Genomic DNA, 72,089 nt, shown 5'->3' on the forward strand with positions numbered 1-72,089 from the left:
CAGTCCGTGTAAGAGACATTTTAGCTGCAGAAATGTACTCAGTTGACAACTGAGTATGTTTCTGCAAATTCCACAACGGAGCCATGTCAGCTCCAAAAAAGGGTGCATATGACTCAGGCGGTATGCCATTGGCCAAATATGTGGCCATTGGCAATATAACCCGATGCCAAAATAATAAAAATATAATTTTTTTTTTCGGCGATCACCGATGTTTAAACCCAGCGCAGCCCCGCGCAAATGTGCTGCGCTGTATAAAACATGAAAATGAAGGTTATAAACCCACAAATGTGGGTTTCATGCAATACATGGAATGACAATGCAGGGACCAGCAGACCAAAAACAACATGGCCACCGTGTAGTGGTTGCTAAGGGGGGAAGCTGAGTCTAAGACATGTAACTAAGCATTAGTAGGCATTCTCATGTAAATGAGGGTTAGGATACTGAATCTCACAGTCACATAGCAAATGAGCACAGTCTGAGTAGTGTAAGAGATACATAAGGGGGAGGAATAGAGTAGGAGATAGGTGACATCACAGGGGGGAATGGTAGAAAGAAATGCAGTTTATTGGAGGCCAGTGTAACATGACAGATGACAGGCACAGATCATGGAAAGAGGTGTGCCACTAGATAAGTCATGGAAAGTCAAGAAATGGAAGGTGTACACTGTTACCTACACCAAAGTTTCTTGCTGGGTGTGCATGCGCACATGTGCACACCATGAAGCACGAGTAGGGCAGTGTGCGCTTGTGTAAGGCAGACTGGGCATGTTGGAGCGTGTTGGGAGATGTTTAACACTGTTTGCATGGGTGTGCACGTGTGTAGGGCAGGCTGAGTATGTTGGAGGCTGTTGGCAGTTGTGTAACATTGTTTGCGCGGGTGTACATGCATTTTAACCCGAATAAGTAGATTCTGAACCGTGTAAGCACGTGTGCATGCGTGTAAGCCACTGTGAGCGTGTTTCTGATGGTATGCACGTTGCTCCCCCCTGAGGAAACAGAGAGGAAAAAGGAAGCAACAGAATTAATAGAAAGCTAGCAGGGATAACTGCTGAAGCTAGCAGGTGAAAACAATTAGAAGCAGGCAATTACACAGGCAGAATAGTAGCCCAACCCAGAACTTAAAACTCTGCAAACAGTAGTGCAGGATGTTTCCCTTAAGAGACACTGCAAGACAGGAGTAAGCTAATAGAAGTGAAAACTGAAAAAGCTGAACTCAGAGCAGAAATGTTAGGGGCTGCCATAGCTGTCATAATGAGACATAGGCGACTTGCTGAGGGTGGTGACAATGCAGATGGTGCCAGACAACCCACAGTGAGGAGACGGAGAAGAGTGTACAAGCCCTGGGTCACCTGCTATGGGTTACATGAGCTGGAGATAGTAGAGTGTATAGAGTGGACAGAGAGCTCCTGCAGCAAATTGTTGAGCTGTGCAGTCCACGCCTCACACACAGAACCAACAGAGGGGAACCCATCCCAGTGGAAACCAAGGTATGTGTTGGCCTAAGAATACTAGCAACAGGTACCTTCCAGAGACCAACTGGCGATATGATGGGGATATCACAGGCATCAGCCTCCAGGGTACTGCACCATTTCCTGGATGCCATGTCAGCACATGTCGGTGATCATGTATATTTCCCCAATGCCCGTGAGGTATTGGCCAGCGATATGCGTCTCTTCCAGCAAATAGTGGAATACCCTGAGGTACTGGGTGCAATAGACTGCACGCACATACGCATCAAAGCACCAGCCAGTGAGGGGGTAGGGCCTATATTAACCACAAGGGCTTCCCCTCCATCAACTGCCAGGTCGTGTGTGATGCCCAGGGCATAATAATGAATGTGTGTGCTGGCTGCCCTGGGAGTTACCACGATTCCCACATCTGGCATTTGACACAGCTGTACCAGACATTTGCCAATTGGGACATCCCACACGGACACCTAGTGGGGGATGCAGGTTATGCACTGGAGCCGTGGCTGATGACACCCATCAGAAATGCACACACACCTGAACAGAAACGCCATAATGAGGCACATACACAAACACGTAATGTAATAAAGCGTGTGTTTGGGCTGCTCAAGTCATGGTTCTGGTGTCTGGACACATCTGGTGGAGCCTTGCAGTACACACCAACTACATGTACCCAAATTGTCATGGTATGTGCTATGCTACATAATATGATCTTGCGAAAACAGCTGCAGCAGGACCAGCATAGGGCCGGGCCAAACAGCCCCCCACCATTGCCAAGGCCATCACAGGCAGAGCGTGACTCGGAGGAGGAACAACCTGAGCCTGCCCCAGTAGGCAGAAGGAGGCATGCCCAATATGCCCTGGCCTTGGCAAAGAGGCAATGCATAGCACATACACTGGCTCAGTAGGAACCCTGGGAATGATACCCCCTCAGACTCACTCAAATAATAACATGGATGCCTAAAATGACATGACCTGCTCACAAACATGTACAGGGAAGTGTAATATGCACATCTGACAGAGGCAGCCCTGCAGCACCACCTGAGGCATGAATGCCATGTGTTAAGTAATGTAACACCATGTACTATATGCACACCTGAGCACCCTGACTAACATCCACCCTCACCAAGCATGAAGCCACAAAATGACGATGGGATGATCAAGTGCAATAACTGGCTGAAGTATTGCAGTTAGTCAAAGGGGAGCCAATGTGTTTCAGGCTGGGAAGACATGCGGAGCTTGACATGATGCACCACCTGCTAGGGGTGGCGTGCACCTATCATGCCATGCCCCATGGATACTAGCAAAGGCTGTCAGTACCCACAGCATGCCCTGAATAGGTAAGTCTCAAAACACAAACCCACCTTCATAGGTTCTACAAGGGATAGGAACCTACATGTAATGCTACCCAATGACTGATGTATAAACAGCAAGATGTGTGCAGTGTAAACGCACACAGTATGGAGAATGTAGATACCAGTCCTGTAATAGAGAACTGGGTCAAAGCTCACATCAGCACCCTAACACTACCAGGTCACACCTCATACTGTGCTGTACAGCCACAAAACATGGAACAAGCTACAAAATGAGGGTGACTAGCAAGAAATGGCAAGGATAACCACACCCCCATGTTGGCACCACAGCTAGAAGCAGCATGGATTAGCCATGGTCAAATACCAATGGCTAAAACCGCCTCCCAGTATATAGCCTGCTGCAGACTACTGTCCTAATACCAGGAACTGCACCTGGCCTATGTCGGAATACATGAATATATCAAGCCCCCCAAACCACATTATATCGGTTGACTGAAAATACTCAGACATACACCGGGAGCATTATACTAGCACCAACACAGTAGGAGAAAATTACCCAGATTCCATAAACCAAAATGCCCAGGAACAATGTACCACTCCCACAAGAGGGGTAAGCATACTGGATGTGATAATCAGCAACATGTGTACTGGATGGCAAGATGAGAAGTGTACCCCTCACTGGTAAGACCAGACCATAGAGTAATCACACTGGATATACACATCCTGACCCCAGTCCCTGGCCAGAATACCACAGTGAAAAACATGTGTAAAGCACAGGTTGCAGCCCTCAAAACTGATGTTGAATCCACAAAAGGCCCTGTGCAAGTGCAGAATATGGGACACACCACAGAACAAGTTATACAGGCATTCCATGAACACAGCCAGGAATGCTTGGAGTATGCAATCACAAATAACAACAACACACAATGCCATACACGCAGGCATCTGGCATGCTGGACTCCAGCCATTACCAAACCATGCAAAAGAATGAGGAAGCTACCACATGATAGAGCAAACATAAAAAGGGAAGTAATCACTGACCAGTAGTATGGCAATAACATATGTCCACACATACAATCCACTAAGTCCAGCCACAACAAGTAGAATCTGTGAATCCAGAGGCAATGTGACACCAGTCCCAAGTACACAGACAACCACAACACCCCCCAATAAATACAAATATATGTGATAGATGCATCCATGTATCCAAACCAGAGGTTGAGCTCCACCAACCCAGTACTGTCAAAATTAGTCAGGAGGAGAAGGTAACCACATACACCACAAACCCAGTCCCACATAGACCTACCACAACTATAAACCAAACACATAAACACAGACAAATATTCCCAGAGGCCTTAATTACAAACACACTACACCAACAGAAACCTCCAAAGCAGATCACAAGCAACCACAACCTTCAAACATAGCACATGCAATGAATAGTACGCAAAGCTGGTGTGCCAAACAGTCACAGGCCAGAAGGAGAAACAACATGCCTGATACAGTCGTAATAGGTGTCTGTATAGGCAGACACATTGCTGTCCCACTCACCAGACTGAATAAGGGAAAGGGTAGAGTAAGCTGCCTGTAGGCTGCCACAAAATGCCACATAACACAAGTACGCAGGTCACCCCAAAGCAAGCAGAAATATGATGCACTCAATGTCCATGCTGGTGTAAATTACCTGAGATGTGCCTCCCTGGTCAACATCAAAAGAGACATGGATGGTCCCTCTGAGTATATACCCCAGGGCGGTATGACACTGGCTGTGTGCAGCATCCAACCCTCACCAAGAATGATTCCACAGTACAAACACAGAATGCTCATGTTTAACAGCTGGCACAGTTACAGCTGTCAGTCCAAGAGGGTCTAATGTCTGTCTGCTTGAGATGTCAAGCATGACAAGCCATGCTGCTGTTCCAGGGATGGCTTGCAGCTGTTACCCGGGTGCGTCTGGATACTGGATAAGGCCTTTGCCGCCTCCATAGAGCCGTATGTAGGCAAGGCCAAAAAGACTACCCACCACCCTAGAAAACATAAGTGGTAGGAAACATAAGGGTAATGCTGACCAATGCCAGATGTGTAAACTGCAATATGCATGCCCCTGAGGCACTTCCCATTATGGAGAACATTGATATCTGTGCAGTGACAGAAGCCTGCTGCAAGCCTAGTGATAGCACACCAGCACTACTAGGTTATACCACATATCATATGTTATGGCCCCAACACCTGCACCAAAACATCAAAGGAGGGGGAGTATCCATATGCAGCACAGACACCCATATTGCCAGGTAACTAACAACGCACAAAGCAGCGGAGACCACCCATGTGCACATAACTGTAGTCAAAACTGCTGTACAGTCTGTAGCATGCGACAGACCACACTCTCACACACAAAAACTCCACCCAGACATCCGACGACACTGGACAGTATGAATGTCCCACCAAATACCAGACAAGGTACACACAAATTACCACATAGGTGTCAAACTATTATGTATGCAAGGAGTAATCAGGGACCTAGGGACACAGGTCGACATTAATCTGTCATGTGACACCCACAATGCCAATGTGGCTATGAAGATTGTTGATACTGGACACCGTATCATGAAAGGATTCACATCAACATCAACAGAGGTCACTGTGCCGCTGTACTGTTCCCTTATCAGACCCAAAATCTAGTACAATGACTCATATGGGATGTACCGTACGTGACACCTGCAGCGGTTCGGAAGACCTCATAGTTACCTCACCAACAGGATAAAGGGTGTGAAATATATGTCATATGCTGCCTGGCTGTAGACACCCCAGCTGACTGCAGTCACACACTGTCTACACAGAGGCATTGTATGTCTGTTGTACAAGGCCATGTCCAACACAGGAGTAATGGACATGCTACACCACAGGAAATCAAAGCCATTGGAGCTGTGAGAGTCACAGATGTCAGCCTCAACACATAATGAAATAAGATGTGCTGGAGGGACAGATACATAACCCAGAGGCTCCCCACACCCAGAAACAGGATCTCAATCCATGGTAGGCAGAGCCCCTCACTGACAGCCCTCAACAGGAATATTGCCAAGTGGATGGATGACCGTACATGTATACTGGGGGTCCTCACTGTGTCACGACCAGACAGAGACACAGTGAAGAACTTCATAAATGGCCATAATTGAACATAGCAAGGGGTGGCGAAAGACACACACACTCTGGCTAGGCTTACTAATGGCCTAGGGTGTATAGCCTAGTATGAACCCATGAACCTATGAAGATACAAAACGTACAGGACACTAAGGATAATCACAAGGCTTACCCAACTGATGGTAGGAACCATGTTGGGCATCCACAGATATGCTCCGAATCACACAGATATTACAAACAACATACCAAACACACACACATATTGCTAACATACAACCTGTCAGGTGTAGTGCAAACACCCCCGAAAGTGCAAAATACCTATCCCAGCAGACTGATGGTCCCCTGACATTGCAGATGCTGAGGTAACAGCCATCATCTGCAAAGCAGAACACACAGCAGCAAAGGTACGTGATGGTGTCCTGTGCTGAGGCCAACATGGACTCCAAGAATAATGGAATGCCAAATCACACTACTGCCCAATGTCAGCCTTACCACAGGATATGTACCCAAAGAGCAGTGTACAACAACAGTGGTCCATCACAACAAAGGTGTTACCTGAATGGATACTCCAAACTACCACCCCAGGATCCTGACAAGCTTGTTCTGCACAGCTATGGAAAGGATCAGTATGTACCGCAGACAGAAGGCTGCTGTGGACCTACTGATACTGGACCCTACACAGTGTGGCTGTTGTAACTGCAGAACTTGCCCCTAAACATGTCTGACCCATTTGAAGCAGTCATTAAGGTCATTGATGAGGGCAATGTGGTCCACACAGCGTAGCTGGACTGTGCACATGCTTCTAGACAATACTGTATGAGTTCAGTATGGATATGTTCAGCAGCTTAAATATATATACCCCTATGTCAGTAGAGGGGTTGCAAACCAGACCAAGGACAGAACTGACATGGTCAGACATGCCGCATCCATGTCAGACTACAAAGCGGATATGAGTGGCATCCCACAAGTCCTGGTCTTGGCCCCTCCACCCCCGTTCTGTATATATGTCCCATAGGTATAGGCCAACATGGAAGGACTGTGACTGAACATGTATGCAGAGGAGTACAAACAGCCCACCATATCCGACCCCCAGCTGACACAAGCAACCCACAAAAGGGCCACCTACAAACAGACAACTGTAGCCATAGCCATGTCAGCAAGCTAATTGCAGAACTGTGTATAGACAACCACCATGGATATACAGTAAGTGCCCACAAATTACCACACAGGTGTTAACCCATGAGGTACCTAACATGTAATGTGAGACCTGGGTACAAAAGGTGATAAATATCCTGCACTGGACAAACATGTGGCTGTAGTGTTTGCAGAAACATGTACCATATACCCACCCAAACATGAAGGTTGGCAGATGTAGATAAGGGGAACTCACTGTGGCTCTGCAGCCATCCTCCATCAGCGTCACAACTGACTACAATAGCGCCTGTGGGATATACCGCAGCAGACACCTCCATCACCTGTAAAGTCCACAACAGTACCCCACCAGGGGTAGCAAAGAAAATGAACAGATGCCATGTGTTGCCTGAGTAAACAAACTGCAGCCCCACACACCGCCATCCTTCCCAGCTACAGGAAAGCTGTGCCTGATGTATGAAGCCATGTCCAACCTGGAATGAATGAACATGTTGCACCTTGTACAATCTGAATGGCAGTGAGCTATGCACATGAGAGACCTGAACCCCAGCACTGACATACATAGGACAAGCTGTACAGAATGATCCATAACACAGAAGGCACCCCCACTCTTCAGTAAACTCCTGGTACAGGTCACCCAGAGAGCCACATATCGACACCCCTCAAGAGGAATCCTGATGAGTGTATGGGAGATGGTAGGCTAATCCTGGGTATCACTATTATGTCAGAGGTAGACGGAGGCACAGTATACTAACCATGACATATGTCATGGCAAACTCCAGTTACAATGTGTGTCGAAGGACAAACACACCCTGAGACTAGCATCAGAAATGGCCTAGGGAACATTGCTAGTGTTTGCCAATGTCCACTCATGTTGTGGAATACACTAGCAATGTTGGACGAGCTTGGTGTAGGTAGTCCATATCTGAACATATTGCAACATGGTCACATGTGCACAACTGGCTCCTACACAGACTGTTGTGCTCACTATGAAGATGTCAAGCAGTCATAGGACTAAAGCCCAGGATACTGTCCACCACAGTGAAAGTACTGAACCAGTACACTATACGGTACTACAGTGTTAGGTCATTATGAAAGTATGTTGAGAACTGTCTGCAAAGTATCCCATGCAATCCCTGCAGGCATAGTATAATCCCTGTTGTGGCAGACACGAAGCAGTTGGCCAGTTAGTACACAACATGACACCCAACACACAACCATAAATGTGAGATATTGTTGAAGTTCACACACACCCAAATATGTGGTGGACTTCAGAGTGCAACATATGGAAAGCTCACACTGGGCATGCTCGCACACTTTGATAAATGAGGCATATGTCGGACAACATGCCATGGAAAGGCTGAACTGGGCATGCTCACACACTTAGGCCATATCTCTGTTTAGCAGTTGGCCACACATATCTGGTATTTGTACGTGTCGGTCCAGGAACTAACCACAACACAGCAATCAGCCCAGTGCACACAGTAAATGACTACAGAGACATAAGTGATATAGTGGATCGCCGTTATATGCAAACATCTTCCACAGATACGCAAGTTGGTCATAGGAACAGGGAATGCTATGGCAATAAAGACCTGCAAACAGTAGAACAGCACAACAAATATTGTGCATCTGACAATTGAACATATGGGTGTAGAGGTCAATACTAGGCTTGTTGCCCTAGGGAATGACAGCTCAGCCAGAGTGCGCTTGGCATCTGCATCCCCAGGATAGTAGGCTACTGTGCCACTGTAAAGTAGGTCACAGAAGGCAACGTGAGGCTAGTGAGATGTGCCTCTGTCAAGCAGGGGCACCGTGGAGGTCCCAGGGATTGAATGTGTTAAGCCACAGCCATGTTGTCGGTGTGTGCTGTGAGAGGGTTGCTGAGGATCTCTGACAGTGGGTGTCCATCAATAACAGACTGAGGGAAGCCCTATCTGCATTCTCTGGATGATTCCACTGTCAACACTGTGTTGTAATGAGTATGTGTGAATGAAGTGCCATGCCGGAACTGTTCACAGATGTCTTCCCTCTGTGGGCTACAGCTCTGCAATGCATTAGGTCACTCTGTCTGTTGTACAGTGCATATATGGCTGGTGTACAGCTGACAGGTGTCTTGCTGTGGAGCAGTCGTGGATATATGTGGGATAGCATGACCAATGCAAACTGTACACATGCTCATAGAATGCAGTTGTCAAGGATTATGCTGAGTGGCCAGTATAGTCCTCCAGCATGGGTCCTCTGAAGTCGTCCACCCCAGTCTACACAAGTGTAGAGTCTGTTTGTGCTAAATACAGTTTGTGTGCAGTAACAACCTTGCCTGGGGGTGGAGATGGGATATGGATGTCTAGGGAAAGATGGGTATGGTCAGATATCAACAATGGTGGTCTACCTCTGGTTTGGAACAGTGAGTACCCACGTTGCAGATGGACAGGTGCAATATGTATTCCCCCATGTGGCTGTGGTGTGTGGTTCTGCCATAGCACATGGACCCACAAATTGTAGTGGCTGTAGGGTAAAGTGGTAGAGGCCTGAGTAGTTCTCACACACAATATGCCTGTACCTGATGTTAACAACTGGAATGGTGTATGTGAACACCTGCATATCCTGGCACTGTTCCCAGGGAAGCTAAGTGTGTGTCCTGGATGTGGGTCTGGTGTTCTGGACTGGTTGTGTTGTGTGTTACAGGTCCTGTGGTCCCAAAGCATAGTATAGAACATAACCTGCCAGTGCGATGTGCATATCTGACCCTGACGTAGGTGGCTGCAAACGCATATATATGCTATCCCCCACCTGACAGGTAGTGCTACATGTACATACCTCTGTAGAAATAAAGATGTCAGCACCCTATAAATACTACAGGTGCAGAACAGATGCCCAGTAATTCGGACAGTGCGCTCTGCTAATGCGTCTTCTTCAAGTGTCATAATATAGTTAGGTAGGGGTTTGAATCCTGAAAATGCTCAGTGTGTGGGTGAGTGGGGTTTGTGTGTGTGAAAGGCTGTGAGAGGGAAATGTCCCTTTTGGCAACTGGGAAAACACACTACAGGATGCACATTCCCCTTTCTAAACACTGATGATGTCAGCACCCTATAAGTACATCAGGAGAAGGGAAACCTCCCAGTAATGCGAATAGCGCGCTCCACTAATGCGTCTGTCTCGAGTGTCATAACATAGTTAGGTAGGGGTGTGAATCCTGTACATGCTCAGTGTGTGTGGAGGGGGTTAGTGTGTGTTCAAGACTGTTTGAAAGAAGTATCCATTTTGCCAACTAGGAGAATACACTAGAAGATGCACATTCCCCTTTCTAAACACTGATGATGTCAGCACCCTATAAGTACAGCAGGAGAATGGAAACCTCCCAGTAATGCGAATAGCGCGCGCTGCTAATGCGTCCATCTTGCGTGTCATAACATAGTTAGGTAGTGGTTTGAATCCTGCAAGTGTGTGTGTTTGGATGAGAGGGATTAGTGTGTGTGCAATTCTGAGTGAGGGAGAGGTCCCTTTTTGGCAACTGAGAGAACACACTACAGGATGCACATTCCCATTTCTAAACACAGATGATGTCAGCACCCTATAAGTACAGCAGAAGTAAAGCCTCCCAGTAAAGCGAATAGTGCGCTTTGCTAATATGCCTGTCTCAAGTGTCATAACATAGTTAGATAGTGGTTTGAATCCTGCAAGTGTGTGTGTTTGGATGAGGGGGGGTTAGTGTGGGTGCAATTCTGTGTGAGGGAAATGTCTCTTTTGGCAACTGGGAGAACACACTACAGGATGCACATTCCCCTTTCTAAACACAGATGATATCAGCACCCTATAAGTACAGCAGGAGAAGAAAAGCCTCCCAGTAACATGAATAGTGCGCTCTGCTAATGTGTCCATCTCGAGTGTCATAACATAGTTAGGTAGTGGTTTGAATCCTCCAAATGGCAAGTGTGTGTTTGAATGGGGGGGGGCTAGTGTGTGTGCAATTCTGTGTGAGGGAAATGTCCCTCTTGGCAACTGGGAGAACACACCACATGATGCACATTCCCCTTTCTAAACACAGATGATGTCAGCACCCTATAAGTACAGCAGGAGAAAAAAAGCATCCCAATAATGCAAATAGCATGCTCTGCTAATGCGTCCATCTCGAGTGGTATAACATAGTTAGGTAGTGGTTTGAATCCTGCAAATGGCAAGGGTGTGTGCTTGGATAAGGAGGGTTAGTGTGTGTGCAATTCTGTGTGAGGGAAATGTCCCTTTTGGCAACTGGGAGAACACACTACAGGATGCACATTCCCCTTTCTAAACACAGATGATGTCAGCAACCTATAAGTACAGCAGGAGAAGGAAAGCTTCCCAGTAATGCGAATAGCGCGCTCTGCTAATGCGTCCATCTTGAGTGTCATAACATAGTTAGGTAGTGGTTTGAATCTGGCAAGTGTGTGTGTGTTTGGATGACGGGGGTTAGTGTGTGTGCCATTTTATGTGAGGGAAATGTCCCTTTTGGCAACTGGGAGAACACACTACAGGATGCACATTCCCCTCTCTAAACACAGATGATGTCAGCACCCTATAAGCACAGCAGGAGAAGGGAAGCCTCTCGGTAATGCGAATAGCGCACTCTACTAATGCGTTTCTCCCGAGTGTCGTTAGGTAGGAGTTTGAAACCTGTAAATGGCATGTGTGTGTTTGGATGTGGGGAGTTTGTGTGTGTGCATTTCCATATAAAACACATGTTAGTTTTGGCAATCAGGAGATCACACTACCTGATGCACATTACCCTTTCAAAATACTGATGTTGTCAGCACCCTATAAGTACAGCCAGAGAAGAGGAACTATCTAGTAATCCGAAGAGTGCGCTTTGCTAATAGGTCTCACTCACGTGTCATGACTTAGGTAGGGGAATGAATCCTGCAAATGGCAAGTGTGCGTGTGTGGGGATAGTAGGGTGTGAGAGAACAGATCCTTTTGGCAAATACTACAATACACCAGATGCTGCATATTCCCCCAGTAAACATAGGGGATGTCACCACACTATCAGCACAGCCAAACAGGGCTAGTTGGCTAGTAATGCCAATAGTGCGGTCTGCTACTGTGTCTATTACCATTGTCAGAGTACAGATAGGTATGTTTTGGTAACCCACAACTGCCACGTGTGGTTATGTCACACAACATGACCTTGTGTGGGTCTTTGTACATAACAATGCATGCCATTGTCTAGACCAGCAATGGCATTGCACACATGATGTATGTGTGTGACACATACACATAAATACCTGTGACCTGCAGTAGCTACCATGTCTGACACATGCCTTGAGTGGATAAATGGTATTTGCAATGTATACCAATATGACTGTGTCATACTGTGCAGGGTCCGCACGTGGTATGTCTCTATACAGTGTGGGTGTATATGGTAAAATACCTACAGCAGGGGATACACATCTGGTCTGGGCCATATAGTGTACATGTAGTCGATGTACAGGTGCTGCATGTTCCCACCTGTTGTGGTAGTGGTAACATGTCATTCCACTGCAATTCATTGACCACATGCTGTGAACCCTTCAACTAGTGTGTTGTAGCTACAGTAATGCTCAAGCACAATGTTTGGCTGGATGCAGTCCAGCCATATAAACACATTTCTTGAGACTGTCATATTGCCAGTGTTGTTATGGAGGATAGGTGGTCTTCCTGTGTATGGGAGGGTTGTGTGTGCCAGGATATGAACCAGATGGCAGTCTGGCACACTGTTAGCTGCACATGATTAGGCCCTGATGCTTTGTGCTGTGCCAACAACCTGGAGGTGTGTGTATCTGTGGTACCTTGGGATACCACCCCCCTGTCCATGTGTGTTACATGTGTAGGGGATGACAGGCATGGTATGGGGCATAACCTGTCAGTGATGGGTACACCTGTGAGCCATGAATCAGGAATCTGGTACTGCACAGACATTGCAGTTCACCGTGCTGAGGACAGTGTCTGATGCATGCATCTTCCGGTGTACACTGCTGTTGTTGTGTAGCAGCACTGTTAGTGTCCTAACCTGTGTGATACCCATGGAGGTGGCTACGTAAACCATGTCCTGCAGCATAAGGCAGTATGTGTGTACCAAGGAGCTTTGCCATTATACATCGGGCCATGGGTGTCATGTGCAAGATGACCCTTGCTCATCATTGTGGCTTCCCTAGCATGTAAGCACACGTTGACAGCCAGCGGATACCCTATGTATGCAGTGGAGACTGAGCATAATGTAGACATACAGCACCCTTCCCACATATAGTGGTAGCATACCTGGTGAGGGTATGTTGGCAACCAAGATCAGGCTCATACTGGCCTGTGCCACATGCTGAGAGATCCATTCTATGTTCCCTATCATGTAGTCCAGGGAGGTATGTCTCAGGTCAGCCATACTGGCATGGTCAATGAGTGAGTCATATGTGTCCATGCCTCTGACTGACCTGTATGCATGTGTTCTGTGGTGGACCATAGTGCCCCTGAGGCATATCACTGTGACCTTCACCAGATACAGCCTGTTGAGCGGGACCCCAGTGCAGCACCCAAGACAGGTACCTGACATGTCTGTAGCAGGTGTGTTGTGTAGCCCTACAGGCTGTGAGTGTGTGGCACAGTGGATGTGTGTGCCATGTGTGGCATGTGCTCTGTTCTGACGGAACATATGCCTGTGTGCCAGCTGCGGAGGTGTGTGATGCTCAGGCAGGATGCTATTCTGAGTCCCCACGTATGTCCCAGTGTGTTCAGCATGCTGTCAGTACGTGTCAATGTCTGACTTGTATTGTAGACACTGTAATATATTTTATTTATTTATTTATTTATCCTACATTTGTTGACCGGGATAGTCCGACTGGATGCATGTCCATTTCCAGGGGAGGCCCGGGGAGAAAAGCTACAAGGGTAAGCAGATACAGCATTACATAATACCAGCATTACATATTACAAACAGATTATTTACAGAGATTACATAAATAAGCAAGTTAAACATATTCCACAGGTTAATGTTAGTCCTGAGCACAAGTCAGGATTAAATTAAATTACACAGTAAACTGGTTCACAGATTTTACACATTCGAGTAAGCCAGGCCTGATACATTGACATAGCCAGTTAAGTGACAAATGTTGTTTGAGTCTAGTGTTAAATTGACCTAAGGTGGAAAGTAGGGTAATATCAGCTGGAAGTGGGTTCCAGGATCTACTTACAGAGTTTGCAAAGAGAGAATCACCGGCTGTGTTATTAAATTTGCTAGTCTGAATTAGTAGTTTGTTAGAGGATCGAAGCGGTCTAGGATTGTTATAGGGGGGTGATAATATTTGAAGTGCAGGAGTATTGTCTGGATTATAGAGGATTTTATAGGCCATAATCAGTTGGTTATACTGTATTAGGCTGGGTATTGCAAGCTAACCAAGCTGATTTAGATTGATGCAATGATGTGTCCTAAAAGGCAGCCCAGTGGCAAACCTGGCAATGTGGTTGTAGCAAATTGAGTGTTTGTTAAGGACAGTCTTGTTCATATTCAAGAGTAGAGGAGATGCATACAGAAGGGTTGAAAGAAGGTGTGAGCGAGCTATGGCACCTTTAGCTGGAGGGGCTAGGAAGGCTTTTATTCTGTAAAGTGACCCTAGTTATTTATTGATGGCTTTGATAATTTGGTTAACATGTAGGTCACATTTGAGATTATTGTCTATGATGACACCTAATAGTTTAGTAGATGGGTCAGGGGAGATTATTGTGCCATCAGTTGATGTTATGGTAAAGGTGAAAGCGGTAGACCTACGTGTTGGTGAAATAACAGCAGTTTAGTTTATTTGGGATTTAGGATCAGACGATGTTCAGAAATCCAGTTTTCTATTGTATTAAAGGTGGTCTGGGTAGCTGACCATAACTCTACTGGGGATGTGGCTGAGCAGATCAGAGTAGAGTCTTCAGCATATTGGATACAGCTAACTTTTGGGATGACAGTATAAAGGTCGTTAATGAAGATGGAGAACTGCAAGGGCCCTAGTATAGAGCCTTGTGGTACTCTGAGGGTATTAGGTAGAAGGTTAGAGAGTTTGTTCTGCCAGAGGCCAGCCTGCTGTCGACCATGCAGGTAGGATTGAAACCATTGGAAGGCTCCAGTATCTAGACAGAATGTTTGCAGGGTGTGTATTACAAGTTGGTGATCAACCATATCGTTTGCCTTGGAAAGATCCAAAAAGAGGGCTGAGGATATATAATTAGTGTTGCAAGTATGGTTTATGGTCTTAGTAAAGGCTAGAAGGCCTGAAGTAGTGCTGTGATGAGGACGGAAGCCATGCTGAGTATCTGCCATAAGGCGATTTTGGATTAGGTGGTGCATGAATTGTCTATGAATAAAGTTTCCATAATCTTTGCAAGTGGAGAGAGTATAGCTATTGGCCTATAATTGGAGAATTCAGTAGAGCTGCCTCCTTTGTGAAGTGGGATTACATAGGATATTTTCCAGATGGTGGTAAATTTAGATTCTACCATGGTTCGTTTGATTACCTTTGAGACGGGGTAAGCAATAGCATCATCTGATTTTGATAGGAACTCGGCAGGGAGTTGATCAGCAGAAAGTGTAGTGGGTTTCACTGTTTCAATCAAGGTACGGAGAAGTGAAGTGGTGACTGGTTGGCAGCTGAATGCAAGTAGGTTTCTAGGGGTGCTATTTTCAGGACCAGGAGAGCTAGGAGGTAGATGGCTAGCTAGGGCCTGAAATGTCTCAGTAAAGAATTGGTCAAAACTATCAGAAACATCTTCAGGGGTTTTATCAATAGTAGCAGCAGGGATTGGGGTTGAAGTTTGTCCAGGATGTAGTATATATGACATGCCACCTGACAGGGTATGGCATTACTGGGTTCAGAGAGCCCAGTCCCCAGATTGGCTGTGTGGTGGCATCCCACACATGTGATGTACGCTCCTGGCCAAGGGTGATGGCTGACTGCATACATGTGGCAGCTGTGTCATTGACACATGACTCACATAAACCACAACTGGACCATAGAGGTGGTTCACAGGTTACCTTTGGACATGCTACCCTATTAGTGTGATTGCCATGGTGAGTACCAACACATAGGGCCAATGGGGAACAACATACTGAAGGTGTGTATGTGTGGGTGTACCGCTACTGTTTCATAGCACTGGCATATATGACTGCACACGTGGGTAAATGCCAGGTAAGACATGTGCAATGTGTCACAGGCAACGTACATGCGTACAGGACAGACAGTGATGTTCTGTCATGTAAAGTTGAAATACGTATCGTACGCTATGCAGATGTCACTAGGAGTCTACAGAAGCACTGTAACTCTGCATTGCAGGTGTAAGCAGTGTTCCAGAGAACCCCAAGCGAACATGCATGCAAACAAAGCTACAGTAAACAGGGCTGGAAGTAGTGCATTGTACAACAAAGAAGGGGTAACAATAACAGTAAGTAACAACGCAAATATGTAGGCACTATCAACATGTACCCAGGAATACACAGCGCAGATGCCCATGGTAGAACTGATATTATGTCATAGTTATTTGTGATTTGGATTACATTGGTACTGCACACATATCTACATGCACAAACATCCACATTGCATAGTCGTTGTGGGCAACCTGACACCATTACTGTACATGTCCACCATTGCATATCACTACTTGTGTTAGCTTTCCCCCTGTGCTACCCATGAATGTGGCTATCTGTTGACAACCTTACCACCAGCATGCAATTATGTGCAGCTGTTACACTTTGGTATGTGCTATGGGTGCAGATAACAATTCAGGACACTCATACAGTTACTGCAGCAGGCATGCTGGGATAAACACACAGTCATAGCAGCACACTGTACTGTTACCAACATGATACTACTAATACACTTCTATGTAGTCACCCTGTGCATCAGCAACGTGTTTACCTGTTCCCGCAATGATGTTGGAGATTGCAGGAGGTGGCACAGTGTCATCATATGCACAGGGTGTGGATTAGGTATGCCTGATTCAGCCACTGATACCGCCAATTGACATGTGTGTGTATGTGTGTTGGCGAGGGGCAGCAGTGCAGGGTGGGGCAGTGTTGGTGCAGTGTGTGCGTGTATGTGGTCACCCTAGGTGTTAACATTTCACATGTGTGTATGCACGCACACAGTTCCACCTCATGGCTGCCATATACAGGGGTTTGTGGACAGCCACAGACTGCACCTGGTAGGTCATACAGATCAGTGTCTGTGTGCACGGACACGGTACCTGTGCCTGGCAGGGGTGCTCCGGACCGTATCCAGTACTAAGCCAGACTGGGTACTGTGTGTTGACTGGACACAGGTCCCTGTTGGGACTGTCCAGAGCCATGTGCACGTGGTCTCCTGGGGCGTTCCGATAACAGCACAGACCCAGCATTGCTGGGGCTGCTGCTGGCACTATGGGGGCATGCACAAGCCTGTTGTCATCCGCACCGACTGCCAGCTGCTGCTGTTGCTGGCATACGGCCATGTCGATGCCACAGACGCCCACCATTGCCCTGGCTCATGGACATCTGGTTGTGGAACTGCTGTAATATGTCCCCACAATGTCTGTCTATGACATCGGTGAAGTTACGGATAGCATCCGCAATGTCACGCATACTGTCTGTCATGGCTGTGCGACATGCTGTCAGCTCCCTCAGACCCTATCTGGTGTACCTTTCCATACGTGACTGTGCCTGCATGACAGTCCGAAACATAGCTGAGGTTGACAGACCTCTTTGGGCACATCGGCCAGAGGCAGTATGCTCATGGATGCTCCCACGAGAACCCATGGGCAACTGTCTGTGTGGTACCATCGGAGGACCCTGCCCATGGCTGCTGTGAGGGGATGCATGTGCCACAGGTACCACATTACCCTGGTCTATGCCCACTGTATCCTGTCCATCACCTAGGGACAATGGTGACAAAGGATGTACTGGCAGGATGACTGTGTGCAATGATGGGGTTGACAGCTGTGTACTGTCAATTGGCTGACCAATGGCAGACCCTGACACACCTTCCTGTACCATTACACAAATATCATCATTACCAGTACCCATGGCACAAGATTCAGGTTCCCTGCTGCAGGTCACCAGAGCAGCACCAGAACCTGTGGGAGGAAGACAGGAAACACAGTTTACAGTCTCCAGACATTGTTACCAGTGATGCACACATGCACACATGGACACATGCACACATGCACACAGGCACACATGCACACATGCACACATGGACACATGTACACGTGGACACATGCACACATGCACACGTGGTCACATGTGCACATGCACACATGCACACATGCACACATGCACACATGGACACAGGCACACATGCACACATGCACACATGCACACGTGGACACAGGCACACATGCACACATGCACACGTGGACACAGGCACACATGCACACATGCACACATGCACACATGGGCACAGGCACACCTGCACACATGCACACCCCGCAGTATACACACAGAGCACTATTGAGTTACACTACTGTTACTAGCATTATCAGAAGTATTATAGGTTATGTTAAACACACTCACCAGCATGGATGGCCTGCCTTGCTGTAACCCCGGAGGGACCTGCAGAAATGATGAGATGAATGTCAGTGGACACAACTGTGCCATTGATATTGCATATGATACAGTGTACAGAACAGTCAAGTGTACATATGGTATATTACCTGCACGCTCCATGTTGTGCTGCTGTGTGGAACCAGCCTCCATCATAATGCAGGTGTACTGCTGTTGCTGTTCCGGGGCTGGAGCCACAACACTTAGGAGTAGCCCCTCCAGTCTGGTGAGGGGGGATGTGTGGCCACCCCACCTCCTGTGGCAACCTGTTGCCTGTGGATATCTGATGCATGCTGATGGACACTTCGGATTAAATCACTGCAGTGATGTCGTACCTGCTCATATGTCCTGTTATGCGTGCCAATATCATTTACCCTACGGACAAGGTCTTGCCACAGTGCAGCCCTCTCCTGCTGATTCTGACTGGTGCGGGAAAACAGGATGTCATACTCCTGCACCAGGCTCTGGTGGATCTCCTCATCTTCTGCTACAGAGTAGGTGGGGTTACGCTGACGCACCATCTCCCTGGAAGAGAACACAAACAGGATATCAGCAGACCATGTCAGCAATATATGGCACACATACTATATATGATACTCATGTGTAGTGATATACTACTACTCCCATATGTTGCATGTGTGTGTCGTGGTGGATACACAGGTACATGGCCAGATATCATTGCTCAGCCAACACCTGTGTAACAATACCTGCCATATTCCACTCAACATAGTAGCATGCCCCATCGGTCAGCACACACTGACAGGTGCAATGCACAATCTCACTCTGGGGGTTCATCCCAAGGTACTGTATGTGGGACGCCGTCCACTACTGTGATGTGGACAGAAGTTACTCAGCCTGGATATACATATCCCACCACCACCACCAGCACAGTAGACTACTTTGATATGTATGTGATTAGACAGTTATTCACTTGCTGGGACTGAGATGGTATCCATGCAGCACACTGGGCCAGTGGAAGCCACAAGCCACACTGCTGACCCCATTGCAAATGCTTACCACGGACATGCCACAGATTGCATGGAACTTGCACACACATTTCTAACCCAGACCCTATGCACAAAGTTTAGGCATCCTGTCCGGTGGACCCCAGACAGAGGCAGATTGTATAACAATAGTAGGAGGCTACTGCAGGACAGAGCACATTCACATTAAGGGAAGGCATCTGTGGTCAGCACTGGGACTATGCTATGGTCCATCATAACAATGGCCATGGCCTACTCTGGGAGGGAAATGGCCACAAACACTATGGATGACCACAAGGCCTTCTTCAGTTATGTTACACATATGGACCACATGCCTCAGATATGCTCTGTGTTAATACACACCTACTTAACATTCACCAAACACACGGATATTGGCAACAGTCTTGCAGACATGTTCGGTGCACGTATCCCCCCTCCTTCTCCCCCACCAGTTGAAATATTTATCACAGCTGTATGTAACCTCCCTATCATCTCACATGTCCAGGTGAGGGCTGCCCTCAGCAGAGCAGAACACACAGCATCACTGTGACCTCATGGTATCCCTGGATGTGTGCTACCTGCACTCCGAGAGGACATACAACCGCATATAACACTGATAATTTATCTTGGCCGTACTACAGGATATGTACCTGGACAGTGGCATACAGCGACAGTGGTCCCACACCACTAAGGAGGCACCTCGACTGACCCTGGGAACTACCACATCATATGCATAACTGGCCTGGTCTGTTAAGCTATGGAATTATGCAGTATGGGATGCATATGCAGTGATATTGGGTACCTGCAGACCCTTGTTCCCAGCCATTGTGCCTTTGTGATGGGCTGATCCTGCCTTTTGAACCTGGCTGACCTTTCAAAGCAGTCACTACAGCCATTGCTGGGGGCAACGCACAGACAACTGCTGCCAGGATCATGGCCTAAGACTGATTGACATGTAATGTATGGTCATCCCCTTTTGGTGGAACTACGTACACACAACATATCACATGGACATACCTATAGATACAGACCTATGACACATTTGGAGGGTTCACAGTATGCACACTATTAACCTGCTACTTTGCATTACCTGTGTTTGTCGCAGCTGGTTGCGTTACCACTGCTTCTGCTTGCTGCTGCTACTGTCACTGCTGACAGCTTCAGGTGACAGAGTCACAGTGTATACTTTTTTTTTTGTTCTCTCTCTCTCTTTCTCTCACTTTTCTCTCTCCCCCTGTCTGCTTCCAGACAGTGCAATGAATGTATTGCATGTGTGGAGTGTTAGTACTGGATGCTTTTGTAGGTATCTGCATAGGTCCATGTGATGGCCTCTGCACCAATTGTAAGTCAGCATTTGCTAATTGCATACAGCCAGTTGTGTACTGATTTCAGGTCAGTGCTATAAAAGGGTATGTGGGATAGGCATTGCCCTTTCAGATTGTAAGGGCGAGGACCATGCTGGTATGCTGTGGACAGTGTTCTGTGAGTGTAAAGGTTAGTATCTCTCTCATGATTCAGGCTATGTTGTAGATTCACATTTCTCCATTCCTCTCTCATGTTCCCTGTAGTAAGTGTGTATGCACAATGACTCCTACAACTATATATAGATATATATTTATATATATATATATATATATATATATATATATATATATATATATATATATATGTACATATACATACATTTATATATGTACTTTAACTGACATTATTACATACAAGCTACCAACTAGCATGGCTGTTTGTGTTCACACAGTACTATTGTGGGAATCCAGTAGTTTTGACAGTAATTCTACATGACATGCTTTGGGTACAACACATCCTATATTCCCTTTACATTCATCCCTACTATTACATGTTATATTTATTTTAGCACAATGCTCTTGTATAAGAGTCATGGCTTAGTGGTAGATCATACAGACTAGTGTTTCCAAGGTCCTGGATTCGTGACTGACAGTGGGATTTTATTTTGCTTTTGAACCAAGTACAGGACCTGTCAATCAAAGTGACTAAGGCACTTTTAAGCAGTTGTAACCGGGTTAGCGCTTGTTTGCGCGGAGCTCACGCATGCGCACTGGCGGTTAGCTCCATGCACACAAGTGCACACCCGCTTACAACCGCTTAACAGTGCTTACTCTGGCGCACACCCGCACTATTTTCTTTGAAAGAAAAGAAAATGGGGAGACAGGAAAGTGGTGAAAAAGGGGTCACAAAGAGGGTAAGACAGTAGGGAAACAAGCTTGGGATTTGCAGGAGGGATGTAGGTAAGGCCCATAGCTGCCCATTTTTTCATCAGCAACAGCTGTGCATATGTATGTAATTTGATGTGACATTTGAAACCTTCCACCCTTGAGAGAGATGTCAGGACAACAATAATACTTGTTGTACAGCCAATTGTAATTGATAGATTCCATGTCCAGCAGACATGTGTGTGGAATGGGCAGCTATGTATGAGGCATAATTTTTTTGTGGGTACAGTGTGCCTTTTTTTTTTTTTTTTTCAGGTGAGAGTGGTATGTCAGGTGAAGGAAGTCGGTACAGCTGGGGAGGTAGGTTGGGTAGGTAAACAGACAACACAAAACCAAAATGAAACAAACTGAAGAAAAGTTGAAACAGGCAGGCTCATAGATAAATTTGCTGTTTGTTTTTATCCATGAGCCTGCCTGTTTCAACTTTTCTTAGGTAAACAGACAAGACAAACAAGACGCATACAGGGGCGGTGTATGACATGTGTGTGGGGGGTTACACAACTGACGGGGACGGAGGTTTGGATATCCAGAGCCCATGAGTCCATAGATGGCAACAGTGGAACTGATATCCCCACCCATAGGCTGTTGCCACTGTTCCTTCACTGCCCAGGATGGGGCTGTGCTGGGGGCTGTGTAGGCCGGGCAACAGGCATGCCCGTTAGTTGTGCCACCCATGCCTCAAGCTGGCGTAGTTGCTCGAGAACAGAGTCCCAAATCTCCCTACGCACCACAGTCCGGACGCTACAGAGGGTGAGTGGTGGTTCTCCTCTGGCCACACTTGCAGAGTGGGGGGCGAGCCCCATCCCCTGCAGCGCTTCCACCCACAGGTGGCACAGGGCCACTGGAGGAGGGTCCGGACTTGGCACTAGTGCCAGGTGCACTCGCCAGCTGAGGTGGGAGAGGTGGGTCCACTGGAACCCGCCTTCCCTGTCGTCCTATGTTTTGCATTATGTCATGGCAGTTTGGGTTAGTGACATATAATACCATTCACAATTAGTTGTAACAGCATGCATTAGTATTCCCATTAACCAAACACCCAGATATTCACACCATTGAACAGCGTGCATAACACATGCATAATTTGAACAGCAATACACAGTCCAAAAACATGAAGGGTTAATTGATGGCAACAGGCCATCAGGTGTGGATGGATGAACAGGGCAGATGCATCAACGGACATGCAAATATATATGACCCAACAGGACAAATGTCCAGGGGTGTTAATTGTGATTGCACATACCATTTTCACGTGGAATGGGTTATATGTGGTTATAGGGTGGGGTGAAGAAAATAATATTAACACCTTCAAATACCAATACATATGCTGTACATTTCTAATAGCTACAGATATATACACACTACTGTTATAACTACAGTTTCCTATATGATAACTATTTCAACTTGGTGATAGGACTGTTACTGCAACATCAATATGCATTTTATTGTTCTTCATACACATTCATATCTAGCTTTGTTCAGCTACATCATCCTGCTACATTTGCTTTATATAGCTTTAGACAAGTGTGGATGTTTGGTATATCAGACAATCATCCTATCTGCATATTGCAGACTGAGAGCAACATATCCAGATTTTGGGATACACATTCCAGATGCAGCAACACTTTGAACAGATTTCACTGTTTGGTTTTGATTCTCACATGCATTTCATTCTGTCTTGACTGCAGCATACTTTATTCAGGGCTTATTACTACTGTATTGCTGGATTCATGACACTTTCTCACACTCTCTCACTTGCTTTCATTTTACTATTCAGGATGGTACTTACTTCTAGGCTTTATTGACATGTTTTACCTATAGCTATTACAATCCTTTCCAGCAGTCTCACTTCTGTCATGTTTCAGTATTTCAAAAGGGATATATTTCACACATGTGATTTCATCATCTTCTGCAGCTATACTTTTCAGCCTGCTGCAGGTTGTGTACTATTTTCTTACAGGTGGGGCATTTTTATTTCAGAATTTATGTCAGACAGTTTCATTTTTTGGTTTAACTTACAGGCTGAAACACACTTTTGTAATCAAGCAATACTTGCAGACACTTTCACACTGTTACTTGCACATTTTATTCCTTAGTGACTACACTGCACTCTTTTGATGACTGTCATACTTTTATATTTCTTTACAGTTACTGGTAGTGGATTACTGACCTGCCTGGTGGTGCAACCGCACCAGCCTATCGCCATAGGCTCTGTGGTTCGCAGAACGGACACCTGCAGCTGTAATATAAATGAAGTAATATTGGAATACACATCTCCATAATATCAGCTAGTTTAATTTCTTACATACATAATTAAATGTAACTTACTCAGTAGTGGGGCATTGGGTGTTTGCCGGGCCTCCTGGATCCAAAGGTTCAGTTGGTCCTGCTTGCATCTCTTCAGGTCCGCATGGTGGTGACGGACCTGCTCACCAGTTCTTGGAATCCCTGTGGCACTGGTGAGATCATGAGCCAACCGGTCCCACGCCTTGGCTCTGTATGCTCCCCAGAGGACCTGTCCCTGCATGAGTTGGGCCTCATGATTGTGGACTAGGAGCCAGACCATGTACCTGGACTCCTCAACACCCCACCTCTGTGCTTGAAAGCAACTACCCTCTCCTACTCCTGTCATTCTGCCTGCAGTTCAGTTCTACAATCGTTTATGCTGTGTATTCCCGCCTATGGGGCTTATATAGTCCGTTTTTCCCGCACATATCTGTGATTGGCCATTTTGGAATTGTATCAACTTCAGTAAACCTGCATTGCCATGCTCCAGTTTGTATTCATTCCTATATATTAGCTATTATTGCATTTATAAGTACTGCTGTCATGACTTAGTGGTTTGGTACCTTGACTATGGTGTATAGTTTCCTGGGTTCGAACCTGGCCACTGCTTTTTATTTTTCATGACTGTCTAGACATGCTGAGGGGTGTGTCTGTGTAAAGGCTGTTTTGATACGGCTTGCTCAACGTTACCCGTCGGTTAGCTTGTTTGCGCGGTGCACAGCTCTGCGCAAATGGGGTACGCTGGTTTAAGCCTCATTTGGCTATCAGGACACATACTATGCTCAGCTCAGTTAGGGGCACATAGATTTAGCATGTTAAACCACTGCTCAGCTACAGGCACTCATTTTGCACCAGTTAAACCACTGCTCATCTACGGGCAGATGCACTCACCCTGTTAAACTGTAGCTCAGCTATGGGTACATCTGGCATTTTTTATTCTTTTGTTACCTCACATTTCTTCAATATAAATGTGCTATTTCATTACATTTTACATAAAATGTGGTTTTATGTGTACATATTTGTCTGGGACTTGTTTCGTGCTTATTTTGCTAAAAATAAAAAAATTGGTGTTGTGCGGGCTTGAACCATGAATGCCTGCTCTTCAGCCAACATCTCTACTGCTACACTATTGCTTCCTGGCTTATTTTACATATTTAGTTCTTATATGCTTTCCCACTGACTGCTAACTGTAACTGCGCTACGGGCACGCCCGTACAAACGAGCGCACTCACGGTTAAACATTTTTACAATTTAAAAAAAATATATAACATGTTTATATGTTTTCTGTTCATAGTCTGTGGGGGCATGTGTTGTGTTCTGTTTATTCACATTTCCGTGGACTCTGTCGTGGGTGTTTACTTTGGGCACTTTTCCTCTTCTGGGGGCGTGTCCGCTTACAGGGCTCGGCCTATGGACACGCCCCCTACTGTCTTACATGGACCATGTTAGCCTTAGGTGTGATTCAGCATGCTCTCATGAATATGCAAAGCATGCTGACATCACTCCGTTTAACTGCAGCCTCCGTGTATGAGTTATAACTCTTACACGGAGGCTTCGTGAATCCTGCCCATAATATCAGCATAGCTGGGAGCACAACTTGCTCTCATAACATAGAATTGTGGACACAGCATAATGGAATTTTAAAAGATTCATGGGATTTTTTTAAGGATCGTGGAAAATAAATATAATACAAATATAATTTTTGTTACTATAGGCATTATAGATCTTTATTCAGTTATACCCCATGACCTGGGCATAAAATGGTTTGAAGAGGCTATGTTAAAGTGGGGTAAATTTGATTTTAAAGATTTCAGGGTTCTTTTAGAATTAATAATCCAAAAAGTAACCAGGATGTAGGTAAATGGATCCTTCAGCAAAGTATTCAAAATGTAAAGCAAAAACAGAAGAAGGCTCCAGACCATGGCAGATAAAACCATATATTTAATACACAAAAAAAGTTATGAGGTGAGCACTTTCACAGCTGAAAGAAGAATTAATGGATGTAGTACTTCAAAACAATTTTATTTTCTTTGAGGGAGCATTTTATAAGCAAATATGTGGGGTAGTTATGGGAGCAAGTTTTGCTACCAGCTATGCTAATATTATATTGCAAGTGTTGGAAAGGAAGTTTGCATTTAATTCCCCCTATATACAATACTGGAGTTTGTATAAGACATTCTTGGATGATATTTGTATTTTTTGGAATTGCACTGAACAGAAACTAATAACATTTTTGGAATATATATATAGAACATATTATGGTATTTCTTAGGTCTATTTATAAAATTGAGAGGTCAAAGGTTAACTACTTGGATGTGACCATTCATTTGGTAGAGGAAAAACAAAAATTTAAATCCACCATACATGGAAAGGGGATATTTTCTAATTCTTGTTTGTATTACATAATTGTGCACCCATATAAGAAGAAAAGGAGTATTTTAAAAGGTCAGTTCATTAGAGTCTTTAGGATGACCTCAAAAGAGGAAGATTTTTATACAGAATATGAGAAATTAAATGATATATATATATATATATATATATATATATATATATATATATATATATATATATAGGTATATAGATATATACCTGGCTTATTGTGTATTATGTAGGGCCTTTTACGTGGTGAAAACTGAAAGGGCCCCAAAACAGAGAATATATGAACACCAGTCTGATATTAAAACTAAAAACATTAATAATGCTTTGTATAAACATACTACAAGTTGCAGAGATGCTAGGTTTTTATTTTTGTGCTTGAGATGGTGCCACGGGATATAAGAGGGGGGTTTGGGAAGAAAAGATAAAGTATAGGGAAATATATTGGCACTTGGTATTACAGGCTAATGAGACCCTTGGTTTAAATGAAACATATTTCCCTAGCACCCGTGTTTAAGCTGAGAGCAGCTAGGCTATGATTACATATAATACTTACTATTCAATGATATATTAGCTAAGTATGCTTTATATAGATTCAGATACGCGTTACTATGATATGGTGGAGTTCATACAATTTGAGTGGTTTTAAATAATATTATACAATATTTTATAACATTTTAGAATGATTATTTTTAAATAATATTTTATAACATTTTTAGAATGATAATTTTTTTAAGATAGATTTAGTATTTTTCTAATTTTCTGAGTGTTTCACTTATTCATTGTGGTTGTAGTTATACACGTTGACCACTAGAGGGAAACATAGAATAAAGGTGTGGTTTTCCATGTTCATTATCCCTCCTACTTTGAGATGACATTATTTATCTGTATGCTTGTGTATGGGTCTACTTGATATGGTCGACATTTCAAAATGTCGACATTCATATGTCCGAGACCATATGATCGACATTTGAAATGCCAACCATGGGGAACCAGCATCTCTCTATAGTGCGGAATATAAAGATTTCCACTTCTGCACTGTAGTGCGATCTCGGAGTTGGTATATTTAAGTTTTGGGGGGTGTGGTAAGGTAAGTTTGTATTTGTTTTTTTTTTTGTGTTTTACTTGTATGGTCGACATTTCAAATGTCGATCATATGGTCTCAGCCATATGAATGTCGACATTTTGAAATGTCAACCATATCAAGTAGACCCTTGTGTATATGTTTGTTTTAAACTTGTACATCACAAATATTTATGTTTTTCCTAATATGATTTTATTAAAGAATTTAATGAAGCAGGCTTAGGTATGTAGATAAATTGGAACCATGTATTATATAGGACTTTTTTTTAATTAAGGATGTTTATAATTATGTAATTATTTAATTATGACTTAATAGATTTTTAATGGTAATTTTATGAATTTTATGGGTATTTAAGTGGGTTGTTCATGCAGTGTACTTGTCAGAAGAAGTCCCAACATTCAGGATGAAAAATGTGGTCCTTAAATTAAGTGTTTTATGTACATGTATGTTTTATTTTTCATGGTCTATTAAAGATTCTCCTAGCTCCGTTGGTGGCATTTTGTTGACTCTTGCACCTCTGCAGTGTCTGTTTGTTTGGTTTTACCTTTTTAAAGAGAAAACATCACCAACACACGATTCACTGTCAATGCATTAACCCTTTCAATTTCAAAACAACTATGTAATTTTCTCTATCAATGATGCCGGGATAACTGCAGGCATTTAACTTAACTTTCCACTAATAATCTCTAAAATTTAGCACGTCTTCAGCATCAATTCATTCACCATAATTAAATACTTGATCAATGACAGTAAAATTCAATTTCACTTTTGTCTTCACATGTTTCTGTGCAATCTGCTTCAATCTGCTTGGCCAAAGTGTTACTTAAATCTACCTTTTCAACAGCTCTTAAGTGTTTATGCACTCTTGTATGAACTTCCCCAACTGTTCTTCCTATATAAAAAGATGGACATAGCCCACATAACACTATATATACAACTAATTTTGATCTACATGTATATTTTTTATTTAGCATTGTTTCCATATTCCTAGCTGATACCTGAAATTGATCACCTTCCGTTATACACTTGCAGTAATTAAAACTGCAGCATTTATACATTCTTTTTTCTAATCTGGAAGAATTCAATTCAAACACCCCATCTCTGTAGAAGTGTTCTTTCAATTTTTTTGCCTCGTCTGAAAACAAATAGCGAACTGTTTTCTATGATATTTTTAACTCGGGAAACTGTATTAAAAATTTCCACTTGTATCATAATTTTCTTAACATTATTTTCATCAACTAAATTTGCAAGCAGACATGCTAAAGTATAGTCCTTTTCTTTAGCGATGTTAGCATTATTTTCATCATATTCTCCACTTTTTGAAATTCACATCCTCCTCATTTCTTTTCTGACCCACTTCCTTCATTACCTTCTCTACTAATGATTTAGGATATCCTCGTTCATAAAATTTCATTTTCAGTAATTCACTTTCTACTACAAAATACTCCAAATCTTCTGCTAGTCTATTTAGTTTGCTAAACTGATTTTGACAATATTTTCTTTTAGATAAAAACAAAGTTACCTGACAAGCAAAGCACCCTCAAAACGAAAAAATATCAAAATGTAGTCCAAAAGTGAGGAGTGCACCAGGCTGCAAATAAATCTCACCAAATCTTCCACAGACTGTCCTTTATTAAGACAAACAGGTATAAAAATAGACAGGTGGCTTTCGCGTTGGTGTAACGCTTCTTCAGACCTTTAAAGATGTATGAATAATGCATCCCTTTATATACCATAGTACATTGCACCTTAATTGATTAAAGACCACAAGGTGTAATTGATGTAGTTAATGATGCTTACAAATTCAAACAAGTCTGAATATAAATGTCTTACTAAATTCTACAAAGCTTATGAAAGCACATATAGTAAACTTGTGAAAACACACATAAATAGACTCATGAGTTAAAAACACATATGTTAAAACATATATTAAAACATATTTTATTTTATGGGCTCAATGATAAGATATCCCTCAAACCCTTTCTAGCCAGTAGACCCTTGAACCACTGAATTCTACACATTTATATTATGTATTCAATATTCATGTTTTTAATATATGTTTTAATATATGTTTTAACATATGTGTTTTTAACTCATGAGTCTATTTATGTGTGTTTTCACAAGTTTACTATATGTGCTTTCATAAGCTTTGTAGAATTTAGTAAGACATTTATATTCAGACTTGTTTGAATTTGTAAGCATCATTAACTACATCAATTACACCTTGTGGTCTTTAATCAATTAAGGTGCAATGTACTATGGTATATAAAGGGATGCATTATTCATACATCTTTAAAGGTCTGAAGAAGCGTTACACCAACGCCAAAGCTTACCTGTCTATTTTTATACCTGTTTGTCTTAATAAAGGACAGTCTGTGGAAGATTTGGTGAGATTTATTTGCAGCCTGGTGCACTCCTCACTTTTGGACTACATTTTGATATTTTTTCGTTTTGAGGGTGCTTTGCTTGTCAGGTAACTTTGTTTTTACCTACTTTTCTTCGTTGATTATCTGCTGAGACATGGCTGTACAACCTGCATCATCTAACAGTGATCGGATTCATGAAGTATTAAACACTCAGCGTATGGCTACGCTGATAGAAATGAGAGAGAACCCGCTACTCAAATTAACTGTTCGTGATTTAGCTAATACTGAGGATGCAGCTAACAACATGAAACATAATATGGAGGTTACACTGTTAACAAGACGTCTTGAGACTAAAATGCAGAGATTAAGGAATATACAGTGGCAGAAATTACATATGCAGGCATGCTTGAGTTTTAAATTGGTTCCGCGAGGTTTAAGGGTGTTAAAAATGCCAACCTTTGGAACAGAGTATCCAGAATTACTTTCCACCTGGCAGAAACTTAACCTGGATACCAGCTTTGCCTATATCAACATTTTAATTTAACAATATTGCCTGGCTGAGAAAAATTTATTAACAGAGATAAACACTATAGAAGGTGAACTGTTGAAACTGCTCAATGAAAATGAACTGAGCAGTATGTATCAAGATCTCAAACAAATTTTGCTGACACTCGATAATAAACTTAGACAAGACAAGAAGAGAAAATTGGAACGAGATTTTTTCGATTTCCAAAAAGGCCAGGTCTTTGCTTGGCCAAGGGATAAGAAGCAGCCTTTGGGTAATCGGCAGAACTATACAGTCGCTAATTTTAAATCTAAGCCAGTGCTTCAGAACAGTAAACCACCAGTGAGCAACGCCCCTTTGATGATGTCATCAAATGAAGACGCTATACCGACCGACACAACGACACAAGATGCCAGTATCACTACAAACGCTCCGGTTTCTACTTCTGTGGCTGTGAAACCGAAGCGAATCACTGTAGAAGCCATGATCCATTCTGCCAACTCAGATAATAGGGACACCCATGCACTACTTGGTCCCACAAGTGATTTTGCGGCTAAAGACCAACAAAGGAAACAGACGAGGATAGACTCTTTTATTGGAGCTTCTGAAGATGAGATATTCGGTGAAGGTGAAGGTTTTCCTTCTTTTCCTTTACCGATAACACCGTTCGAGAGAAGAACTTTGTCACCCTTCAACAGGAAGAGAAAGAACACGGAGGAATTTGTCCCATACCAGAAGAAAATGGTGAACTTTACCAGCATGACCTGATTATTAACATCTCAAGGTATGAACTAAATCTTCATGAAACTTCATTATTGAACAAGGGGTTAAGCTTCATCCCCTCTTGTTCAACAGACTTTGTCGACATACTGGTGGACATTAAATTGTTCACCAGAAATTTAGGGTTGAAGTTAATGTATGGACATAATGATTTGAATGTTGATTCTACAGCATCCAATAATTTTAATTTTAAGAAACCGTCTGTTTTATACCACAGCCTCATCCCTCTTGGAAGCCTTTGAGAAGGCATGAGAAAGTGATTTATTTACTTTGTATAATAATAATAAATTGAAACCGGAGTTTCACAATCTGACGTTGCATGAGAGGGAAGCTATTGTTAGTTTACAGAGTAACAATGACATCATTATACGCAAGGCTGATAAAGGGGGCGCCATTGTCATTATGGATAAGAACATATACACTAATAAAATGCAAGAAATGTTGATGGACAAAGACACATACACTCCCCTTGACTGGAATGCACTCAATAATTTAATTAGGGAAGTACATAGTACGCTATATGATATGTTATTATGTAAAACTATAGACAAGGAACTCTTATGTTTATTTTACGGTAGAGAATCCTTTGGTTCCCACTTTTAGGGGTCTCCCTAAAGTGCATAAAAACAGAGATAATCCCCCTTTGAGACCCATTGTATCTAGCAAAGGATGGCTCACAGAACCACTTTCCATCTATTTGGACAAGATGTTCAAACCGATTGTGACCAACACTAATTATATTTTAAGGGACACGCAACAGTTTTTAGAGAAATTATCTGACTTAAACAGATTACAGTTGCTTTCAAGTGATGACATTCTTGTAACACTTGATGTGACATCATTATTTACATCAATACCAAATGATGTTGGTATTGAATATGTGCCGCACTTCCTTTTGGCACATGACATAGCTAATACAGATGTTATGAAATGGATGAGCCTCCTAGAATTAGTTCTTGAGAACAATGTTCTGCTCTATGACAATAAGTATTTTTTGCAAACCAAGGGGGTAGCCATGGGACCCCTTGTGCCAACACCTATGCCAATTTGGTGTTGGCACAATGGGAAGACACTTATGTATTTAATCATGCTTTATACTGTCAACACTTAAAACATTATAGTAGATTTGTTGACGATGTGTGTATTGTATGGGGGGGATCAGTTACATTACTAACAGACTTTGTTAGATACTTGAATGCCACTACTGATTTTCTGAATTTTGAATGCAGTTACTCTGTTTTGGAGATTGTATTTTTGGATGTTAAGCTAACTAAGGGAACCCATGGCATAGACACTGAGTTATTTAGGAAGACATGTTGGAAAAACAATTTACTGCACCGCAGCAGCATGCATCCCAAACATATACACAAAAACATTCCCAAGAATCAAATGTTACGGGCCTCTAGATTAACCACTCAAGAGTCTACCTTTAATAAACAGAAGACTATACTTAAAAAGAATTTTTTAGAAAGGGGCTATAAAGAGACAGAAGTACATGAAGCACTAATTCATGGGGATATTCACAGAGTAGGTAAGGGCACTCCGTTTTTAAAGAGAGCAGATGATAATGATGGGTTGAACATCAAAACCAATCCCCCAGCAGTAAACAGACTGATTATTCCTTATACTAATATCAATAACCAAGTAAGGCAGGTTATAGGAGACAATTGGAAATTACTCTTGATGGATGAGAAAATAAAAGACTTAGTTGATACTAGACCAACAATATCTTATAGAAACATGAAGTCCCTAGATAGGAGACTATGTTATGAAAATCTTAACAAGGTCAATACTTTTCCACATAAGACAGGAACCTTTGCATGTTTAAGTTGTAAGCAATGCAAATATATAGCTGCAACTGATACATTCATACATCCACACACAGGACGTGAATATTCGTTCAAGGGATATGCATGTTGTAAAACTAGAGATGTTATATACCTCACTCAATGCCAACAATGTACACTTTTTTATGTTGGTAAAACCAATAGGACATTACGTGAGCGAATAAGAGAACACATCTATGCAATTGATAAACAGAATACAACATATGCCCTAGCACGACATGCTTTAGATAAAGGATCTTCACATTGTTTTAAATTCATGGTCCTTGAGACTTTAACAAGAACTAATAGGCTAGGTAACATTAAAAGCCACACAGAAGGGATAGAGAATAAATGGATTCTTAGGCTACAAGCCCATTTTTATGGGCTCAATGATAAGATATCCCTCAAACCCTTTCTAGCCAGTAGACCCTTGAACCACTGAATTCTACACATTTATATTATGTATTCAATATTCATGTTTTTAATATATGTTTTAATATATGTTTTAACATATGTGTTTTAACTCATGAGTCTATTTATGTGTGTTTTCACAAGTTTACTATATGTGCTTTCATAAGCTTTGTAGAATTTAGTAAGACATTTATATTCAGACTTGTTTGAATTTGTAAGCATCATTAACTACATCAATTACACCTTGTGGTCTTTAATCAATTAAGGTGCAATGTACTATGGTATATAAAGGGATGCATTATTCATACATCTTTAAAGGTCTGAAGAAGCGTTACACCAACGCCGAAAGCTTACCTGTCTATTTTTATACCTGTTTGTCTTAATAAAGGACAGTCTGTGGAAGATTTGGTGAGATTTATTTGCAGCCTGGTGCACTCCTCACTTTTGGACTACATTTTAATATTTTCTTTTAATTTAACCTGGTGCATACTGTTGTAATGTAAATAAGAATTGCGTTGGACTTCTTTCTTAAAAAAATTAACCTTAAATTGATTGTCTGATTTATAAGTAGTAACATTTAAATAGTCGATACTCTCCCTTTGAGCATTAAAAGTAAAGTTTAAATAATCCGTTACACTGTTCAAATAAAAATTTCTAACAAATCCATAGTTCTTTTCCATAAAAATAAATAAATTATCTGTAAAACATTTGTATAACACTACATAAAATTTAGATTGATAAACACATTCTTTCTCCCAGCCCATCATAAAAATATCTACATAACTGGGGATCACAGCAGCCCCCATCACTATGCTACTCAATTATTTATAGGTCACATTATTAAAACTGAAAAAGTTATAAGTCAAAGTTATATGCAAAATTTCTGTATATAATCTAAGTTGTTCTTCAAGGAAAAAAACTGAGGAATGCATTTCTTTATTTACTATTTCAAGGCCTTCATCATCAGGAATAACTTTATAAAGTGATGTAATATCAGCAGTAACTAGAATCATGGCATCATCAGTTACTACATTTGTAATCTTACTAAATCCAAAAGGATCTTTTAAATAAGATTCACTTTTATTTACTAACATTTGTAATTAATTGTCGACAGATATGGGCATACCCAGGTTTTTAATAACCTTCCGTAGCTGAAAAAACTTATCATTTTCGATTTATAAATTCTCAGATATTCAGTTAAACTAGCAGTTATGAGCCCTTCTAGTAGCTACTCTTTTATATACAAGAGTCTATCACACTATATGCCGTCTTGATTTCAAACCACATTATTTTGCTATAAAACTTTCTATCATTCAAACATTGTTCTATTTGTTCCCCTTGCTTGCTTTTGTAATATATATATATATATATATATATATATATATATATATATCTATATTTTATATATATATATATATATATATATATATATATATATATATATATATATATATATATATATATATATATATATTGGTTTTTATATCAAAGAACACTTCTTTTTCCATGATATTCGCATTATAAAATGGATTGCTCAGTTTAGTATCCAATAACTTCTTAAAACCATCTTCACAAGTTACAAAATTTTTTTTCAGTTCAGGTCTTTAAAAACACTCAGTTTCCTAAACCTTTCTTGTTCACAAGTGCCTCCATTGTTAAAAAAAAAACATTTGAAATTGAACTTCCTAACATAGTTTCTCAAAGCATTTATTGAAGTCACTACATTGTCTGTTGCTGCCAGAATGAAGGCTAAACCTGTATTTAATACTCTTACATATGTAGCATTTAGTCTGAAATTAGATAAATTAACAATTTTAAATGAAGTATAAACAGTACCTTTGGCTGTATTAGGACATCCTATTTCCTTTTGTTCTTATAGTTCCAACCATTGTTGTTGTTCTGGTTGTGCCAATAATAGTTCTTGTTCCAGAACCTTTTCCCTTTGTAGTTGCCATTTGGGTGCCATGGAGACTGTTCTACTAGTTGAGCCCAAGTCCTTCTCCCAATACATCCATCTTGGTATACTTCTATTTTTTTTTTTTTTTTGAAATCCTGCTGTTAGTTGGATTTTACATCTTTTGGATGAACTACTGTATTTCTTTCACCTCAAACTTCTTGTTCATATGACCAATTAAGTCTCATCCTTTTAACAGCATGACCCTCTTTGTCTTTAGCATGAATTTCATGCATCATAATATTTGCTGGAGAAAAATTACTATTTTCCAATTTTTCTTCTGAAACCTCATGGGACTCAGACAGGACAAAATGTAGTCATTCTTCATAATTTCTTCTATTTCTTGGAAATTTCTTAAGTTTACTTTTTTTAACTTCATTCTTTGCTGTTACCTTCACTGCAATCCTTACCATTTTGACCTCAAAACTATTGGCCAATGTTAATCCATTAGGAATATTATATGAGGCCACTCCAGCACAGAATATTGGTGGCTAGTTAAATTAAATGCTTGCAATTATGCTGGAATTAATGATAGAGAGAATTACAAAGTTGTTTTGAAATTGAAAGGAATAACTCACTGACAGTGAATCATGTGCTGGTGATGTTTTCTCTTTAAAAATATATTTAACTGCTGTTTAAAGTATGACATTTTGTCTGATGAGGTTCTCTGTAGAGAATGAAAGCACTTACGTATTGTTATTATAGTTTTAATGTGTGTTTTTAAGTTGTTTTTGATATAATTTAGTTATTTTATGGCTTACTGAGTTTGTAGTTTTTTTTAATAAGAGTAATATTTAAAATAAGTCCATATCTTTAGTCCTTCATCCCCTTGTTTTGTCAGGGTTTGTCCAGATTTCATGCACTAACAGGTGGAAAGGTATGAGCAGAATAGAGTCATACAATTGTATACATGCAAATTGTATGTCACATATGAAGTTAGTAATGATCTCCACTTTTTTTTCTCACCCCACCACTTTTCTTTTTTTTTTGTTTTATTTTTGGTTGTTTTTACTTCATTTTTCTGTTATGTATAATTTTGTATTTCTTTGTTACCTTTTTTATTTGTTAATATCTTTAATTGTGTTTGTATTTTTTATAATATTTTATTTTTTTGTTATATTTTCTTATTTATATTTTTTTAGTTATGTTTTATTTTATTATTGTATTTTAATGTTTATTTTTACTACTAGAGCACAGAAGGGCAGGCCATTTCTCCATGATCCACCTATACTCACTCCACTGGCTACAGCACCAAGGCCCAGCATTTCTGGGCTGTAGCCTGGCTGCAAACCCCCTGCTGCCCCTGCCCTACCTGGACCATCTGGTAGTTCTGCCCCAAAGGATAGGCTTGTGGTTACTTCTGAGAGTAGAGGCAGAGGAGGTGATTTTCTCACCTCAGCTGCCAGGTATGGTGTATAGGATTGTACACTGCACAACTGGTGCACACCTAAGCTGAGTGGAGACACTGTTCTCCATCATTGTCCTGGATAACATAAGGACACACAGATGTCAGTCACTGCAGCCATTGCTGCAGTGAGGTGACAGTGATGACAGTCCAGTGGGTGAGGACTAAATTCTCACTGTCACCAAACTTGATGTCCATAAGTTCATGATTTCCCCCAGCCTCTCCACAATCATGGTGTTCACCTTCCCTTGTGTCCTTCACCAACCCTGTGTCTTGCCTCATATGGTTTGTCTGTCAGCAAATGCTTCCTCACCTTCCCAACTTGCCTGTCCCAAACATGTCTATGTCCCTTCCCCAACATTCCTCTGTCCTTAAAAAAAGGGCACTTGTCTCAAAAAAAAAAAAAAAAAAGATCATCCCATGCATAGCTCTCCATTTCGCACAAATGTCTACTTGACATACTTAGTTTGGTCCAATTGGCTTCACAACACAATTATGTTGTTGTCATCCCTCTCTCTGGAGGTGACAGTCCAAACTAAGCTAAGATTCTGTACATATGATCAGTTGTTACTGTTGAAGAAATGGATAGCCATAGTTCTTTCCTACACCCTTCCTGCACATTCCTGCCCTCCTTTCAATTTGTTTTCCGCCGTTTGCTCCCCTTTTCACCACTTTCCTGTCTACCCCATTTCTTTTCTTTAAAGAATCTGTGCACAATGGTGCAATGCACAGCATCGCTAAGCAATGGTAAAAAGAAATACTATTACTTACATAAACTTGTATTTGATGCCACTTCCATGTAGCAACAAACATTTCATTATTACTCCACTGACTGCATAAACAACTGATGACACAGCGTCATAAGTATCACAATTTATAATCTTGATTTACAGAAAACATTATTTGAAAATGATAGCTACACCTGTATTTGAACCCAGTATCACCTGAACCAAAACAATATACCAATAATGCATTTAACAGATGGTGCTACAGAATCAGTTGATTAGTAGGTGTATTTTACACATTGAATAGATAATTGCACATTAAACTGCTGTTGCATACACCTGCTACTTACATAAATCTTTGTCTGCAAGTAGTAATTGACTTTAGGTAATGATAAGTACCTTTTCTGGACCACATACAACTGGTTTGGAATGCAAATGTAGGTAATGGATTTCTGTAATATTCTCACTTCTGATAGTTAATTAATCTTGTATTAGCTTTCTTTAGCAATGCTGTATGATGCACAGCATTGTGCAAACATGCTTTAGAGAGAAAATGTGACAATTAATATTGATTGTACAAAATACATCTGCTAACTGGATGGCACAGTGGTGTAGAGGTTGTGTTGTCACCTCAAAGCAAGAGGTTCTACGGTTTGACTCTTGGCTGAGGTGCCTTCTGTGCGGAGTCTGTATACCCTCCCTGCATATGGGTTTCCACCAGGTACTCTGGTTTCCTCCCATGTCATAAAGACATGCATCTAGATCATTTCTTCCTGGGCCACCACTGAAAATTGGCTTTGTTCCAGGTCAGACTTTGCTGATAAACAAATGTTTTAAAAGGAAATAAAGAAGCCTTACAGGTTGGGCTCCTTTCTTCCATTGAGTCCAGGCCTACTACCACTGGCATTTTAGCCTGGCCTTTCAGCCTGGCTGAAGGCTACAAGAGGTCTACAGTAGCTGCTTCCATGAGGGGTATTCAATTTGGCAATAAATAAATGTTAAATAAATAAATAATAAATAAATTAATGACTGTGGTGGGATGGGTTAATGTACTTTGATGAAGGCAGATGTTACTGAGTTTGAAATGGGATGTAGGCATGATTTTTATGAGTATGTATCATACTTTTACATATATTAACTGATACTACTGCTATTTACCTTTGATTACCGATGCTACACATCGCTCACCATCGCACACAGATTCTGTAAAGAAAAGAAATGAGCTGACAAGAAAGTGGAGAAATGGGGAGCAAGCAGGGAGGAAAAACAAAGTGAAAGGAAGGTAGGAATGTGCAGAAAGGGTGTAGGAAAGAACCATGGCTATCCATTTCTTCAAAAACAACTGCTCACATGTACGGAATCTTAAGCTCAATTTGGACTGTCAATTCCAGAGAGAGGGGTGACAACAACATAATTGTGTTGTGAAGCCAATTGGACCAAATTGAGTGTGTCAAGTATGCACATGTGTGAAATGGCAAACTATGTATGGGACAATCATTTTTTTTTTTTGGGACAGGTGCCCTTTTTAAGATGAGAGAGGAATGTTGAGGAAGGAACACATGCATGTCTGGGGGCAGGCAAATTAGTTGAGAAAGTGAGGAAGCATTTGCTGACAGACAAGACATTTAAGACAAGACACATGGTTGGTGAAGGACACAAAGGGGATGAACACCATGGTTGAGGTGAGGGTGGGGAGACTGAGTTTTCATGGACATCAGGCATGGTAACAGTGTAGCTCCAGTCCTCACCCAGTAGACTGTCATCACTGTTCCATCACTGTGCTGCTGGCTGCATTGGCCAACGTTTTCATCTATGGAGGGTATTCTCTACTAGGATGAAAAGCAAGCTCTCCATCCTGAGTAGGTGTGTGCCCACTGTCTGGTGCACAAGCCTACACACCATACCTGCTAACTCAGCTCTGTTGAAGAATTAACCCTCTCTACCTCTGTTCCCAGAGGCCTAGCCTTTTGTGCAGAACTACTTGAGGGTCCAGTTAGAGCATGGTCAACAAGGGGATTGCTGCCAGTCTCCAGCCCTAAAGTGCTGGGCCCTGGTGCTGTAGCCTGTGGAGTGAGTGTAGGCAGATAATGGGGAACCACCTACACTCACCTCACAGGCTACAGCACTTCTGGGCCTTCATGCTGTAGTTTGTGGAGTGAGTGTAAGTCGATCATGGGGAACCAGTGAACCCTGCTGTGCTGTAGCAATAACATAAAAAAACATAGAGTACAATAATGAAATAAAACATAACCCAAAAAAATGGAAATAATATTAAAAAAATAATCTGAAAAAAATTTGACCTGAATCGCTGTCTTACCCAATGTTAGCTGCACCTGAAGTATCTCTGATGCATTATGTTGGGGTACCAGTCTGGAGCTGTGCACATCCTTTATGAATATGGAAACACTACCACCTTTGGAACTTCGGTCCAAGTTCTGGGGCTGAAAGGTATGGAATGAGTTATAGCCTGGTAATGCAGGGGTGCTTTCTGCTGCCTTGAACCAGGTCTCTATTACAGCACAAATGTCAATGTTCTCCATTTTAAGGAGTGCTTTGAGTGAGTGCATTTTGAAATTTAGACTTCTAGCATTGAGCAGCATGACCCTCAGATTGCATTTGTTTGTAGCTGTTACGGTGATCATTTGGTCTTTCGAACACCGCCTAAAAAAGGCAGTATAGAGGTGGCAAGAGTCTTGGCCAGTATCCAGAAGCCAACAGGTGACAGATGCAGGCCATCTTTGGCAAAGCATCAAGGTCTGTCAATCATGTCATCCCCGGCAGACAGGTACTGGATCCCCTTAGAATGACACTAGAAACTTAACCAATTGTTGAAATCAATAATTTTCTGCTTGCACTGTGGTATCATTCTGGGTGATAGTAGGGTGCTGATCAGGGCTAGCCTGAGCTACATAATCCAAGAGCTCCTCCATGTCCCTTTTCATGTAGTCCAGGGAGGTATGTCTCAGGTCATTCACACCCACATGTACAATGGCAGAGTCATACCTGTACTGCTGTTGAGAGACCTGAGTGTGTGTATTATGTGGTGGATCCTGGCACCTGACAGGCAGCTGACTGTTACTTTCTCCTTATTCAACCTAGTGAGTGGGACATCAGTGTGCTGCACTATCGAGTCACCTATGAGTAGTGTGCTGGGCATGCTGTTTTGCCTTAGAGGCTTTGGTTGAGGGGCATACTGTTTAAGAGAGTTATGTGTCTCATGATTAGTGTTGTGGTGATTGAATGCATTTCTGCCTTGGAGGTTCATAGGTTCATAGGTTCATAGGTTGGTACTAGGCTATCGGCCCTAGGACCTATGCAAGCCTAGCTATAACAATTCCTTGGATATTTCTTCCCACAATATTTACTTTTCTGGGCTCCTGTCTAGCAGGGCGACTGACATGATCCCCGGGGTGAATTTTCTATCTCCCAACCAATCATCAAGGTTTCTTTTGAAGAGGGCCAATGAGGCGCTCTGATTGACATGTATGGGCAGTCTATTCCAGAGTATGGGGAGTATCTGGGTCAGGAACCTATCCCTCCAGCATGTTTTGTTCATTGTGATGACAAGGTTTAGATTCCTGGAGCGTGTGGCTCTGAGGGATTGGGATTTCTTTAAGTGGAGCATATCCAACAGCTCAGGATTTGACATGGCCTTGACTCTGCTATTTGCATAGATTTTTATTGAGAGCCTCCACAAAGGTGGGTGTGTGGTATGCGTTTTTATGTGAAGGCAGTGCTGGTGTGTGTTATGGAGGGCTATGTGTTCCATGTGGTGTGGTGCAAGTGTTGACCTTCTCCTCTTGAACCAGCTATTATGGTCTTGGCTGGAGCATGTGTGGTTTCCAGTTTGGATATATAAGTCCATCTCTCAAGTCTGAGTGTTGGGAGGTAAGTGGAGAGGGTTGTCAGTGTACATGAGGCAGTTGCTACATTGCCTCAGGATGCCCAAGTTTACCAGGTTAATAGGAGAAAGCACCAGGAACTGACGTTTAGACATGCCTGGAGGAGTAGGCATTAATAATAAGTATTGGAGCTGTTTTCTTGTAGAACATTTAGTGCTGGTAGCACTTTTATGTGCTACAATAATTGTTACAAGAAGTCTGGTATGGCAAAGTGCTAGACTAATAAGTTAGTAAAAGTGCAGGAGAGGAGAGAACTAGCAGATCTAAGGGAAGAAATGAAGAGCAGACTTTGGCACCTCTCAGAGGCTTACAAACAGTCCTGGATAAAGCAAATCTGTATCTGGACTGGACTAGTTACAGGAAAGGTGGGAAACAAGCACAAACGTGGGTTTTTAAAACAGAAAGTTGAAAGAGATGGAAAAACTGCCCACACAGCCAATAAACTACAAATTCTGGGTCAGAAGCCACTCCTCTTGTGGTAGATAGGCTACATAATGCTTACCACTCCCACTGATTAGCTAGAAGGCTTCCCTCCAACACAGAAAGGATTAGGGGGCTCAGAAGCTTACATACAGTCCTGGATACAGCATATGTAACACAGTGATAAATAATAACAAATGAAGAAATATGCAACAGCAAAGCAATAAAAATTATACATAACAAAAAAATAAGAAAATTATCCATAAAAAAAAAAAAAAAAGAGAGGGGCTGGAGTGAGAGAAAAAAGGAGAACATTACTAACGCCACAGTCAATATACAAAGTTTTCTACAATTAATTTACTCTATTCTGTTACATTTTACTTTTAATACTACCAACTGCTAAGGAATTTCTTTATTACTTTGAATACTACCCTGTTCCTAACAAAAACACACCATAATACAGATCAGATTGCGTCCAGCAATCATTCATGGGTGCATATATTGCACATATGCATGTTCCATGAACACCGATTACACTTGACAGCAGGCCATTCAAGCCACAGGTATAGAGGTCTGAACTTAAAATGCTATAATGATGAAAACGTAACAGTATTGTATATTTAATGATGAAAACCTAAAACAGTATTGTAAACAAGTAAGTGTTATATTTGGGAAGTCTGGTATTTGAACCCACAGCTAGTTCATAGGTTCATAGGTTTATACTAGGCTATCTGCCCTAAGGCATTTATAAGTCTAGCCAAAGTTTTGTGGCTTACGCCACCCCTTATGTTAAAAAATACTGTGCCCATTAGTTTGTTGTGCCTCTGTCCAGCAGTGTCACAGGTGAATAAAATAGTATTATACTTTTCTTTTGGACTACAGCATAATAGGATTATAGGATCATAGGAAGTTACTAGGATATTGCCCTGAGGCCCTTATAAACCTAGCCAAAATTTTAGCCCCATGCATAGACAAATCAGCACCAGCAGGGACATGGGTGAAATTCCAGGGATGTATTTTCTATTTCCCATCCAGTTATTCAGATTGTGCTTAAAAAGGGGTAAAGAGGTACTCTGCTTGACATGGAGAGGGAGTTTATTCCATAGATGGGAAAGTCTCTGGGACACAAATATGTCCCACCAGCATGTCCTATTGATGTCACAGACCAGGTTGAGGCCGCATGTGTGAGTTACTCGAGTGGAGCTTGACTTGTGGATATGCAGCAGTCCCATCAAGGCATGGTCCAAGATCACCTCGTATGCCAGACATAGGTCACCTCTGAGAAGTCTGTATGAAACAGAGTAGACTGATAAGGCTTTTAGCCTATCTGTGTATGGTAGATTTTTGAGGCCCTGGATTCTTCTGTTGAGGAACCTCTGTGGTCTCTCTAGCTGCTGCATGTGCTTTGCGAGGTACATGCTGAATAGGGCATTGTACTCAATAATGGGCCTTATAAGGGAAGAATACAGGGATGTTATGACCTCCTTGTCCCTGAATGAGATACTCTTGCTTATGAGGTGGGCCATGTAGAAAGCTTTCCGTACAATGGATGCAACATGGTGGTCAAAAGTCAAGCTGCTATCAGTCTGGGTGCCGAAATCCCTAATGATGGACTTTGTGCTTAGGATGTTGTTATTAATGTGATAATTTGTAGGGACAGCTCTCTCCCCAAAGGGGATGATGCATTTTTTTGATTTCAACTTGAGGCCATGTTTCTGGCACCAGTCATTTGTTTGGGTGAGACCCTCTTGGAGGATATCCACATATCTAGGAGAATTGATGACAGCTCCCAGCTTGCATTCATCTGCAAACTTGGTCAGTCATAGCCCACTGGTTTTGGCCTGTATCTAAGAAAAGTATATCCCAAATAACAGAGGCCCTAAGACCAAATCCTGAGGTACGCCACTCGATATAGGTCTACTGCTTGAGGTGGCTTTCCCTATTTTGACTAGGTGGGTTCTGTCAGTGAGCCAGTTGGGTACCCATCTGGTAACATATGGACTGATGCCTAGTTGAGAGAGTTTATCTATTATGCCTGAGTGGGGAGTAGTGTCAAAGGCTTTGGCCAGGTCAAGGTAGGCAGTGTGCACTGTCTTCCCCTCATCCATGACCTTGCTGACCATCTCAAAAAAGATGACCAAATTTAACAGACATGACCTCCACTTGACAAAGCCAAACTGTGTGGAATCGAGTGTTTGGAGGTTGCCAATATCCTTGTTAATGAGATCCATGATAATTCATTCCATGGCCTTGCAGATCAGGCTACTTAGGCTGATGGGTCTATAATTTCCCAGATCAGTGGACAGTTCACCTTTGTGTAACGGGATGACAATGGCTGTCCTCCACTCAGGCGGGACAAAACCGGTACTCAGGCTTTGGTTGAATAGGGCATCTAATGGTGCTGCAAGTTCCTGTCTGAGTTCATGTAGGATGCAACCTGGGATGTCATCACGTTCCATAGAGGCTGTATTTTTTGCCTTTGAGAGAGAGCAGTGATGACCTGATCCCTAGATATAAGGGGAAGGGGGCAGGTCCTGATTTACTGATGGGGGGCAGAGGGGTGAAATTTTCACTGAATCTGTCAGCCAGCAAGTTTGCTATATCTATGGCATTTGTATATGTGGTGTCCTTGACCACCAGTTCTGAACAAATCTGCATGCTACCTTTGAGATTATGGACATATGTGAAGAAGGCCTTATGATTGTCTCTAGTAGATGTGGCCAATTTAGACTCGAAGTTTGCTTTGGAGGATTTCACTAGTGCTCTTATTTGCTTGTGTGCACACTTTCCTTACTCTTTCTAGATTCATGCTCACTGTTATCTGATAATCTGTCTGTTGCTTTGTGCTACAGACCATACTTGTAAACCTCTTAGAGCAAGATATCTGGACAGATCATAAAAAATGGGTGTACAATGACCCAAAAATAGGGACAGATTTTAAATATTGCTCTTACAAACATGTAAAGCTGCATAGGATTTGTGTTAACATACATTTTGACACTCATTATTTAGTGACTTCAATTATAATTATTTGCCAGAAAACCATAAATCTTATGAGGAATAGACCAAAACAGTGAGTCAAAATTCTGGAAATTCAGCAAAAATAAGGGCAGTTGAGCTCTATGCTACAGAGTAATGCATGCATAGTTGCTTTTACAGTTGAGATATGCATGGTCAGTTTTAAAGAAATGTATGATTTAACAACTAATCTGTCTTTAACTGTTAAGGCTACAATAACAGCACTTTATGTAATTATGCTTTCATACCACATGCTTCTCTCATCCTTGTCAGTTGCAATGTATGGGACCTCACATTCAAGGCCCTCTCTTCTGCGGCTGTGGAAAAAGAAAAGAAAAAAGAATGCCATGAGAAAAAAAAAAAAAAAACAAGAAAGTAAATTGACACCCCCCTGAAGTCATCAACATCTACTGGATACATAAATACTGTGTAGGAGCCTACATGAAGTGAACATCCCTACGTGGTTACTGCTCTTTCTGATTCAACACGACCACTGATTTTTGCCCTCATTTACATACCATTCATGCTGGCAGCCAGCAATCGACATGGTTAGTAGTTGTGTAAGCTGGGCACCAGCACAGGAGCATGAGGTCATGGACACAAGGACAGCTATTACTTTGCCTGTGTTTACAGTACATTACTCTTTTCTTTGGCATAACTTTTTAGCCTGCATTACTTACAAGTTTATTCTTTATTTGGTTGTGGGGGACCAAAGGTGCATCTATGTCATGGCATTTAGCATGTTTTTTGGGAGGACTGTTTTTCGAACATCCACAGTGTGTACATCACCCATTATGTGTGTGGTGTTACCTTTTCAGGTGAATTCTGTCCATATTTCTTGACTTTTACATGCCCTTGCTTCTGTGTAGACTCCTGTACATTTTCCGTGTAACCTACCAGCACCAACACAGAGTCTACACAGTCTTAGTTTACTGAATCTAAAACTGTTAGTGCCACAATGCACTCACAAAAAAAATGATTGTGTAAGCTTTATTGATCCCCTCTGTATTATTTTGATCTAAATATAATATATTAATTATATGTAAGTCACAGTAGCTTTTGGCTAGTTTTTGATAATGTTTTAGTTGTTGCTAGTATAATGATACCTTAGTAGTTGAAATTATGCATATCATCAAAAGGGACAATGAGCGTAAGCTGCTAAAATTACAAAATGACCTTAAAATTTTCAATGAAAGTATTGTCAATGATGTCCTGTTTAATGATGTGATTGAAAATTATAAGATATTTAGAGATATGGAGAAATTTGTTGCAAAGAATTGCAAAAGAAAGCAAAATAAGTTACACAGAGATAGAAAAGATTATGCTGAGCATAAAGCTTACCATGAACCTCCCCAGATTTATAAAAGGGACATATTAATTAACAATGTGGGAGAGAATAATAGTGGTTACAGAAATGATGAAAACGGTGTTGAGCAGAATGAAAATGAATATTTTTAGAGCACTCACCCCCCCACTGAAATGTTCAGAGCATTTAATCAATCAACAAAAACAAGTGCAACATGGTCGCTCCTTTCAAGTAGTACCTGGGGGATGTTCAGTGAGGGGGAACGGGGTGCGGAAAATCAGTTATTAAATATTGAATCCAATAATGTAGATGTTTGTATGATAGAATGCTGCCGATGTACATACAATAAGTTATTTAAATGGTGTAATTTACAATTCGAGTGACTTTTGTGTAAAAGAAGAGCATGCATTATTGTTGAGTAAAAGTTTTACTTTTGTCCCTGAATTCAAAACTGATATTGCAAAGTTATTAATTAACTTGAGATTATTTACAAGGCAAATTAATTTACGATTGTTTTTTCTAAGCAGAGGCAAAACTTTCAGGACAGAGCCAGGAGTAAAGCATAGAAGCACTTTCATGCAACCTAATAACCCTCTCGTATATATATTTGAGCATTTATGTGAAAATGACTTTGGATAAGTAGTAAAGACAAGCTATTTAAAATATGATAACCTTACAAGAGAAGGAAGGTTATGCTTGATGGAATTATCTATGAATAAGAACTACAGAGTAATGAAGCCAGATAAAGGAGGGGATGTAGTTATTATGAAGCAAATAGATTACGTTTGTAGAATGTATGAACTGCTTAATGATGATATAGATGAAAGGGCATCAATGAACAAAGTAAATACCGCTTATGCGAAAATAGATATGATGCTATTAGAAGCCCTGAGTCAAGGTTCATTAATGGCAGGTGAAGGTGAGTATCTTAGAGTGGAAAATCCAGTTATCCCAGTAATATTTGTAATACCTAAGATACACAAGAACCAAACAGACACCCCCATTCAGGCCAATTGTAGCAGCTAGGGGTTCAAAAACAGAACCCTTGGCAGCATTCATAGATAATTATTCAAAACAAATACTTTAAAAGAGATCACACATCTTAAGGGACTCTTGGCACTACCTAGACCAGTTGAGAATGATGAGGTTGAAAAAAAGAGTATGTATTTGTCACCACTGATGTGGTGAATCTATTTTCAGTAATACCTCATGATATTGGTTTAGAATATTATTCGCTTTGTTTAGTACAGGATGGCCATATGGACCAAATCAGAGTGAGCGTTCTAGTGCAGATGATGGAGATGGTTCTTCTTAGAAATAATTTCCCGTGTTTTGAAGGTGAATATTTTAGGCAAAAATCGGGTGTGGCAATAGGTGCAAAATGTGAACCAGTTTTTGTCAATCTGGTTTTAGCCGAATGGGAAAGAAGAAATGTATTTTCATCTCCCTTTATGCCCAAGGTTTTAACCTATTATAGGTCTTTGGATGATATATTGATTCTATGAGCAGAAAAACAGGAAGAAGTATGTGAATTCATTGAGTGTTTGAATGGCACTACGCAGTTCTTAAAGTTCACACATAGGGTCCATGAGAATGAAATAGATTATTTGGACATCCTTTTAAGTAAGCATGTTACTACAGGTGAATTGTCTTCCAGTATTTTTAGAAAAAAAGACATATTCTAACATGCTTCTCCATTTTGATAGTTGTCATCCTTATCACCAGCAGAGAAGCATTGTAAAGGGACAGACGGTCAGACTATCGTGACTAGTCAGTAATGATGCAAAATTTATGGAAGAGATGTTTACTGTTACTGGTATGTTCAAAGTGAGGGGTTATCCTACCTGCCTTTTATTGACAATAAGGAATGAGGTGATTAAACATCACACTAGTAGGTTTAGCCCTACTTTGAAAGGGGGTACAAGTGGTGAAACATGCAATCAGCAAAAAAATGTTGGGAATGACATTATGGAAGTGCAATTCAATCAAGATGCCCCACAATTAATAATGAAAATGCATTTACACTGGGAAGGAGTCTTTGACAATGAATTGAAAAATAAATTGGGGAATAAACCTAAAATAGTGTATAATAAAGGAAGAAATATTAAAGAAATTTTAGAAAAAGAGAACAATAAAGTGAACAGTAGCTACACTTCTAGAATGTATAAGTGTGGTGCATGTAGACATTGTAGATTTATTAAAGATGGTCCCTATGTAGAAATTGGTGACTTATGGTAGAAATTTTCAATGCCCAGGCTGTTGTAATTGTAACACAAAATTTGTAGTTGATGTTTCTATGTGTGTCTCATGCCCTGCTTTTTTGTGGGCAATACCACTAGACAGCTACATGATAGGACTGCAGAACACAACAGGGACATAAAAAATAGTAAATTGAGTTAGTGCATTATATATGCACAGTATTGACTGTACAAATTTTAAAAAAATCATATTTTTTATTGTTGATAGAGATTTTATGGATGAGCGAGGTGGGGATCTTGATTTGGACTTACAAGTGAAAGTAACACAATGGCAATTGAGTCTGAATGCCAAAACAAAGCCATGAATTAACGACAATATTTCAGTCTCAAGTATCTTAAAGCAAAAGGTGAAATGTATTTAAATATTACATAATGATGGCTTGACAATCTCTTAATGCTTTCAGTTATTAACATTTTTACAATATTACTATATTATTATACTTTTTAGGGTAACATTCCTAATTTAATATAGTATTATGAGATTAATTTTAATTGACAGGAAATTACTTGTGGGTCTATTTCCTATAAATGCTGGCTGTTTTATTATGTGCTTTAGACACTGATGGTGCCTAAATGTAATATGGGCAAAAGCGCTTTGTCATTTTAATTGTTTTTAATGTTGTAGTATAGTAAAGGTGCCAGCTCTTACGATCGTATGGTGGTTTATTCACTTCTTAGTTTAATAGTTTAGTAGTCTGACTACTCAGTAGGCAGACTAGGAACTTTGGTATCTATGGTAGGTTGTGTTTTATTAGAAATATTTACAGTTATAGTTGTAGATGTCTTTGTTTTTGTTAGTTTTTAATTTTGGTAGTTTAGTTTGTAGAAAAGAAGAACTCAAAAAAATTCTGGAATGTTAAGATAGTGTCAGATGAATGCATTAGAGTCTTATTTATAATTAAATTAATATGATGGATAAATGTGTCATATTATCTTTAAAAAAATTTAAATATACAGCATGGATTGTTTTAATCTATTGTCTAGTAATGTAAATGGACTAAATAATGGCAACCAAAGGAAATCATTAATGAGATATCTAAAATTAAATAGAGGCAACATATTCTTGCAAGAGGCTCACTTGACATATAAAGATATATAATATTTAAGTAACTTAGGTTATGAAATATTATCATCTGCTTCTTTTAACAAAAACAGGAGAGGAACTGCTATACTCTGGAGAAAATCTACTGTAATGCCTAAGGTCATGGAATCCCTTAATAATCCAAAAGGAATGCATACATTTGTAATAATTAAATATAATGACAAACTCACATTAGCTATATTTTACTGGAGCACTGGAATATGTGCAAAATTGATTAAAGATCACAAACGTATTACAAAGTCATTATAAAGGTAGTTCAATTTTAGCAGGGGATTTTAACTGCATATCTGGTATAGAAGCTACAGTTGAGCAGAAGAAAGCTAAAATACTGGCATCAGCTAAAGCACTAAATAGATGGAGCAGTAATAATAATCTAGTTGATTTACTAGTACAAGCAGAAGATAAGTCATTGCTTTTCACTTATTATTATGTGCAAAGGATGAACTAGATTTGATAGGATTTATGCTTCTTTAGATTAACTTGATAAAGTGAATTATTTTAAAACTATACCTTGTCCTTTATCTGATCATAATGCACTAAGCATTCATATAGTTATGGATACAAGGACATTTCAGATAATTTATAGAATCCAAGTATATATGATGAAATTAAAGGAGTTTAAGAGTTACCCTATAGAACAAATCAAGAACTTTTTATCTTTAAATGATAATGGTTAGGTTAGTGAAGTCATACTATGGGACTCCCAAAAACTGCATATTAAGGACAAAAACTGGAAGATGGGCTAGTAATAAAATGAAAGAATGGGATAAAGAGTTATTAGAAATACAAGATGAAATGCAGAAAATGAGGATTGAACAACAAACAAAGAAATTAGATAATACTCAAGTCATTAAAAATTAACGACAACATATCAAGTGGTTTTAATGCATTAAGTTGAGATAGCTTTAGAAAAAGTAAAACTGCATAGTTATGCATCAAACAATTTACATAAATTAGCTAATAGAAGTTAAATGTTAAACCAAAGGTACAAATCAGTAATATCCAAAATTCTCACACTAATAAGCTTACTTCAGATATAGAGGAAACGCTTAATATTTAAAAAACAAATTCCATGAGGATCTTAATAAAGATAAAAATAATAGTTCTGATGATTACAAAACTGACAATCATTTAAAGAAAATTGTTAATAGTAAACTTAATGACCAATGGATATTTCAGTTGAATAAGTCTATTACCCAGATAAAAGTTAAATACGCTATAAAAAAGATAAAAATGGTAAGCTTCATGGTTAGATGGTTTAAATATGGAATTATATAATTTATTTTTGTTAAATATTTTAGAATTATTGAGTGACACTTTGAGGATAATACAGAGTGACAAAATAATTCCTCCCTCATAGAATTTTCTCTAAAGTCACGTATACTTAAACAAGGAAATGATAATAAGGTAATCTCATCATATAGACCTATATCATTGTTAAATGTAGACTATAAAATGTTTACTTCAATTTTCAATACATAATTAAGAGATATAGCAGATAAATTAACTGATAAAGATCAAACAGGATTTACAGTCAATATATTAACATTCAATAATATAAAAAGGGTAGTAACTATCTCAAATTTAGAAAGAACAAGAAATTGACCCTAATTAGCTTTGATACCAGGAGAGCTTTTGATTGGAACTACCTGTTTAAAACTTTAGAAGCATTTGCATTTCCAGAAGAGTTTACTGAAATATAAAAAAAAAACTGTCTAGAGACTCCTAAGGATATGTTAAAATTGGATTTTACATTTCTCAACGATTCACTTAAAAAGGCACAAAACAAGAATGCCCCTTATCTTCTTTACTATTTGCATTAGTTATTGAATAGTTAACTAATGGTATAAGAAGCAATGAAAAAAATGATGGATTCTAATTACTAGAGACTGTCAGTCTAAAATGCAGCTTTTTGCAGATGATATTTCACTAACTACAGGAGATTTAAACTATTCACTTGAAGAAATAGATGATGAAATTGAAAAGTTTCAAGAAGTATCACTGCTGAAATTTAATGACAGTAAGGCTGTTTTAACTCTGTTATAATCTGGATAGACTCAACTTGCACTAGTCAATGGAAAAACATCCAGTAGCAGCTTATACAAAATTATTATAAAATTATTAAAGATGATAAACTAGAACTAAATAATAATCCTTTCATCTGGTTAACAAAAATTACTTTAGAAGGAACATTTTCACACTTTAGACTCTTCATATATGACATCAATTCTTAAAACAGTTAAGGAATATGTTTTAAAACTCAATTAATATCAAAACGGAACATTTTGAGCTTTCCTATTGCACATACCTCTAGATTTAAAGAAACTTAGAACAGTGTTAAAATAAATTTACTAACAGGGACTGGATTATGGTCTGATTGCTTTAAATTTTAAAAAGCTAAGTTGCCAGCATATTTATTGACATATTATGAGTTGGATGAATCCTTTAATCAGTTAATATTATCCATCAGTGAGAAACAAAATGAATTTGTAGACAATATGAGTGAAGTGGAACAGAACACTATTCCCATATTATATGAATATATGAATGCTGTTATTGAAGGCAGATTGACAGACAAAGGAAGCATTTCAAAGCTATATAAGTTAATTATAAATAATTATAATAATTTCAATGCAAACATTTGGAATTTCTTAGCTAGTGGATTGAGTGACTCAACAGACAATAAGAATAAAACTTTGTTACTTAAATAAGTTAGTCAAACTTCTTCAAATTTATACTGGAAAGTTTTTATGGGGATATATATATATATATATATATATATATATATATATATATATATATATATAATGAGAGAGAGAGAGGGAGAGAGAGAATGTTTGTTACCCCCATATAAAATCTCTAAGTTTTGTAAAATGACTTCTTCAGTTTGTTGGAGATGTAAGAACTGACTGGACGCATGTTTATGGATTGTGAAAAACTAAATTTATATTGGAAAGAGATAAGCATGCTTTTTCGTGGGGTTATGATCTGATAATTGTTCTTTAACTAGATCACTAATAATAATGAATGCTCCACTTCCAATATCTGTAAAAGCCAAAGAGAAAAGAATGGCTGGGGCTCTTTTGGCAGTTGCTAGAAAAGTTATTACAAAAAAAATGGAAATCAAACTCAGTTCCTACGTTCAAACAATTTTAAAATTTAAAAAGTGATCAGAATAATAACTATAAATCATACTGAGACCTTTAGTAATTTGGATAACTTTGAAATGTTTCTACTGAAATATCAAGACTCTTAATAAGTTAATTGTATAAGATTACCTTGAAGATTCAAAGGATTTCTATTGCTGCATAACAATGTGTGGTACTGTTTTTTTCCTTTTTGCATATATATTGTAAATATGTTAAATCATTAAAACGTTTCTTGGAAAAAAAAAACACAACACAAAACGGGCAAGGAAAATGATGTCCCTCTTGGAAAGTCTCAACATTGTGTATTTCAACACATGATACAAAGAATACTTAGGACAACAAGAAGGATGCAAATATTATTATCAACCCCCTTTTTTTGCACAGCTATGCAGCTTTCACAAGCTGATTCCTAGTTCCTAATAGTACAGTAGTAACTTATAGCACTATGAGCTGTGCAATATGATTATATACAGTTCTGTATTTATAATGAAATTAACATTATATATTTAAGCATTAATAATGTATGCATTATTGTAAATGTTATTTAATATGTTTACTTAGAAGATGTCATGCTTTGGCTATACTTGGTACAAGCAAATTTAGTAAAATGCCTTAATGGTGGTATTTTTTTCTTTGAGTTACAATTGCATGTCTTACTTGTTACTGTGTTTACCATTGTGGCCCTGGGTCATGGCTGAAAAGTGTCCCTGGACCAGTTCATTTATCCAGTTAACAAAGTATAAAAAGTAAGATAATTCATGGCCCTCTAAGGTTTTTAAGCCTGGGATTCAGTTAAGAAGTTATCATAATAACACTATAATCTTATGAGTTTTACTTTTAAAGTTCATCAAACTGGCAAGCCTAAAATAAGCTGTTGTGTATTATAGTGTGAACAGAACTTAGCCTTTATCTTTTTTTAGTCATGCATTGTATAGACGTTTCATTTGTCTGCAATGCAGCTATCATCTGGTTTTGATTGCAGCTGACAAAGCATACTCAGTAGTATTTTTTGTATGTCAATTCTTACACAGCCACTGTAGTGAAGTATTAATGTATAATGCCATTCTGTTTCTTGAATCAGCTTGCTTTCATTATATAGCTGTCTATGCTTCATACAAGAAATAAAAGCTGACATGCAAAACCTAAAAGAAAATCACAGTGTAAATAAATAGATCACAATGTACACAATGTAAGATGACAACAAAGCAATACATATTACAAGAAAGCAATATAAGAGAAGCAAACTAGCCTTCCCCTCATAGCCATCTATGGCAGAGTCTGAGACAGTGCTTCCACTAAAGCCTTAGAATTTTTTTTTTTTACTTTTTCAATAAACGGTTTTGTTCCTAGCTCCTCCTCAGTTCACCCATAATTAACCTTAATTGACCTTTCTGACATTACTTGCATTCTGCTTTTAGTTGCATGTTTAAACTAGGAAAGAAACCACAGCTGTGTCTATTGTGAGTCACATAGAAATTAGAACAAATCAATTAAGTTTGATTATCTGTGAACTGAGGGTGGAGCTAGGAACTATTCCTTCAATTTAAGAGGTAATATTAAACATTTCAAGGCTTTACTGGAAAAGCTCGCCCAGATTCTGCAATAAGTCACTGTGAGGGAAAGGTTAATTTGTTTTTGCTTTCTTGTATTTTGTATTGCTTTAATGCCTTCTTCTATTTTGTATATTAAGATTTATTTTCTTTACATTGTATTTTAATTTTATTCTGTTTTTAATTGCATATTATAACTGAGAAAGAGATCACAGCAGTGTCTCGTGCTGGAAAAAGCTCACCCAGACTCTGCCACACCTTGCTGTGAGGGAAAGGATAGTTTTTTTTCCTTGTATTTTGTATGGCTTTATCGTCTTCTTCTGATTTATATATTGTGATTTATTTTCTTTACACTGTTTTTACTTGTATTCTGTTTTTAATTGCATATTTGAACTAGGATAGAGACCACAACTGTGTTTCGTATCAGTCACACAGAAATTATCATTTTCTTCAGCCTGGTGCTGTTGTGCTTTTAAATTCAACCATCTTTCTAGTTGCTTCCTCTTATGTTAATTTGACCACATATTTCCTTCCATCTACTTTTTCAATGGTTATTGTGAGTAAGCACAAAATTATCATTTTGTGAAATTACTCCCCTTCAGCTATTTAAATTTATTAGCCATCCCACTGTATTCATAGAACTAGAATACAAAGTGCACACCCCCTTTCAGTCTATCTTGCTCTTTTAAAATTAGTGGCTGTCCACTTAGATAACTAAAGCTTAAGTTAAACCCTCTTACATATCTAACTGCCTACTGCACACTGCAACTCTTAGGATATTAACCATTTTTCCATCTTACCTTTAAAATCTGTAAAATCTAATCCAAGACTGCCAATTATTGAAGAGCACATATCCAGCCTCTCAGTAGTCATTTTGGGCTAGTGCTTCTGTTTTGCTCCTAGTGAGAGAACAGGCATAGGGGCATTATTTCCTAGATTCTGCTGATCAGTGGCAAGCCTGATTACTGCTTCATAGATGCCAGCTTGGAATTTGTGCTTATATTTTGATCCTGCTGAGAGAAGGAGCAGAGTGCATGGATTCCTAACTGTTTCTGGTTGGGCAGTGAGTATCTGTGCTTGGCCTTCCTGAATGGTCTGGTTGCTAGTTAAGGCATCTACTAGGAAAAGGCTGAAACAAGCCTATAAACCCTTGCATCATCTGAGCAAGTCTGTGAATTTCCAAACAGGCTGCGTCTTACTTCTCATATTGGGATTAGTGCTACTATTTTGCTTCTGGTGAAAGTAGAAGCAAAGCAACATTGTATCACAGCAGTGTGATGCTGTGGTGAGACCAGCACTAGTTGCAGCCAGGCAGTAGGCATTCAGGTGACCCCCCTCAAGCCAATTCTTTCTTTTCAGTAAGTACTACTTGATGTGCTTCTAACTTCAGAATATCTACCAAAATAAATCGATCATGGTATTCTTATTAGTTCCCCTCAAGTGTTTGATAGTGTCCTATATAGACACAGGCAACTTGAGTGACAAATTTTCCTGTTAACGCACCATTTACATTTTACCATTACCCAGTTGCACACAGGATGACTAGTTTACAATGACAACCACTGCCCCCAGAGTTGCAAACCGGATACTCTTGACATTATTTTATATTCTCACTCCAACTGTCGAGTCAATAAAAAAGAAACTGTTGCCATAGAAATAAACTTTTCCTTTATCTCTATTACCACCTTGGTGAATATAGGCATCCTGAGGCAATGCAGAAATTGCCTCATGTTTACTGTCAACCAGTTAATTCTTAAACTGATATGGTATGTGATAGATGTATTTATCAATGTCACAGGAGTTAAAGTTCTTACATAAAATTACTCCTAATATCAATAAAGTTGCCAATAGTACACACTGCACCCATCACACACAATTCAAAACAGACACCTAGTGCACGTATGCTAACGTACTTGAATGTAACCTTCCTATACCCCAAAGACCTCCTAGATGAAGTACACATAACAAACACCATCAGAAGCCCTTAATGCACTCTTTCAAAACAATATCCACATCAACACATACAGCCACGTCTCATGGAGCCTCTACTTTTAATCCTATAAGACAAACCACCACACAATCCAACATTCTAGTCATTGGAGATTCCACTGTAAGACACAATGGTGTCCCTCTAACCAGGCTGAGTAAGGAGAAAGTCATGGTCAGTTGCTTATTAGGGGCCACCATCTACCACATTATGTATTCATTCAGGTCATTGAACCACAAATACCAGTATGACTTAATCATAGTCCATGTGGGTGCAAATGACCTGATACATACCTCCCTAGACTTTATGAAGAGAGACATTATGGAGCTCTTGGAATATTTGTACCAGGCTGGTAGACATCATGGAGCTCTCCTGGCTGGTGCAAGCCTGGCATTAATCAGCATGTTACCTTCTCCAAGGATGATGTATTTATTTATTTATTTATTTGTTGACATTTCATAATGGAAAGTCTGACTGGCAGAATCCCATTTTGAGCAGAGGCCTAGGGAGAAAAGTTTCAAATTATTACAAAATGTTTTAACAACAATAATTTTACAATCTTCAAAAATAAAACAAAAACATCGGCACTTTAAATAATTATAACAAATTAGACATAATATAAAAACATTGGTTAATAATCAATACAAGGTATTTAACAATCATTTAATATTTAAAGAAATTGTAGACAGTTTGTAGAGAAATTAAAGGTAAGTTAGTGTAACACAAATAGGAATTGCAAAATGAAGTGAGGGAAAAAAAACAGGTTTATGGTTTATTTAGCGAGAAAGTCAGGGAGGAGAATTAGACAGCAGCAAGGAAGTAAGTGAAGAAGGGAGAGTAAGGGGGTATAAGGAATATAAAGGTGCTAGTTTATATTTAGATATATAGTTTATCCTGGTTTTGAGCAAGAACACAGTCAGATTTTAGCTAGGAATTCTTTCAGAGTGGCTTGAAAAGATGGTAGGGAGAGTATGGACCTGATGGATACAGTTAAGGAGTTCCAGGCCTTAGCAACCTTGCATAAGTACAGACAATGCACAGCAGATTTGTTAGGTTTGTAGATAGACATGAGTTTTTGGTCACTGGATTGCAATAACTGACTGCGAACATAGTTGCATAGAATTTTTTTTTTAATGCTTTACAGGCAGATGGATGCTGGATAATTTTATAGGTGGTAAGAAGCTGTGTATATGGTAGTTCATGCGGCAGTTCTAACCAATTATGACTTTTCAGTGCTATACAGTAGGGGTTCTAAAAGGGGTATGTGCTACAAATTTAGCAACTTTGTTATAACATTTATCAAGTTGTAATTTTTTCTGAAGTCTGAAGGTTAGTAGTAGTTGGGAGCACCATAAAGAAGAGTGGGGAGGAGATAAGTAGTGGCAAGTGTAGTTTTAGTTGCATCAGTGAGAAAGTTTTTGACTCTGTAAAGCATAGCTAGTTTTTATGAGTTTGTCTTATGCAGTTTTTGTATATGGAGGTTGAATGTAAGATTATCATCCACTATCACCCCTCATAGTTTTCAATAAAAAGTGAATTCAATGGTTCAGGAGAGAGGATATTACATTTTGTTTTTTATTTTTACTTGAGAGAGGAATTTGGGGAAAAAGGTGGTCTTTTTTGGGTTGAGCATGAGTTACGAGTTACAAAGCCATATTTCAGTGGATGTTAAAGCTTCCTGAGTAATTATTTGGAGGTGCACCATGTTGTCAGATATGCAAATGACAGTGGAATCATGTGCATATTGTATTAGGGTGGCCTGTTGTGTGGAAGTATAGAGGGTATTGGTGAAAATGTTAAAGAAGTTTTTGGTTAGGTAGCTTCTGAACCACAGAAGGGTGGGCTGAGAGAGACCTAGTGAGGACATTTGAAGTAAAAGTTTGCTGTGACAAACTTTGTGAAGGCTTTAGAGAAGTTTAGAAGTAGGGCAGAGACTAGTTTACCATTATCTCTAGCTTTATTGACAGTCAGCCATATTCAATAAAACCTACACTAAGTGTACACGATATCTATTCAAGAACATTCTTATCACATTTTTATGGTTTCTAGTCACTCAGAAAGATTACACTAAGTGTATATGTAGTCTACACTTTATGATAACCTTTATGAATCCCTGTCAATATTTAAAGCTGCAAGAATATTAGTAAGAAAACTTAGTGTATACTTAGTGTAGGCATTACTGAATCCCAGGGAGATTTATACAGGTTAGAAGGGTAGTGCTAGTACTATGGGAAGAATGGAAGCCATGTTGTGTAGAGGATAGAAGTTCTTCCTGCAGAAGCTAGTCTACCAATTGTTTTTGAAAACATTTTTCAAGTATTTTGATGAGAAGAGATAAAATTGTTATAGGTCTAAAGATAATAATGCCTGTGAATTTCCTCCTTTGTGCAGAGGGATAATGTGTGACTTTTTTCCAGAGAGAGGGTATGTGGAATTCCTGGAGTGATCTATTTATAAGAACTGAAAACTGAGAAAGGACAGGCAATGCTATCAGCTGTTATTTTTTAGGTAATTGCTTGGAAGGACATTAGCTGAAGAAGACAATGATTTAAGTTTGTTTAAGAGTAGCTTTATATAGGATTTGAGAACAGGTTTGAAGGTGAACGTAGATGTGGTGATATGTGACTGTTGGGTAAGGTTGAAATTAGATGTTGAGGAATCCTTGGTTAGATGTGCTATACCATCTATAAAACAAGAGTTAAACTGTATTGCATTTTGAGTGATGAGTTATTGGGAGAGGAGTTTGGGTTGAATTTTTGGCCAGGATGTAAGGTTTCTTTCATGGATGTCCAAAATTGTTAGGGTTGCATTTAGTATTATGCAAAAAAGTTATACTATAGTTTTTCTGGACTTCATTTATTTGTTTTTTAATAGGATTGTGAAGCATTCTGAAGTTTTCAATATATTGAGGTGTTTTATATTTTGCCATTCTTTCTGTATATTTTCTCTATCCTGCATTAGCATTCTGCTCTTTTTGGATAGCCAAATTGCATTATTTATTTTCAGTTTCTTCCTTCTAGGTGGTGCAAGGCTACTTAGAATATTTATAAAAGCTCTATTGAATTCAATTACAGCATCATCATAGTGGGAGGATTTTTAGGAAGTTCCAGTTAATAGATGACAGTGTAGTAATGAACTTTTATGCGTTAAACTTGGAAAGGTTACATGTTGTTTTATAAATATGGTGTTTTAATAGATGTGTGAGATGTCTAGTTGTATAGACTGTGAGATGACTTTTTTATTTATGTTTTATTTAACATTTGTTTACTGGGAAAGTTCAACTTGAACAGAGTCAATTTTCAGCGGAGGAGAAATGCTCCAGATGCATGTCTTTGGAATGTGGGAGGAAACTGGAGGAAACCCACAGAAACACAGTGAGGGCATGCAGATGCCACATAGAATGCACCCCAGCCAAGAACTGAACCAGAGAACCTCTTGCTATGAGGTGACAGTGCAAACCACTGCACCACTGCATTGCCCACAAGGATTACTGACAGAGTCTGACACTGATCTGTGGTGGAATATTTGCCATGGTCTAATACTAGTATCCCATATAATAGAGAATTTGATGTCTTGCTATAATGTGTGAGGTTATTAATTAGTTCATAGGTTCATAGGTTCATACTAGGCTATCTGCCCTGGGGCAATTATAAGCCTAGCCCGATTCTGTATGGCTTACACCACCCCTTGATTTGAGTATACTGTGCCCTTTTTAAGGTTTAGTTTACTGTGCCTCTGTGTAATAGTGACACGGGAGTAATCCCTGGGACAAACCTACGATCCCCCATCCACCTATCGAGATTCTTCTTGAAGAGATTCAGTGAGGTGCTCTGCCTCACATGAACTGAAATTCTATTCCAGAGCGAAGGGAGCCTCTGGGTTATGAACCTGTCCCTCCAGCAAGTTCTATTTATTTCTGTGCTGAGGTTCAAGTCCCTCGAGCATGTGGCTCTAAGGGATTTAGATTTACTGAGGTGGAGCATGTCCATTAATTCTGGATTTGACATAGCTTTGTATGTCAGGCATAGATTGCCTCGATGTAGGCGGTATGCAACTGAGTAGAGCTGGAGATTTTTTTAACCGAGCAGCATATGGCATCTGTTTGAGACCCTTGATCCTCTTGGTGAGATACTTTTGGGGTCTTTCTAATTTCTGCAGGTGTCGGGTAAGGTACATCCCAAAAGGGGCATTGTATTCTATGATGGGCCTGATGAGGGATGAATAAAGGGGCACGATTACCTCTCTTGATCTAGATGTGAAACCCTTCATGATGAGGTGGGCTATGTAGAAGGTCTTTCTAACCACTTTGGCAATGTGGTTTTCAAAGGAGAGATTGCTATCAACTTGGGTCCCCAGGTCCCTAATAACTTTCTCTGTACTTAATGGGTTTCCGCCTATGTGGTAATTTGTGGGCACATTGATTTTGCCAAACGGTATGACTATACATTTTTTGGCATTTAGCTTTAAACCATGGCACTGGCACCAGTTATCTGTCTCTGTGAGACCTTTTTGAAGGATGTTTGTGTCAGCTGGAGAGTCGATTATGGCACCCAGTTTGCAGTCGTCTGCGAACTTGGTGAGCCATAGTCCTCCCACGTTTGCCTGTACCTCGGAAAAGTATATACCGAACAAGAGTGGTCCCAGGACAGAGCCCTATGGGACGCCACTTGTGACCGGTTTTGAGTCTGACATGGCTCCAGCAACTCTCACTCTGTGGGTGCTGTCTTTGAGCCAGTTTGTGACCCATCTTGTGACATAGGGGTTTATATTTAAGCTGGATAGCTTATCTATGATGCCCGAGTTGGGTATTGTGTCAAATGCCTTTGCAAGGTCCATATAGGCTGTGTGGACTACCTTCCCTTCATCTATGGCTTTGGTGACTGTTTTGAAGAAGTCAACCAGGTTCAAAAGGCAGGATCTGCCCTTGACAAAGCCGAACTGGGTAGGATCTAGTGTCTGTAGGTCCCCAATGTCTTTGTTTATGAGCTCCATGATGATCCTGTCCATAGCCTTGCAGACTAAGCTAGTCAGGCTTATGGGGCGATAGTTTCCAGGGTCCATAGAGGCTCCACCTTTGTGGAGTGGGACCACTGTTGCTGTACACCATTCTGTGGGCACATATCCTGTAGTGAGGCTGAGATTGTATAGCTGTTTTATTTGAGGGATTAGTTCCTCTTGGAGTTCATGTAGGACGCAACCTGGGACACCATCTGGTCCCATGGAAGCAGTGTTTTTTGCTTTGGAGAGGGCAGCCTTCACCTGAGCATCAGAGATGTTTGGGAGGCAGCCCTCTGCTGGGATAGATACTTGCTCTTTTGGGGGGGAGGGGGTGGAGAAGTTTGCACTGAACTTGTCTGCCAGGATATTGGTGATGTCTGTGGGTTCAGTGTATTTTTTGTCGTTTAGAATCAACTCAGAACAAGTCTGGGAGTTGCATCCCAGGTTCCTAACATAACTAAAAAAAGCCTTATGATTGTCTTTGGTGTCCTGTGCAATTTTTCTCTCGAAGCTGGCCTTGGAGGATTTTATGAGGGATCGTAATTTTTTGCTAGTACTGATCAGAGATGCCTTCCCTATTAGGGATTTTGCTCTATCATGTAGTAGCTTCCTCTTTCTGTTGTACAGTTTATTTATGGCAGGGGTCCACCAGACTGGACGCCTGCCTTTGGATGATTGGGTCTTGGTTTTGTTTGGGATAGCATGATCCATGCATTCCTGGAGATGTCCATAGAATGCATTTATATAGGATTCTGCAGTTTGGGCCATAGTTTCCACTGGCCCTGGGGCCTTGAAGGATTCCACTTCAGTTTTGAGAAGTGAGAAGTTCGCTTTTGAGAAGTTTTTCACTGTGGTTTTCTGGGCTGGGGTGGGGTCGGGATGTGGACATCCAGTGAAATTAATTTATGGTCTGATCTTACCAATGAGGGATATACTTCTGGTGTGGAGCATAGAGTCCCCATGTTGGTAATGATCAGGTCTAGTATGTTGTCCCCTCTTGTGGGAGTGGTGACTAGTTGTTCCATAGCATTTGAGTTTATAATTTCCAGGAACCTTTGGGCTATGGTGTTGGGGCTTGAGTAGTTCTCCCAGTCAATGTTTGGGTAGTTGAAGTTGCCCAATATAATGGTGTTAGGAGAGATCTTCATGTTCTCCAATGTTTTCAGGAAAGCCGAGTGGGATTCCTGACTTTGAGAGGGTGGTCTGTAGGATGCTATAAACTGAAAAGCAGTCTTGCCCACTGTTAGTTGCACATGGATGGTCTCCGATTTTTCTTGCAGTGCCACTAACCTGAAGGTGTGGATATCCTTGATAAATATGGAAACTCCACCTCCTTTTGTGGTTCGGTCCGGGCTTTGGGGCCGAAAAGCATGATATGAGGTATAGCCTGGTAGTGCTGGGGTGCTCTCTAGAGCCTTGAACCAGGTTTCTGTCACTGCACAGATATCGATGTTCTCCATACTGAGGAGAGCTTCGAGTGCGTGCATCTTGAGGTTAAGACTTCTAGCATTAAGCAGCATTACCCTTAGTTTCTTGTTCCTTGTGCTGTCTATGGGGGTGGATTTGACTTTTGAGCCTTGCCTAAAAAAGGCACTATGGGGGTGGCAAGAGCCTTTGCCAATATCCAAAAGCCCAGTGGTGACATTTGCAAGCCGTCCCTAGCGAAGCAACGTGGCTTGTTGAGCATGTCATCCCAGGCTGACAGACATTGGATCCCCTTTGAATGACACCAAAATTTTAGCCAATTGTTAAAATCGATCATTTTGTCTTTGTACTGTGGCATCATTCTAGGTGAGGGTAAGATGCTGCTCAAGGTCAGGGTCATACCAGCCTGGGCTACATGATCAGAGAGCTCATGTATGTCTCTTTTCATGTAGTCCAGGGAGGTATGTCTCAGGTCATTCACACCAGCATGTACAATGACTGTGTCATATTTGTATTTGCTTTGGAGTGACCTGAGTGCTTGCGTTATGTGGCGGATCCTGGCACCCGACAGGCAGCTCACCGTGACCTTCTCTTTATTCAGCCTGGTGAGCAGGACGTCAGTGTGTCTGACAATAGAGTCACCTATTACAAGAGTATCAGGTGTGTTATTCAGCCTTAAGGGCTGTGGCTGCTTGGCACACTGACTTTGTGGACTATGTGTTGTGCGTGTTTTGTTTTGAGGTAGCGTTTGCTTGGATGTCTACTTTGGAGGTCTCTGTTGCTTAGGTAGATTTTTATTTAGAGCCTCCGAGTATGTTTTTGTGTATTTATGTGTTTGGTTCGCTGATGTGGTGGGACTATGTGATACAGGAATTGTGTTGTGTGAGGTTACCTTCTCCTCCTGACTGGTTACACCAGTTTTGAGATGAGAGAGCTCAGCCTCCAGTTTGGCTAAATAGTTGCATCTCTCACATATATTTGAACCTGTTTGGAGGAGGAGAGGGTTGTCCTTGTACATGAGACAGTTGTAACATTGTCTCAAAATTCCCAGATTCACCAGCTGGACTGGAGAGGAAACCATTGACTGACCTTTGGACATGCTAGAGTAATATAGGGAAACTGAATTTAAGACGGACCAATAGAGGACAGGGTAATCATAGAGTGTATACGAGTAAGTAGTGCTTATGGTTTAATAGTGCTAACTTGTAGGATTACTTAATTGGACCAGTGAAGGGCCTTAGAATGAGAATATGGTGTTTAAATTGAGAGATAGAGCAGTTATAAGGGAAAAAGTGAAGAGCAGACTTTGTGGAGCCAGGAATAATTTAAACCCAATTAGGTGGCGCTGCCCGCTGTTGAGCTATGCACAAAAACGCGCAAAAAATGCGCAAAAGAGGGTTTTAAGAGAGGAAGATAAAGGAGTTTGGAATTGACCCAAAATGGCCAATAAAACTACAGTTTCAAGTTAGTAACCACTCCCACAGGGGCAGGCAGGCTGCTCAATGTTTTTCATGGCCACTGATCAACAGAGAGACTTCCCTTTAGCCAAGCAAAAAATGGCCTCCAAGAAACTTACAAACAGTTCAGGAACAGCAAGCCTGTAAGTGAACTTTTTTAAATCTCAGAAAAGTGGGAAAAAAAGCAAGATTTTTTTTTTGTTTGTTTTTTTCAGAGATAGCAGAGGTTCACAAGTATCAACAAGTTATAACAGTGCAGTAAATGACCCCACACAAGAGTGCTAGGCCAAAGACAGATAAAATGCAAGTTTTGAGAAAAAACGATTTTAAAAATAAGTGCAAACAGGAAATTCAGTAAACAGCTCTAGGTTATGCTCTAAATACAGTTACTAATGCAGAAATCAAGTTTAACAAGCCAGAAAATGCTCAAAATAGGCGGCTATGCAGAAAAACTTAGCAAATAAACAGAGGAAAAATACTTGAAATCTCAAAAGTGGCTCCTTTCTTCTCTCAGCATTTTCTCCTCTTGGTGGGTGCTTCACCAACAGCCAACAAGCCTGAAAAGAAGCCAAAACCATGAGACAACCAGGTTTTAAGAGAGGAAGATGAAGGAGTTTGGAACTGACCCAAAATGGCCAATGAAACTACAGTTTCAAGTCAGTAACCACTCCCACAGGGGCAGGCAGGCTGCTCAATGTTTTTCACTGCCACTAATCAACAGAGAGACTTCCCTTTAGCCCAAGCAAAAAATGGCCTCCAAGAAACTTACAAACAGTTCAAGAACAGCAGGCCTGTAACTGAACTTTTTTAAATCTCAGAAAAGTGGGGAAAAAGCAAGATTTTTTTTTTTTTGTTTTTTTCAGAGATAGCAGAGGTTCACAAGTATCAACAAGTTATAACAGTGCAGTAAATGACCCCACATAAGAGTGTTAGGCCAAAGACAGATAAAATGCAAGTTTTGAGAAAAAAAGATTTTAAAAATAAGTGCAAACAGGAAATTCAGTAAACAGCTCTAGGTTGTGCTCTAAATACAGTTACTAATGCAGAAATCAAGTTTAACAAGCCAGAAAATGCTCAAAATAGGCGGCTATGCAGAAAAACTTAGCAAATAATCAGAGGAAAAATACTTGAAATCTCAAAAGTGGCTCCTTTCTTCTCTCAGCATTTTCTCCTCTTGGTGGGTGCTTCACCAACAGCCAACAAGCTTAGAAGTTTGTATTAGATGTAGGGGGAGTTAGAGTTCACATCCAACCAATTGACATTCACATCACCTGGTAATACATTTTATTGTGGAAATGTTATGGATATCCAATGTAGGATAACATTCAGTATAGCTATACTGTAACCTGGAGGGATATAAAGGACAGTAATACATATTTATTTATAATTGTTTATTTTGAGGAAAGCAATAAGAACTTCTGCTGAACTGAATTTTGGTGTTGGCTTGCTGTAAGGGTAAATGTGGTAGCTACTGGAAAATATTAAGGCAATACCACCACCTTTCCACTTTGAATAGTCGATACTTTTCCGTTAACAGGGCAACAACGTTTTTTTCACTTCGTTTTCCATTATCAGGGAAACAGTTGAAATGTGGTAGCTGGGCTATGAATGTAATATGAAACCATGTATTTTTCATGTTAATATTAACAGGTGTGTGAAATAATTAAATGAATAATATTTTTTAAAGAAAAAGCTTCTTCCAGTTATGCACTTTAAGAAAAAAAGCGTTCTGTAGTAACAGCAAGAGAGACCGACAAATACCTATAGTTTACAAGGGCTGATTTTCCCCATTCTGTATAAAGTACCAAAACATCTTCCTATCCTACATTAAGGAGAACAGATATCCTGTAGTTCTGGTTACAGATGTAATACAGGCTAGGTACATATTATCACATTTCATGCAAAATTTGCAGTTCATACATTTCGCGGTTGAAATACACTCACACTGTCCTTCATTGTAAACACAAAATAAAAGTGGCTCCGATGTACTGTGCCAGTAGTCATAGTAAGCACCTCACAATTTAATCTGATGTAAAACTAAATAAAATATTTATTTTTTATAAGTAAGTCGGTGTCAAACTACATTACGTATATGAAGCCCGCAAAATGAATGGGAATGGTGTGTGATACCCAATCAGATCATGACTTGACAACTGCTTGAAGGAAATATAAGACATTTTAAAGGAAAACAGTTCATGGTATACAATTAATGCGGTGTGTGTAGGTGTGTGTATATATATATATATATATATATATATATATATATATATATATATATATATATACATATATATATGCATATTATGAGTACTAAAAAAAATGTCTGATTTTGATGAATGTATTTCGTTTTTTACTTTCTGTTTTTTTAAGTTATCGGGCAACATTTTCAACACCATCGTTCAATTGTAATGTACTAGCTAAAGACGTCTGTTAAACCGATACATGTACAATTTAAAAATAACTTGCATTTTTTAACAATACATTATTAAAAGAAATACTTTTTACATATATGTGATTAGCAGACATTATAAGAACTGGATTACAGATGAACAATGACGTTGAAAGTGTTGACCTGTTAATGGAAAAGCACGGAATAGTCTTATAAAAACACAAAAAACAATAAAAACTAAATAAAACCACACAGTGGAGAGTAGGTAACCTGGAAAAATACCACCACCAGTTGTTAATATACACGTTTTATTATCCACTTTGAATACTTATTATGAATACTATTATATCCAGGAGGTAAAACATCAGAGTCATTTATGCTGGGTTTAAGCAACATTTCAGTTACAGTGAGAATATCTGAACTATGTTGGGTAATTCAGATATGTAGTTCAGCAGTTTTATTTCTTACACTTCTAACACTTTTTGCAGCAAAAATTAAATTACCAGGGTTGGGGATTGGCTGTTGTTGGGTTACAGAAGTGTATGGGAGAGAATTATCTTTATGTTCATTGTGATAGCTGGGACCAGGATTAGGATATATATCTCCTCAAAGAAGAATTGCAGTATCTTGAGGAATTATGCATGCTTGATTTTTGGAGATGAATCTTGCAATTCGTTTTGTTTTGATTTGAGCTGAAGTGAAAATAATCAGCCTATATGTGGAATAAAGGTTAGGGGCAATATTAAACAGGTTTGATGCAATGTGTGGAGAGTGTAAAGAGGGAGTAAGGATTGGTGGTTGGAACAGAGTTGGAGAGATGTTGCGAGATATCATTGAGTCATGGTAGGATGAAAAATGGCACATTAGGGAGGGAAGAATTTAGAATAAGTTGAAGAGTAGCTTAATTAAGTAAAGGAATCTGTATTTTATAAATGTCAAGTGTTGGGGAAGTAGTAATGAAGAAGGAAACAAGAAATTGCAAGAAAGTAGAAGATTCAGTGATGATGGATACTGAAAGCTGGAAGAGGATAGTTAAGGAGAGAAACATTTTCTATAAAAGAAGAGAGGTATACTGCCTTGGTATCTTCTCTGCAATGTAATAAATATAAGGAAATTAAAGGCTAGAGTACAATAATGTAGTCAAAATAAGAAGAAATTAGGGTTTATTTGGGAAAAGAAAAAGATAGAATGTGGAATAGCTAGGTACTATTAGGAAGGGTTGAGATTATAAATGGATATCGTGCAATGCAGTAAGGACGGAAGAAAGATAGGTGAGAATGGGGCTAAAACTTAAATAGTGATATGAAAGTAGGAAGCAAGGAATAGAAGTGTATGTACAGAAATAGTAAGGTGATTTGGGGAGGGGAGTCACATGTCAAATATGTTTGTAGGAAGTATAATATTGGAGTAAGAGGGGATAGCTGAGAATTTGGGGTAGGTTAGGGGAGCGATGTGAAACTGAGCATAGCAGGCTTCTCAGTCTCAGATCAATTTGCAACTGACAACAGTCAGATTAAAGCCAGAACAAAGCAACTACACATTCAAGTATAACAGGTGGTCTACCATTTCCTGAGACTAAATGAATGGCATATGCAGTATAGTTTACTGATCGAGCAAAATGGGACAGTGCCCAACTTAGTTAGTGTTCCTTAGAGTGCATGGACTATATCATAGAGACTTTTAGTCACATACTAGGCATGCATTCAACTGACTGAAGTTAATATGCAGCACAGTTCTTCATGATAAATATGTATACATTAAGCACTGACAAAATTCTCAGTAAACTTGTAGGTGTAGGGCCTTGTGGCAGAGCTTCTCCAATATCAAGGTCAGCTGTAGTAACCACATACTCTAAAATGAAAGAAAAAAAGACATTACACTTAAGCAATAATGCACAACAGGGTGTGTGTTAATGTGTAATTAATGCCCGCCCAGGGGTGCTGTGAGGTCTGATGCCACAGGTAGAAGGCCTCTGCACCCCTGGAAGGGCATTAATTACACATTAACACACACCATGGAGGGCAATATTGTGCTTAGACAATGGGCTCACAGTAAAATTGTTGTGTTTTATTTGTTTATTTATTTTTTTAAAGGACCATATTATTTTTTTATATATATTTTTAATGTAAAATAGTTCCTCTGCCTACTGTTTCAAACTTGCTGTAGTATATGTCAGTGGTGTTGGAGGAAGCATTTTACATTAAATCTATATATAAAAGAAATAATATAGTTTTTAAAAAATAAGCAAGTGAAACACAACATACAGCCCATTCTCTCTCCCATACACACATGCACAGTCTCTTCTCCTTTCACACACATAACATATACAGACAGTCCCCTCTGCTTACATACATGCATTCACTCGCACACACATCACTCTCGCTTTCTCTCTCATGCTCTACATCCATCTCTCTCTCTCTCTCTCTTTCTCTCTCTCACAGGCAGACACACATGCACACATTCTCTCTGCTTTCATGCACCAATTCACACACTTGCAGACAGAAAATCACACAAAAACTTGATCACTCTCTTTTTTTTACACACATATATGCATACACTCTCAGACACGCTGTATTTTATTTTTATTTTACACTCGCTAAACAGCAAAAGCGCTGCTTAGCGAGTGTAAAATAATGGCTCACTCTCACTGACATGCACACATACACTCACACATACACACACACACACACACACACACACACACACACACACACACACACACACACACACACACACACACACACACACACACACACACACACACACACACACACACACACACACACACGCAGACACATACTTACCTTTTTCTTTTTTTTTAATGTTTTACACTTGCTAAACAGCAAAACCACTGCTTAGTGAGTGTAAAATAATGGCGGCCATTCCGTTTCTTCAGTCTGAGCCCCACGGTGGCTTGATAAGCTTCCATGAAGTGGCGGACTCATTTTTCACTGGGCATTACTTGTACATTAACACCCTGCTGGAGAATGCTCGTTCTCCAATCAGGTGTCGATGTGCAGTTTGTCCATTGTCTAATAAGCTGTAAAATTATATTGAAGCAATAACATTAGCACTTATAATACAAAAAAAAGAGATGGAGAAAGGAAGGACATTTAGTCAGAGCAAAAGTATACAGGGCAAATATAAAATTAGAATGATGGTAAGAAAGTGTATGAAAGTAAGCTCAAAGTAGTTTTGGCAGCAAGTAGACTGATAGAGAACCATAGTAATGCAGTGTAAATATACAGCTGTACTGAGCAAATTATTACTACATTTCTTCTTCTTCTTTCAGCTTTTTCCCGGTTAGGGGTCACCACAGCGGATCACCTGTTTGCTCATGATTGGCAGTGGAGTTTTACGGTGTTGAGTTGCCAGCCCAGCACCCAACCTTCCACAGAAGGCACACACACACACACTCACACCTAGGGCCAATTTAGAGTGTCCAATCCACCTACAGCATGTCTTTGGGATATGGGAGGAAACCGGAGCACCCGGAGGAAACCCACGCGACCACAGGGAGGACATGCAGACACCACACAGAAGGCACCCCAGCTGAGGATTGAACTGGAGAACAAGTTATTACTACACTGATAAGCACAATACAACACCATCACTTAACCAGTATTGTCCAAAACTTGTATGTTCTGGCTTAGCTTGGTCTGCTGTGAGCTGACTAAATAATTTTGTTTTTATTTTTTTGATTTAGGATAAGTCCGCTTTAAGTCCAGCAATAAAAAAATAAAAAAAAAATTGACAAGCTTGTTTCATCAGTGTTAGATCTTTATTAGGCAGATGAGCCCTGTTAAGTAACAAAATTCTGGTTTCTAGAAATATACCAAATGTGTGCATTCTGGCATGCCTCAACTCATTTTGTATGGGGTATTCTAATAAGTTTTTTAGGTTGTTACCTCTACGGAATACTACTTTTGCATTGTTTCCAAGTTTACTGTATAAGGTTGAGTCATTAGTTAATAACTGCCAGTTTTTCCCAATTATTTTAAGGAATCTACTGGTCTCACAATTAAATGTTGTAATTAAGCTAAGTGGGAAGTTATTTATGGCGTTGTTCATCATACCTTCATTATTTGATACTGGTCTTGCAATATCCACTTTCCTTAAAATGGGGAGGAATATACCAACTTCCCTTCTGTTAGCCACTTCACTTACTAGATGGTCAATTAATGTAGCTGGATATGCTCTCCTAACGAGCATCCTTTTTAATACTTGGCATTCTGTTTGAAAGTCACTATTTTCTGTAATCATCCTAGCAGCCCTCACTAGCTGTCCTTTGACTACAGCCCATTTTTGATGGAATGGATGGCTACTAGAGGAATGTAAAAAGGAGTTTGAATACATCTCCTTTCTATGAATTATGGCAGTGTATTGCTTCTTTGTTCTGTCCTTCTTAATACAAACATCCAAATATGCATTTCCTCTGTGTCAAAATGGTATGTAAAGCTCAAAAAATGGGTGCTTTTATTGAAATAAGTTACTAATTCTCGAGCAGTAGTTTAGTTACTTTTAATTATAATAAAGATGTCAACCAAAAATCTACTGTAAAAGTAGATTTGATGTTTAATTTCTTCTTTTTGTTCCATGTAATCATGTTCCCATTTAGCCCTAACTAAGTTGGCAAAACTACCGCCACAGGGTGAACCCATAGCCACCCCCACATTTTTGTAAGTAGTAGTCTTTATCGAACATGATATAGTTGTTAGTCAAGATAATGTCTAGCAACTCGCTAACTAGGGAAATTTCAAAATCTTTAGCCCCTTTCTGTTTCAAAAATAACTCTACCCACTCAATACCTGTCTGCTGTGGAATAGACGTATACAGATCTTTTACATCAATTGTCAAAAAAAAAAACATACTCCTCCCTAAAATCTAAGTTGTTAATTTGTTCAAGGAAGGACCACGGATCCTTACATATGCATGGTATGTTTTGCATGTATTTTTTCATTATGTGATCTACAACTTTTGCACATGCATATGTAATGGAATTCCATCCATCAACCAGTAGTCTAATTGATGGATCTAGTGGGTCTTTCTGTATTTTTGCAACACCACACAAGAGTGGTATCTTAGGACTTGGAATTGTCATGTAGTTGTATAGTTGGATGTCAACTCTACTTTTCAAGAATAAATCCTCTATTTATCCTTTAACTCTGTTTTGTGCTGTATTTACCTCATTTAAAGATACTAACTGGTATGTTGTACTATCTAGTCTTTAACATCCTAGAGTTATAGTCCTAGTAATCCATTATTACTAAGCCTCCACCCTTGTCGGGCTTCAGACAAAACTTTACTTGCTCGAATCAGGGCTAATGCTTATCTCTCTTCGTAACTTATATTCGAATATAATCCCCTAGTACCATGACATTCAAATGATGAACGGATATCTAGTTCACAAATATTTTCAAATAACACTAAAGTTGTGTGAAGAGGAGGGCTGTAAACAATAGGCATTTTAAATGTAATGCTGTGCTGTTGTTCATCATTATCAAAAAGTAATTTTAAATTAGCTTTATGTGTAAAACATTTAAAGTCCAT

This window comes from Protopterus annectens, chromosome 3.part1 (assembly GCF_019279795.1).
Source record: "Protopterus annectens isolate FY-2018-M chromosome 3.part1, PAN1.0, whole genome shotgun sequence".
NCBI lineage: Eukaryota > Metazoa > Chordata > Ceratodontiformes > Protopteridae > Protopterus > Protopterus annectens.